This window comes from Pan troglodytes, chromosome 1 (genome assembly GCF_028858775.2).
Source record: "Pan troglodytes isolate AG18354 chromosome 1, NHGRI_mPanTro3-v2.0_pri, whole genome shotgun sequence".
Lineage (NCBI taxonomy): Eukaryota > Metazoa > Chordata > Mammalia > Primates > Hominidae > Pan > Pan troglodytes.
Window position 1 is genome coordinate 106,415,999 of NC_072398.2, and position 60,948 is coordinate 106,476,946.

Sequence of the window (60,948 nt, forward strand, 5' to 3'; positions counted from 1 at the left end):
TCTAGATCCTTAGATTTACTAGATGGTTTTTAGTCATTCAGAAGCCACTTATAATTTAGTAGAGTAATAAACATAATAATGACTATCAGGTTCAGCTTCCAAATATTTGAGAGAGAGCATATATATACTTTACTGTGACAACTTTTAGAAACTGTTTTGAGATAGATGAAGAAAAGGCAGAAGATATGTTGAGAAGCAGATGTTGTATGATGGAAGTACCCAGCTGTGCACTAACAAAATGAATCTCATGCCGATTAGTTAACAATTCTTTGGCAGTCAGAGACATATGTAAAGCAGTGAACACAGCATGGAGAAATAAAAAAAAATTAAAAGCATTTTCTAAGCCTAAAACATTGGCAGTATCTAGTCTACCATATGTGTTACTGAAGAATTGGTTTTATTGTGGATAAGTCATACCAAGGTCACTTGCAAAAAAAATTGGTTAACCCATTAGAGTCTTCATTCTCAAAAATATATATGTGTATATATATATATGATCATTATGTATTTCATATATATAACGTACAGGCATATTATATGTCATGTATACAATGATCGTATATATAATGATCATAGCAGTGAGTTTATATATCATACATATATATATATATAAAACTCCTGGGCTCAAGGGATCCTCCCACCTCAGCCTCTCGAGTTGCTGGGATTACAAGCTACTGTAACTGGCTCCATAGCCTTAGTTTAGATTCTTCATCATCCTTATCTTGACTATTGTGTTAGCCTCACAGCTGCTAGTTTTGTCTGATAGAGTAGATAGTTTAGATTGTTTAATGATTTCTTCATAACATATATGTTAAAGTATAAGATCCTCAAAATTTATAATTTGCCCTCAGTTTATATTAGCTGAGCATTTCCATCTTGTATTATATTGTAAATTCTTTGAGTGGAGCCTAACATCTTTTTATTCATCACTATGTTGTGGACAAAGTAACTACTCAGCTAATAGTTGTTGACTTAATGGGATAGACCTAGGCAGATTCTTGGCTTAGCAATTCAGTATGCCTTGCTCAAATTAAAACGAATTATTCTGTGTAGTAGGAATAATAACATTATTTTAATATATTAATAATTCACACATAATTTTACAGTAGTAATATATACAGCCCGCTGGTTCTGTTAATTTGAATTAGTAAGATGTTAAGCTATTATGTGCAATGGTTCTGAGTTCCAGTAGTTCTGATTAGAGTTGAAAATTTTTAATGCACAGAATATAGTAATGTCTGCCTTCTTGAAGACTAGCAGGAAGCTTTGTTTTGGTTAGAATTACTTTCTTTTTCCTAGAAGGGAATTAATGGAATTGAGTAATAACAAGAGCATACACTAGGTTTTGGATATTTATTGTGGTACAGAGTAAAAATTAGCAGACGACTCCTCATTAGAAGTTTTACTCTTGATCAGAAGTTTATAAAGCTTATTTTAAAAGCTTATAATCTTTACCTTGTATAAATAAGTCTTTAACCAAGATCATTTATGATGCTTAGAATGTACCAATGATTCGTTACTTACCCTAATGGAATATTGTGAGTAACTGGTACAATCCCATCCGTAGTTTTTGTTTTAGTTTGCAACTTTTCTTTTTAAAGTCCCTTTTAACCTAAAGTTTGATTAATACATTGAAATGTGATAAAAATTGTTGGTTACCTGTTGTGACATTGTTTTTAAGAAAAGTGTTTATATCATGAAAACAAGTTTCTTACAGACAGACTATATGTTTTATATATTTATTCATTTTGTAAAAATTGAGGTATAATTTACATATGGTAAAATTTACCCTTTTATAGTATGCATTTCAGTGGTTTTTAGTGTATTCACAAAGTTATGCAACTATCAGAAGAGGATTTTGGTAAGACGGAGTGGGAAGCATCAGAAGGTCTTACCTCACCTAGACAATAACTGCACTGGCAGAATCTGTCTGATATAACTATTTTGGATCTCTGGAGTCTACTGAAGGCTTTCACTTTCCAGGGAGAAGGTTTGGATCTAATTGTGGTTATTTTTGGTCAGTTACAGCTCTTCGCATGGTAGCAGCTACCCATCCACTACCCCAGCCCCATGGCAGGCAGTTGTGCCAACAGGTGTTCCAGAAACAGTTTTCACACAGCTCATGGGAGCTAGAGTGGGCAAAAAGCACCTTGTCCTCCAAATATTGGGGATCTGTGCTCTGATTGCTATTTCTGCTCACAGAGGTGCAGAGAGAGGATGGCAGCCTTTGTTGTATACCTACCCCCATTGTTGCAGTCCCCTCCCCCTTCAGCTGAAGTGATTTCCAGGGGATTTAAAGGGTTAGCACCTTTACCTCCTCATTTTTCTCTTTTTGGGAGCAGACATGAAAGGCTAGAATATTCAAAAACAATGGCATATGTGAGGAAAAATTAGAAAGTGACTGTGCATGCCCAGGGAAAGGCACAGGTTTGGAAAAGACCTGGGAAAACCTTAAGTTTACATTTCAGGCTGATCATTGGCACAAAGACAATACCAATCAAGACAAAAACAATAAATAGAAATAACAACAAAACCCAGCAAACCCTGAGGAAAGAGGAGAGTCTGATTTCCAGAGTAACCATATTATTAGATTCTAGTTTTCAACATAAAAATGACAAGGCATACAAAGAAACAGAAAAGTATGGCTCATTCCAAGGAAAAAACTGAATCAACAGAAACTGTTCCTGAAAAAGACCTCATGTCAAATCTACTTGACAAAGACTTTGAACAACTGTCTTAAAGATGCTTAGGGAACTAAAGGAAGACGTGGGGAAAGTCAAGAACATAATGTATGAACAAAGTGGAAATCTCAATAAACGGAAAACCTAAAAAGAAACCAAAAAGAAATTCTGGAGCTAGAAAATAAAATAATTAAAATGAAAAATCCATTAGCAGAATTTAAAGGCATATTTGAGCAGGCAGAAGAATGAATCAGCAAACTTGAAGAGAGAATAATGGCAATTATTGAGTCTGAGGAACAGAAAGAAAAAATACTGAAGAAAAATAAACAGAGCTTAAGGAATCTGTGTGACACTATCAAGTGGACCAACATAAACATTGTTGGAGTCCCAGAAGGAGAAGAGGGAGAGAAAGGGGAAGAGGGAATATTTGAAGGCTTAATGCTGAAAACTTTTCAAAGCTGGTGAAATACATGAATATAAACATCCAAGAAGTTCAATGAACTCCAAGTAGTGTGAACCCAAAGAGACCCACACCAAGGCACATAATCATACTTTGACAGCCAGGTGTGGTGGTTTGTGCCTACAGTCCCAGCTACTCAGGAGGCTGAGGTGAGAGGATCATTTGAGGCCAGGAATTCAAGGTCAGCCTGGGCAACATAGTGAGAACCCACCTCTCTAAAAAATAATAATAAAAAAATGAGTCAGGTGTGTTGGCATGCACCTGTAGTCCCAGTTACTCAGGATACTTGGGAGGCTGAGATGAGAGATTGCTTGAGCCTAGGAGTTTGCTGTGATTATGCCACCACACTCCAGCCTAGGCAACAGAGCAAGACCCTATCTCTTAAAAAATCATATTTTTGAATGACAGAGAATCTTGAAAGCAGTGAGAGAAGCAACTTATCACATACCAGGGATCCTTAATATTATTATTGGCAGATTTCTCATCAGAAACTTTGGAGGCCAAAAGGCTGTGGGCTGGCATATTCAAAGTACTAAAAGAAATAAACTATCAGCCAATAATTCTATGTCTGGCAAAACTGTCCTACCAAAGTGAGGGAGAAATTAAGACATTCTCAGATAAACAAAAGATGAGGGATTTCATTACCACTGGATCTGTCCTGCAAGAAGTGCTTAAGGGAGTACTGCAGAGTGTAATGAAAGAAGACTAGACAGTAACTCACAGCTGTATGAAAAAATAAAGATCTCAATAAAGGTATATACATGGGTAATTATGAAAGCAAGTATTATTGTAACAACAGTTTGTAACCCCACTTTTTTTGTTTTCTTCATGATTTAAGAGTAATACATTAAGAAAAACAATTAGTCCAAAAGCTAGTATTATTGTCACTTTGGTTTGTAACTCCACATTTTTTTCTATATAATTTAAGAAACTATCACATTTAAAATAATTATTAGTTTTTGTTTTTGGCCACACAGTGTCTAAAGATATAATTTTTTGACATCAACAGCCAAAAGGGGAGGAAATGGAGCTGTTATGGGAGCAGAGTTTTAGTATGTTGTTGAAGTTAAGCTGGTAATAATTTAAATTAGAATGTTTTAACTTTAGCATGTTAAATGTAATCCCCATAGTAACCACAAAGAAAATAGCTATAGAATATACACAAAAGGAAATAAGGAAGGAATTTAAACATTTTACTACAACAAAGTCAGTGAAATACAAAGAAGGCAGTAATGCAGGAAATGATGGACAAAAATGTATAAAGCATATAGAAAACAAATAGCAAAATGACAGAAGTATATATCAATAAATGCTTTAAACTTAAATGTGTTAAACTCTTCAACCAAAAGACAGAGATTGGCAGAATGGATTAGAAAAACATGATTCACTTATATCCTGTCTACAGGAGGCTCACTTTAGATCCAGAGACACAAATAGATTGAAAGTGAAAGGATTGAAAAAGATACTCCATGCAATAGTAACCAAAAGAGAGCAAGAGTGTCTATACTGTTATCAGACAAAATAGGCTTTAAATCAAAATGTTGTAAGAGACAAAGAAGGACATTATATATTAATAAATGGTTCAATACAGCAAGAGGATACAACAATTAAAATCTGACATATGCCACAACATGGATGAATCTTCAGAACATTATGCTGAGATAAGTCTGTCACAGAAAGACAAATACTATATGGTTCTACTTATGCGGTATAGAGTGTAGTCAAAAATCATAGAGACAGGAAGTAGTATGGTGGTTGCCAGGGGTGCAGTGGAGGATAGAATGCAGAATTAGTATTTAATGGGTACACAGTTTCATTTTGGTGTGATAAAAATGTTTTGAATAGTGATGATGGTTGCATGATGGTGTGAATGTATTTAGTACTACTGAACTGTACACTTAAAAATGATTAATATGTTAACTTTATGTTATGTGTATTTTACAACTATGACAGTCTATTTTGTGCTGCTATAACAGAAAACCTGAGATTAGGTCATTTATAATGAATGGAAATATATTTCTCACAGTTTTAGAACTGGGAAGTCCAAGTCAGGGACTGGCATCTGGCAAGGACCTTCTTGCTGCATTGTCCCATGGCAAAAGGGCAAAGAGAGGGCAAGGGAAAGGAAAGGGGATCAAATTCATTTTTTATGAGAAACCTACTTCTGAGACAGTAGCATTAAATCATTCATAAGGGCACAGCCCTCATGGGCTAATCACCTCTTAAAGGTATCACCTCTTAATACAATTACAATGGGAATTAAACTTCAACGTAACTTTGGGAGGGGATAAATATTAAAAACATAGCAATCACAATAAAACTGGGAAATTAAAAAAAAATTATGCGGCTGGGAGCGGTGGCTCACGCCTGTAATCCCAGCACTTTGGGAGGCTGAGGCAGGTGGATCACCTGAGGTCAGGAGTTGGAGACCAACCTGGCCAAAATTGTGAAATCCTGTCTCTACTAAAAATACAAAAATTAGCCGTGTGTGGTGGCATGTGCCTGTAATTCCAGCTACTTGGGAGGCAGAGACAGGAAAATTGCTTGAATCTGGGAGGCGGACGTTGCAGTAGATCCGAGATCACGCCACTGCACTCCAGCCTCGGTGACAGAACAAGACTGTGTCTCAAAAAAAAAAAAAATTGTGCAACTATCATCAATATATAATTCCAGAACATTTTTATCACCCCAAAGGAAACCCATATTCATTAGCAGTTACTTTTCTGCTTAGCCCCTGGCAACCACTAAATGACTAAAAATAAAAGCTGAAGCTATGATAGGAATGTCTTATTCTAATTTTGGTAATATTCATTATATTTTAAGTATACAGATGTAAATAATGGGCAAATAATGCTTTTAATTATTTTCTTTAACCCGTCTTAGAGCCAAGAAGCTTCTTTCAAGGCAGTAGTACATGGTGGAGGCTATCAGAGTTTCTAGAATAATTATCTAGGCTGAAAGTCATATCTGGGCTTTTTGGTGATCTTTCTATGTGAGCACGTACAGCTAATTTGACTAATTCTCTTCAAATATTTCTTGAAGATATATGTTACAACAAGGCTTAGGTTATAATATTAGAATAGGCCTTCTCTTTTGAGTGGAGTAATATGATTATTCTAATAAAGATCCTTTCTTCACTGAGGCTACTGTTTGGGAGTTGAAGTAACTGGGAAATTTGAACCTACCCTTCTCCTTTCACATTATATCACCAGTATAAGAGCAGAATTGTCAGATATTCCGTTAAATATTGGATACGAAATGTTTTTTAATTGATAAATAATTTGTGTGTGGCAGTATTTCTACATTCTTGTCCTGTAAACTAATATCAGAGTTCTTTGGTTGCTGTGACATGCCTCCTCAGATTAATAGTGAGATTTCTTCCTGTAGGTAACCCTAATTTCTTTTAAAGCAATGATTTATGGTATTATGATCTAAATGCCTTTTTTTTTAAGAGATGGGATCTCACCATGTTGCCCAGGCTGAGCTCAAGCTATCCTCCCACCTCACCTTGGCTTCCCAAAGTGCTGGGATTACAGGCATGAGCCACCATACCCGGCCCTCGATGCATTTTTAATGTTACATTAGTTGCTAAAAAATAAAACATAAAAAAGAGGCCGGGCACAGTCGATCACGCCTGTAATTCCAGCACTTTGAGAGGCGAGGTGGGCAGATCACCTGAGGTCGGGAGTTCAAGAGCAGCCTGACCAACATAGAGAAACCCCATCTCTACTAAAAATACAAAATTAGCCAGGCGTGGTGGCGCATGCCTGTAATCCCAGCTACCTGAGAGGCTGAGGCAGGGAAATTGCTTGAACCTGGGAGGCAGAGGTTGTGGTGAGCCGAGATCACGCTATTGCACTCCAGCCTGGGCAACAAGAGCAAAACTTCATTTCAAAAAATATATATATATATTTTGCAATATCAGGAGGCAATAATGTGATATACTGGATAGTAAAAAGTTAATGAGGACATAGATGCCTAGTCTAAGCAAAATAGATAAGTTGCTGATCGTAATTGATGATGAGAATGACGTCATAGTGGAATAGCAGATAATGCATGAGTGGTGAATTTCCTCATTTAGTCTTACTTTGAGGCAGCAAATAAATCCTTTATAAGTGTTGCATTACTTTTATGGTGTGTGTGTGTGTGTGTGACAGAGAGAGAGAGGCTTCAATCCTTAAATCATGTAATATTAAGAAAAAACAAATGAATTCACTTAGAAGATTTGGGGCTGGATCTATATTTTTTCATCATTTTAACATTTGGGGGTTAAAATTTCCAGACCGTTGGAGACGACATCCATCCAGAACAGAGTAGATCCTGGAGATTCTGGATAAATTATCTGCAAGTGCATTTTTTTCCCAATAGATTGAGTTTATTATCAACATTCAGTTTGCTGATTAAAAAATTTTTCAGTATATCAATATTGAACTCGAGTTGGAAGAGGCGAGTCTGGTCTCAAAATGGAGGGCCATGATCCAAAGGAACCAGAGAAGTTGAGAAAACTGTTTATTGGTGGTCTGAGCTTTGAAACTACAGATGATAGTTTAAGAGAACATTTTGAGAAATGGGGCACACTCACAGATTGTGTGGTAATGAGAGACCCCCAAACAAAACGTTCCAGGGGCTTTGGTTTTGTGACTTATTCTTGTGTTGAAGAGGTGGATGCAGCAATGTGTGCTTGACCACACAAGGTTGATGGGCGTGTAGTGGAACCAAAGAGAGCTGTTTCTAGAGAGGATTCTGTAAAGCCTGGTGCCCATCTGACAGTGAAGAAAATTTTTGTTGGTGGTATTAAAGAAGATACAGAAGAATATAATTTGAGAGACTTCTTTGAAAAGTATGGCAAGATTGAAACCATAGAAGTTATGGAAGACAGGCAGAGTGGGAAAAAGAGAGGATTTGCTTTTGTAACTTTTGATGAGCATGATACAGTTGATAAAATTGTTGTTCAGAAATACCACACTATTAATGGGCATAATTGTGAAGTGAAAAAGGCCCTTTCTAAACAAGAGATGCAGTCTGCTGGATCACAGAGAGGTCGTGGAGGTGGATCTGGCAATTTTATGGGTCGCGGAGGAAACTTTGGAGGTGGTGGAGGAGCTATGGTGGTGGAGGTGGTGGCAGCAGAGGTAGTTATGGAGGAGGTGCTGGTGGATATAATGGATTTGGAGGTGATGGTGGCAACTATGGCGGTGGTCCTGGTTATAGTAGTAGAGGGGGCTATGGTGGTGGTGGACCAGGATATGGAAACCAAGGTGGTGGATATGGTGGAGATGGTGGAAGATACGATGGTTACAATGAAGGAGGAAATTTTGGTGGTGGTAACTATGGTGGTGGTGGGAACTATAATGATTTTGGAAATTATAGTGGACAACAGCAATCAAATTATGGACCCATGAACGGGGACAGTTCTGGTGGAAGAAGCTCGGGCAGTCCCTATGGTGGTGGTTATGGATCTGGTGGTGGAAGTGGTGGATATGGTAGCAGAAGGTTCGAAAAACAGCAGAAAAGGGCTACAGTTCTTAGTAGGGGAGAGAGAGAGGAGTTGTCAGGAAAACTGCAGCTTACTTTGAGACAGTCCTCCCAAATGCATTAGAGGAACTGTAAAAATCTGCCGCAGAAGGAACGATGATCCATAGTCAGAAAAGTTATTGCAGCTTAAACAGGAAACCCTTCTTGTTCAGGACTGTCGTAGCCACAGTTTGCAAAAAGTGCAGTTATTGATTAATGCAATGTAGTGTCAATTAGATGTACATTCCTGAGGTCTTTTGTCTGTTGTAGCCTTGTCTTTTTCTTTTTCTTTTCATTACATCAAGTATATTGCCCTGTAAATTGTGGTAGTGGTACCAGGAATGAAAAATTGAGGAATTTTTAACTTTTCAAAAAAAAAATTTTTCAGTATATCTGCATAAATGAAATTGGTCCATCATGTGTATTAGAGGAAGCTCCGTTTGTTATCAGGATTATGTTAGCCTGAAGAATGGACTGATAAACTTTCTATAAGGCTTATTACAGGCTTTAACCTGTAAAATTGATCTCATCGTAAACAGCTTTGAGAGTATATAGATAGTTGACTATTTTTCTTCTCTGGTTTCTTCAGATACTCTTCATCATCTTGGATTTGTTTTAATAATTTATATATGTTAAAGAAAATAATCAAAACTGTGCAGATTTATAAATCTTTAAAATTGTACACAATATTATATATTTTAAAACTCCCTACATATGCAGTTTTATCACCCTTCTCATTTATGGTACACCGTAAGACTGACTTTTTGATGCCAAGTGTTCTCGAAAATGTCCTAAGGAAGATCATTGCTGGAACAATGTTATTTTTGAGACTTTTGTTCCTTATAAGGAAATAGACATCAATTAAGGAGGGAATTTTTTTTTTGGAGGTGGAAATGGGTAGTATGGTCAAGCAACTATATGTATATTTCCCTGGGGAACACGGCATTAAGAAGAGAAAATAATCCCAACTATTAACAATTTCATCTGTGCAGTGGTTTTTATTCTGCAACATTGTCTTTTCTATTTTTGTACATGTTTTCTAGAAAAGGTAAACATGTAGTAGAAATAAATGTGATGTTAATTGCTATGGCAGTGTGTCTGTACACATTACTTTTTTTCTCCTGTCTACCCACCTTCCATTGGCAATCACCCAACTGGTTAGGTAAATGAGGGTGGATGGATAATAAATGTTTCTTCACAATTACTTCCTTAGCTCTCAAAAGGGATTCTGAAGCATTCCATTATAAGTGCTGCTTACAGACATGCTGAAATGACCACTTTTTGCTCTGGAGTGATATTCTTTGCTTAGTAAAGAACAAGAGATCACAATAGCTTTCTTTCCTGAGCAGAAGCAGGGCAAACTGTTGATTCCTTTTTGTTTTTTTCCTGCAAAGAAAGGACCTTGCTTATGTCACCCAATTTCCCCTTTCAGGAAGGGGAAGTAATTTTTAGTAAGTCAAGGTATGTAGTAGCCATAAGGTCTTCTGTTTAGGATTAAGGTTCAGTGAAGTCATTTGGCATTCATTTATTTTTGGAGTTTTGATCCGAAAGCTGCTTCATTGCAGAATTTTAGTCTGAATTATGTTCTAAAGATTGATGATCTCTCTATGGGACTTCACTGTAACTATTCCATTAGGACATCAGATTTAGCCAAGTATTTGTGTGTTAATTTTGTTGGATTAACTTATGTGCGTAGACATACAAACACACACACACACACACACACACACACTGAAGCCTCATTGTTCCCTTAAATTTTAATTTTTATTTGATATCTTTTCATAATCTATTGAGGAAAGTTACGATGGGAATGCAGTACTGTGAGTTTGCACTGACAATAAAGGTTGATTTATGACAGCCTCTTAGAAGCAACTACTTTAAAATATTTTATAGTGGGAAAAAAACCCACAAATGCAGTTGTTGTTTTGTATACTTTTTTCTCTGTTGACCTGAATAGGATTAAATAACCTCTAGGGTGATTTGCCCATTCAGCAAAGTGGCACAGGCCAAAAAGTAAGGAGATTAAAGTAGGATGAGGGAGAAACAAGGCATACATGACAAAGGAAAACCCAAGATTAGAAAGACTCAGTGAAGAAATTTTACTCAAAGAAATAAAGAGGTTTTTTCTTCCTTCACCATCCCCAAAGCAATATAGCAGGAAATCTTACTTTGATTATCCATCAACAAGCAAGAGTGGAATTAATAAGTTGACCAGCAAATTGATACATTCCACTGTGCACGCAAAAGTCAGACCCTTATAAGTAAGCAGTTGCATGATATACTTTTTAAGTATATAAGCGTATATGTTACAGGTTCTTCATGGGAAAGCAGACCAGCTCAGCCTAGCCTGAATGCCACCTAGTGTTCTCTTGTATGTATAGGATACAAGTGGAGCCAATGGTTGATTAATTGAAAATGACAATTAAGGTAGGGAATTACATAAATTGATATAAATTTTCATGAGCATTTGATTTTTAACTTAAAGCATATACTGACTGGAGACTGCTATCATCTTTCTTGCATCAACAACATATAATGCTTGTCTCCTGTTTCCAATTCAAATTTCCATAAAGTAGAACAAGAGCTTAGCAAACTGAGTATGGAATCCTACTCGATTTTTATATTTTTTGTAACAATTTTTCTTTTCTAACATTTTGAGATTTACCTTTCCAAAGCTTTCAGTGTTTTCCCAAAACATTTATCTGTTTTCATAGAAACACCCTTTTTGTACTCATATTTCATAACATTTAATTAAATATTAAATTACATAATCACAAATTGGCATAAAAGCAGTGAGAATGAACATAACTTGGTAAAACAGAATGTGAAGACATACTGCTATTGGAGTAGTCTGTTTGATTTAGCTTGCCTGTGGGCAGCTGCATGTTTTAAACAGGAAATGTAGAGCTAGCCCTTACATAGTGGAGATAGCCCATTTGGGGAGTTTCTGCTCTGTTTGATTTGGCTGATGCCTGTATTCTTCTTTAGGGATAATTAGCTATGATAGGCCTTTATGGCTAAGACTTTAAACAATAATACTTGGTGAAGTGAGTTGTTAAGGAGCTAAATATACACATTAGTATGAGAAGAGAGCAACAAGCAATCTGATTTCAGAACTGGTGCACTTAACCATCATGCTATCTACTGCTTCCCCTTGTGGGAAGTATTAGCACGCCACTCTATGTCCATAATATAGCAAGTAGATAAGAAATGGTGCATAGGAAATAATATAATTATGCCGACCCTTTTCTATATTAAACATTATTCTCAAAAAACAGAGCATATACCTCAGATATCTCTAGAAGAGTTACCAAAACTGATCTTCTATTAGGTTAACAGTATGCCACTAAATGAGTAAGAACAGGAATTATGCAAGCCATTTATGTAGATGAAATTCAAATAGAATTATAAATAACAAAACTGAAAAAGACATTTGGTTGATAATTATTATTTGGGATGCATATTTTGCTTGTTTTAAATTAGTTTTCAGGGTCTTCCTCCTTTAGGGGTAGCTTAGCTCAGTCTTTAGCCTGATTCAGTTCAAGAGAAGAAAGGGTAACTACTTTTTACCCATAAGAGGCAGTGCAGCTTACTCTCTGGAGTCAAGCTAACAAGTATGACCTGTCCGTACATTTTAATTTCACTTAGTAGCTGTGTGACCTCGGGCAAGTTACCTTACCTCTCTTGTCTCAGTTACCTCATTATAAAATAGGGATTAGTATCTATTACACAGAATTTCTTTTATTTATTTATTTATTTTATTATACTTTAAGTTCTGGGATACATGTGCAGAATGTGCAGGTTTGTTACATAGGTATATACATGTCATGGTGGTTTGCTGCACCCATCAACCCATCTCTACATTAGGTATTTCTCCTAATGCTATCCCTCCCCTAGCCCCCCATCCCTCGACAGGCCCCGGTGTATGATGTTCCCCTCCCTGTGTCTATGTGTTCTCATTGTTCAACTCCCACTTATGAGTGAGAACATGCGGTATTTGGTTTTCTGTTCTTGTATTACACAGAATTTCAATGAGAATTAAATGGATTCATGTGAAGTTCTTACAACAGTGCCTGGTGTATAGTAAATGCTCAGTAAATGATAGTCATCATCATCCTTATCAACCTTGAAAAAGGGAAATAGTGATATTATTGTTGAAAATATAGCCAGAAACATGAATCTGAAGTACGTAGTATTGGAGATTAGGTAGAGAATAAACAAGAAGTAGAACCAGAGAAGGCATACGTGAAAAATTAATGTGTGGTCCAGAATAGATGTCATAGTTCTGGGCGTTACCTCTTGTTCATTAAAAGATAAATAGTGGGTCAGGGTGGAAATAAAAAAATAAGCTGGAGGAAGGAAATAATAAAAATGACATAGAAATACAGTAGGATAAATTCGAGAGTGGACTTTCTGAAAAATCCCAATAATATATGAGTACCTACAGCAAATCTAATTGGAAAAGAAAAAGAATGGGAGAAATCGTTTAAAAAGTTAAAAAGAGGATCAGGAAGAGATCCTAAATAGTGTGAGAGACTGCTATACAGAGTTGTGCGGTAAGATATTTGGAAATCTTGATGAAATCTAAAATTTCCTAGCAGATATAAAAATCAGCTAGAGAAATAGAAGACTGTGATTATGTCATTCTTCTGCTTGAAATTCCCCTAAATAGCTTCCCATTGTTCTCAAGATAAAGATAGATACTTTCAACTTGTCTTCCAGTCCTCCCTGATCTGACCTGTTTCTTGCCATCCAGGCCTTGCATTCTTTTCCCCTGGGCTCCTGCACTCTGGCCATATTGATCTTCTTTCTGTTCATCTAATACTGTTCTCTTTTGCACCAGGACCTTTGCACGTCCTGTTTGTTTTGTGTGTTTTGAACACTTAATTTCTATTAATCCTTAGATTTCTACTCAAGTTTCATGTCATGGGGAAACTGAACCTTACTCTTCACAGACTAGGTTTGGGTCCCTGTGCCATCTGCTCTCATAGCTCCTTATACTTTGTTTTCATACTTAACACTGTTAACAATTATTTCTGTGTATTTATGTCTCTTTCTCCCCAAGTATATCATAATTTCTTTGATGGTAGAATTGATGGCTGTTTTGCTTATTCTTGCCTAGCACAGAGAGAGGTACTCAGTATTTTCTGATTAAATAAGGACTTGCATAGTCAAATAACCTTTTCCGTTTTTTCTTTTCTCTCTCTCTTTTTTTTTTTTTTTTTTTTTGGAGATGGAGTCTTGCACTGTCGCCCAGGCTGGAGTGCAGTGGCACGATCTCGGCTCATTGCAAGCTCTGCCTCCCGGGTTCACGCCATTCTCCTGCCTCAGCCTCCCGAGTAGCTGCGACTACAGGCGCCTGCCACCACGCCCGGCTAATTTTTTTTTTTTTTTTTTTTTGTATTTTTAGTAGAGACAGGATTTCACCATGTTAACCAGGATGTTCTTGATCTCCTGACCTCGTGATCCGCCCAACTCAGCCTCCCAAAGTGCTGGGATTACAGGCGTGAGCCACCACGCCCAGCCCCATTTTTTCTTTAATAGTGAGATTTAGAAACCCATCCTCTCTCTCTCTCTCCCTCTCAAACATAAAAAACAACCTAAGTGGTTTCACAGACACATTCTTGTAAGCTTTCTAGGAAATAATTTTCTATATCCACTGTTTTGTAACATACCCATATACATATGGAAAGCTATCCAGTTCATTTTATTTCAATCTCAAATTTGATAAAGTACCAAAAAGTAGTAATACAGACCTAGTTCAGTCATGAATATGGATGGGAAAAGTCAATATAAAATTCTAGCAAAGCAGATTCAGCAGGATATTAAAAGAACATTTCATAACATAAGTTATACATTGAATTTAAAAAGTAGGTGAATATTAGATTAAAAATGAAAAACCACATGGTGATCTTAATGCCACAAAAGAGTTTGATAAAACTCAATATTCATTCTTTATAAAGTATTTAATGGTTTGGATGAAGACTTCTTCAGTTAAAGAAAAACAAAGAAGAATTTCTATCCAAACCAATATCCCAGTATCTTGCTATATAATGAAATGATAGAGTCATTTCTGTGAAAATAGGATAAAATAAAGAGGCTTGCGGATACAGCCTTTTTTTTTTTTCCAAGTTCTAGACAATGCAATAAAACATAACAGAAATTAGAAGCAGGGCTTTTGGAAAAAAGGAGATACAGCTCCCATTTATTTGCAGGCAGATTGGTTATACCTAGAAACCAAAGAGAAAATTAAAAACTTTTGGAATTAGTAAGAATAGGTATGAATTAATATGAGAGTTGGGTTGGATACACATGTTTTTGAGCTGATTCATGCAAAGGCTTTCCAAGCTCCTTTGTGTTTTACTAGGTTGTGTTTGCTTAAAGTTGGCTCGCTAGTATGCAGTCATGAGTCAGGGGAAGAGAAGGAGCCTGACTGGCTCCTATATTGTTCTGAGTCATATTTCTTTTTTTCAATGGAATTAAACCAACATGGTTGTTGAAAGAGATCAAAATTTGGCAGGTTTTCATTTGCTTGATATTTGTAAACAGACTTTTCTTTCAGGAAAGGAATTTGGAGGAGGGCAGAGCCATCATTATCTCTTTTTTACAAATCTACAATTTCCCATTTGACCCTTACAATTAATCTGAAAGTCAATTTGCGTTTGAGATTATACGACAGTAACAGGTTGATAAGCAGACATTTCTATGTCTTATTCGGTAAGAAATACTGAATTAAGTTGGAGAATGGAGGTCATGTGCTGCCCCGTACATTTCTCATCTTGTCCTCAGCAAGGACTATATGGTAATTTTCATAGATTTTGTCAATTAAATGACCGATATTTGAGTACCTTTTAAGTGCTAGTTCCTGTTCTTGGTGGTAGGATTGCAGTGGTGAAGAAGATATTTTCTGTTCTTAAGAGGATTACATTGCAGAGGGGATAGATAGATAATAAGCTGTGTATAAATAAGATAAATTTAATTATAAATAAGATAATACTGATAAATATAGAGAAGATAAAATAGGTATTGACCAATTATGAATGGCATACTGTATGGCAAGAGCTTTTTAGATGGAGTCAAAGAAGTCTTTGCTGAAAAGGTGACATTTGAATTGAGTCATGAAGGATGAGGAAGAGGAAGCCATGAGGGCACCTGTTCTAAGAGCATTTCCCAGCATAAAGAACTATGTGGTGACAATAAATTCAGGGACAGAAAGGAGGCCAATGTGGCTGAAGAACAGTGAACTAAGTGGGAGAGTAAGAAGAGGTAATGCTGGAGAAGTTGCCAAAAACCAGGTCACTTAGGAACTTGTGGGCCATAAGAAGGAGTTTGGATTTTTGGAAATGTGATGGAAAACCTTTAGATTGTTTGTTTGTTTGTTTTTCAAAGTGAGATGTTTATGATCTGTGTGGAAAACAGACAAGAAGAAAACAAAAGTGGAAGTAGAAAGACCAGGTAGGACATCGTTGCTTGTGCTGGTGGCTTGGGTCCAGGTGGGTGCAATGGAGATTCAGGGCAGCAAGTAGAATTTGACTGATGGATTGGAGTGGTATGAAAGAAAGAGTCAAGGATGGCCCTAATTTTTTGATCTGAATAATAAAGTGTATAATGAATGCTGTTTGCTGAAATGGGCAACTCTTGAGATTGGAAGTGAAGCTATGAGTTGAGAGCATTTTCTCTGTTTTGGCTGTGTTAACTCTCAGTATCCCCCGGAAGTCATTATTATCATTTGCCATCTGAATCCATTATACCCTGTTTACTTTCAATTTTTATGGTTTTTACTTTTATATTTTTTTGGAGATAGTATCTCACTCTGTTGCCCAGACTGGAATGCAGTGGCATGATCATAGCTCACTGCAGCCTTGAACTCTTGGGCTCAAGTAATCCTTCCACCCCAGGCTCCCAGGTAGCAGCTAGGACTACAGGAGTGTGCCACTGCACCCAGCTAGTTTTAAATTTTTTTATTGTTTTGTGGATACGAGGTCTTACTATGTTGCCTAGGCTGGAATGCAGTGGCACAATTATAGCTCACTGCAGCCTTGAACTCCTGGGCTCAAGTGAACTTCCTGCCTTGGCCTCCCAAAGTGCAGATATTACAGGTGTGAGCCACTTTGCCTGTTCATTTTCTAAGTTATTTTATAAATAATTAACATAAATAAACATACAGGAATAATGAAAAACAACCTTATTAGAAACTTTAATAAGAATTTAACCATAGCAAACCCAATTTTTTTATCCTGTAAGTTCCTGGTTTTGAAGACACATACATATTCAAAATGAGAAAAAGTCCTTTGAATATAATCATCAATTGCTATATACAAACCTGTAACATATACATTATATAAATACTGATTTCCAGATTTAAAATGAATCTCTTAATATGTTCTGGGTTTATCATTACTTCTGGTTTTTGCATTTTATTGTCAAAAGGCAGCATTTTTGAAAACTTTGATGGCTAAGATTTTGTTGAAGAAAGGATAAACACTTTCAATTGAAAAGTATTTTTGTTTTTTAGATTTATCAACTAATGAGAATGATCGATTTAATGAAATTTGTTATTTCTACATCAGTTATTTTTTCTCCACACTTTTTATATAGATACTTATCATCAGCATTTGTCTACCTATGAACTTCATCAAGTAAATTTAGCTTCATAAACATCATAAAAAGATCAATGAATACTACCACATATTCTTTTAACTAAATGGGATGGTCTAGGATCTTGTAACATATTGCACAATGAAGTTTCCTGTTGAATGACTGTCTGGCTAAAAGTACCATAGTTCCTTCTTGTCCTTAAAAATCATATTGTACATTCATTCCTTCTTAAGTTTCAGAAAATTTATCTAGGATATCATCATCTGAAGATTCATAACCTGAGATTTCACTACTACCTGCCTCTTTACATTCACCATCTAATAACTGTGAAATATCTTTCTTTGTCAGTTTTCTTCTCTTTGCCATTATGGGTAGAAAATGAAATATTCTGAATTTTCAACCGTGTTTACTGAAACCCTCAAAAATACAAAGATGGGATTTCCAGCCTTCTTTTCAAAAGATGAGACAATACCACCAACCAAAAAAAGCCTGGGACCTGATGGATTCACAGCCAGATTCTACCAGATGTACAAACAAGAGCTGGCACCATTCCTACAGAAACTATTCCAAAAAACTGAAGAGAAAGGACTCCTCCACAACTTATTCTATGAGGCCAGCATCATCTTGATACCAAAACCTGGCAGAGACACAACAGAGAAAGAAAACTTCAGGCCAGTATCCTTGATGAACATTGATGTACAAATCCTCAACAGAATACTTGCAAACTGAATCCAACAGCACATAAAAAAGGTAATCCACCATGATCAAGTAGGCTTCATCCCTGGGATGCAAGATTGGTTCAACATACACAAATCAGTAATTGTGATTCATCACATAAACAGAACTAAAGACCAAAAACTACATGATTATCTCAATAGATGCAGAAAAGACTTTTAATAAAATTCAACATCCCTTAATGTAAAAAACTCTCAATAAACTAGGTATTGAAGGAACATACCTCAAAATAATAAGAGCCATCTATGACAAACCCACAGCCAACATTGAACTGAATGGGCAAAAGCTGGAAACATTACCCTTGAAAACCGGCATGAGACAAGGATGTCCTGTCTTACCACTTCAATTCAACATAGTACTGGAAGTCCTTACCAGAGCAGTCATGCAAGAGAAAGAAAGAAAGGGCACCCAGACAGGAAGAGAGGAAGTCTTCTCTGTTTGCAGATGACATGATTGTATATCTAGAAAACCCAATAGTCTCAGCTGGGCACGGTGGCTCATGCCTGTAATTCCAGCACTTTGGGAGGCCGAGGTGGGTGGATCATGAAGTCAGGAGATCAAGACCATCCTGGCTAACACGGTGAAACCCCATCTCTACTAAAAATACAAAAAATTAGCCGGGCGTGGTGGTGGGCGCCTATAGTCCCAGCTACTTGGGAGGCTGAGGCAGGAGAATGGCATGAATCCAGGAGGCAGAGCTTGCAGCGAACTGAGATTGTGCCACTGCACTCCAGCCTGGGTGACAGAGCGAGACTCCATCTCAAAGAAAAAAAAAAAAAGAAAACCCCATAGGCTCAGCTTGAAAACTCCTCCAGCTGATACACAGCTTCAGCAAAGTTGCAGGATACAAAGTCAATGTACAAAAATTTACTAGCATTCCTATACACCAACAACAGCCAAACTGAGAGCTAAATCAGAAAGGCAATCGAATTCCCAGTTGCCACAAAAAGAATACAATACCTGGGAATACAGCTAGCCAGGGAGGTGAAAGATCTCTACAATGAAAATTACAAAACACTCCTCAAATAAATCAGAGAAGACATAAACAAATGGAAAAGCATTCCATGCTCATGGATAGGAAGAACCCATATCATTAAAATGGCTATATTGCCTAAAGCAATGTACAGATTCAATGCTATTTCTATCAAACTACCAACAGCATTATTCACAGAACTAGAAAAAACTAGTTTAAAACCCTTACAGAACCAAAAAAGAGCCTGAATAGCCAAGGGAATCCTAAGCAAAAAGAACAAGTGCCAGAGGCATCATGTTACCCAACTTCCAACTATACTACAAGGTTACAGTCACCAAAACAGCATGGTACAGGTACAAAAACAGGCACATAGACCAATGGAACAGAAGAGAGAGCCTAGAAATCAGGCCACACATCTGATCATCAACAATGCTGACAAAAACAAGCAATGGGGAAAAGACTCCCTATTCAATAAATGGTGCTGGGATAACTGGCTAGCCATATGCAGAAGATTGAAGCTGGATCCCTTCCTTGCACCATATATAAAAATCAACTCAAGATGGATCAAAGGCTTAAATGTAAAATTCAAAACTATAAAAACCCTGGAAGACAACCAAGGCAATACCATCCTGGACATAGAACCGGCAAAGATTTTTATGACAAAGACACCAAAAGCAATCACAACAAAAGCAAAAATTGACAAGTGAGATCTAATTAAACTTAAGAGCTTCTGCATAGCAAAAGAAACTATCAACAGAATAAACAGCCAATCTACAGAATGGGAGAAAATATTTACAAACTATGCATCTGACAAAGGTCTAATATTCAGCATCTATAAAGAACTTAAGTAAATTTAGGGGAGAAAAACAACCCCATTTAAAAAGTGGGCAAAGGGCATGAACAGACACTTCCCAAAAGAAGACATACATGAGGCCAACAAGCATGTGAAAAAAATCTTAATATCACTGATCATTAGAGAAATGCAAATTAAAATCACAGTGAGATACCATCTCATACCAGTCAGAATGGTTATCATTAGTCAAAAAATAACATGCTGGTGAGATTGCAGAGAAAAGGAAACACTTATACACTGTTGGTGGGAGTGTAAGTTAGTTCAAGCATTGTGGAAAGCTGTATGATGATTCCTCAGAGACCTAAAAGCAGAACTACCATTTGACCCAGCAATCCCATTACTGGGTATATACCCAGACCAATATAAATCATTCTACTGTAAAGACACATCCATGCGAATGTTTATTGCAGCACTATTCACAATAGCAAAGATGTGGAATCAACCTAAATGCCCTCAGTGACAGATTGGATAAAGAAAATGTGGCACCTAAATACCATGGAATACTATGCAGCCATAAAAGAACGAAATCATGTCTTTTGTGAGAACATGGATGGAGCTGGAGGCTATTATCCTTAACAAACTAATGCAGGAACAGAAAACCAAATACTGCATGTTCACACTTACAAGTGGGAGCTAAATGATAAGAACCTACAAACGAAGAAAACAACAGACACTGGGGGCTACTTGACGGGGAGGGTGAAAGGAGCAAGAGGCGCAGAAAATATAACTATTGGGAACTGGGCTTAATACCTGGGTGATGAGATAATATGTACAACAGACCCCCTTGACACATGTTTACCTATGTAACAAACCTTCACTTCTACCCCCAAACCTAAAATAAAAGGTGAAAAACAAAAGATGAGGCAATACTTTGAGTAATGCAATAAGAAAACTGAAGGAGGGTATAGTAGTACAGCATCGTTTTAGGCAATTCTATTATTCTTACAATTTTAGATTTTTAAAAATATAGTTGGGAATAACTGATAAATAATGATGAAATAATTTTCAGGATGATGGATTACCGAAAGATTTAAGATATAGGAAAAATAAGATCACTGAGGCCCTGTAATATATCTTAGATTTATGAAAGAGTCCAATGGACCCATATGGTAATTGCAAGACAAAATGAGTGTGTTTTAAAAACAAGTAAGAGTTCTGTTTGCTCTTGAATACCTCTAAGAAAGAATAAATTCATGAAATATCAATCCTTACAAATAGAACTGCCCAGAAACAAATTTAAAAAACACATCTCCAGTCTAGTGGTCCCAGATAATACCAAGGGATAAGTTTGAAGTGTGTATTAAATATCCCATTGGAGATGTAGAGTAGTGGTTGTCTCCAGAAATCTAAACCTCAGAAGAGAGGTCTAGACTAGAGGTTTCAGTCTGAGAGTCATCAACCATTTGAAGCTTTGGATCTAGATGAGATCACCCAGGAAAGAGAGGATAAATTGGAAAGAGAAGAGGGCCAAGAATAGAGCCCTGTGGCACACTAGATTTTAGAAATCTCATTTAGGAGAAAGATACTGAGAGGGTGCAACCAGTGAGGTAGAAACCTGTGATATAACTTGGAGAATAGTGTTTTAGGTGGGGAGAAGTCAATTGGATCAAAAGATAAGAGTAATTTTTAAAAAAGTAAGGTCAGAGAAGTTTGATCATTGACTTTTTTAAGAATAGGGATTTTTGATGACCTTTAGGAGAGCTGTTTCATTGAAGTGATGAGGCTGAAAGCCTGTTTGTGATGGATTAAAATGAGGAAGTAGAGATAAGCAATAGAGGCAAATTTTACAATAAATTTTGCTGTGAAGGCGGGGGAGAGATGGTAGTTGGTGAGAGTTTCTTTTAACCCACTTTAGAGGATTGAGAGGAATTGGTAGAGTACCTGGAATTGGGGATGTCAATCAGGGAGATATTGGTACCTTAAATTAACATATTAAGGCTTGACATTAATACTCTCACATTAATACTGTATAGAATAGAGCAGAATTCTTCTCTCTCCTTTTCTCTTTTATGGATATATAACAGAGGTACATAGTTTGGGGGGTACATGTGAAAATATATTCCTTTAACTTACAGAGATCAAATCAGTGTTCTTGGGATATTCATCACCTTAAATATTTGTCTTTTCTTTATGCTATAAACATTCAAATTATGCTAGCTATTTCAAAATGTACAATAGATTAAGTTATAGTCACCCTACTGATCTATCAAAGAGTAGGTCTTATTTCTTCTATCAAACCATATATTTGTGCCTATTAATCAACTCCTCTTCATCTCTTCCTTGCCCATATACTTCCTGGCCTCTGTTAACCACCAATCTACTGTATCTTTATGAGATCCACTTTTTTGGCTCCCACATATGAGTGAGAACAAGCAATATTTTTCTTTTACTGCTTGGATTATTTCTTGACATAATTACCTCCCGTTTCATCCACATTGCTACAAATGACAGGATTTCCTTCTTTTTTGTAGCTTAACATTATTCCATTGTGTATACATACTACATTGTCTTTATCCATTCATCTGTTAATGAGCACTTAGGTTGATTTATATCTTGGCAGTTGTAAATAGTGCTGCAATAAACATGAGAGTGCGGATATATCTTTGATATATTGGTTTACGTTCATTTGGATATATACCCAGTAGTGGAATTGCTTGATCATATGGTAGTTCTATTTTTTATTTCTTCAGGAACTTCTATACTATTCTGTGTAGTGATTGTACTTATTTACATTCCCACCAACAATGTATAAAGGTTCCCCTTTGTTTCCATCCTCACCAGCATTGTTATTGTCTGTCTTTTTGATAAAAGCCATTTTAACTAGGGTGAGATGGTATCTCATTGTGGTTTTTATTTGCATTTTTCTGATGATTACTAACAAGGAGCATTTGCTCACTTACCTGTTGGCCATTTGTATGTTTTATTTTCAGGAATGTCTGTTTAGATCTTTTGCCCATTTTTAAATCAGATTCTTTGGCTTTTTGCTGTTGTGTTGTTTGCGCTCCATAAATATTCTGATTATTAATCCCTTGTCATATGGATAATTTGCAAAGATTTTCTCTCATTCTGTGGGTTGTCTCTTTGCTTTGTGGTTGTTTCCTTTGCTGTCCAGAGCTTTTAGCTTGATATAATCCCATTTGTCTATTTTTGCTGTGTGGCCTGTGCTTTCGACATCCTACACAGAAAATCTTGGCCCAGATCAGTGTCCTGGAGCATCTCCCCAGTGTTTTCTTCTAGTAGTTTTTCTTCAGTTGTTTGAGGTCTTAGATTTAAGTATTTTATCCATTTTGCTTTGATTTTTGTGTTTGGTGAGAGATAGTGGTATAGTTTCATTCTTCTGCATATGGTTAATCCAGTTTCCCCAGCAGCATCTACTGAAAATACTGTCTTTTCCCCATTGTATGTTCTTGGTACCTTTGTCGAAGATGAGTTGGCTGTAAATGCATGTATTTATATCTGTGTTCTTTATTCTGTTCCATTGGTCTATGTGTCTGTTTTTATACCAGTACCATGCTGATTTGGTTACTATAGCTTTGTAGTAAAGTTTGAAGTCAGGTAGTGTGACCCTTCCAGCTTCATTCTTTTTGCCCAGCATTCCTTTGGCTATTTGGGGTCTTTTGTGATTCCATGTAAATGTTAAGTTTTTTTTTCTATTTTTGTGAAGAGTGTTACTGGTATTTTGTTAGAAATAGCATTGAATCTATAGATTGCTTAGGGTAGTATGGACATAGTAACAATATTAATTCTTCTAATCAATAAACATGGAATATCTTTCAATTTTTTTGGCATCCTCTTCAGTATCTTTCATCAGTGTTACATAGTTTTCAACATAGAGATCTTTCAGTTCTTTGGTTGATTCCCAGGATTTTATATTCATTGTAGCTATTGTAGATGGGATTGCTTTCTTGATTTCTTTTTCACTTTGTTTGCTGTTGGCGTGTATAAAGGCTACTGATTTTTGTATGTTGAGTTTGTATTTTGCAATTTTACTGAATTTGTTTATCTGTTCTAATAGTTTTTTTGGTGGAATCTTTAGGTTTTTCTGAGTATAAGATCATGTTGTCTGCAAACAAGACTAATTTGACTTCTTTTCCAACTTGAATGTATGTCCTTTATTTCTCTTGCCTAATTGCTTTGGCCAAGACTTCCAAGATTAAGTGGTATACAAGTGGTGAAAATGGATATCCTTGTCTTGTTTCAGATCTTAGAGGAAAGATCTTCAATATTTCCCCTTTGAGTGCAGTGTTAACTGGGAGTTTGTCATATATGGCCTTTATTATTTTGAGATATGTTCCTTTTATACCCTTTGTGATGAGGATTTTATCATAAAGGGATGTTGAATTTTATCAAATGCTTATTTTATCTGTTGAAATAATCATAGGGTTTTTGTATTGGTTCTGTTAATTATCGCATTTATTGATTTGCATACATTGAACCATCTTTGCATCCCTGGGATGAATCCCACTTAATCATGGTGAATGATCTTTTTAATATGTTGGTGAATTTGGTTTGCTAGTATTTTGTTGAGGATTTTTGCATCTATGTTCATCAGTGATATTGGCCTGTAGTCTTCTTTTTTTGTTGTGTCCTTATCTGTTTTTGGTATCAGGGTAATGCTGGCCTCATAAAAGGAGTTTGGATATATTCCCTCTGGTTCAATTTTTTGAGTAGAATTGATATTTGTTTGTCCTTAAATGTTTGGTAGAATCATCAATAGAGCCATAAGGTTCCACACTTTTCTTTGATGGAAGACTTTTGATTACAGCTTCAATTGTGTTACTTGTTATTGGTTTGTTGAGGTTTTCTGTTTCTTCATGGGTCAATATTGGTAGGTTTTATATGTGCAAGAATTTACTCATTTCTTGTAGGTTTTTCAATTTGTTGGCATATAGTTGTTTGTAATAGTCTCTAATGATTCTATTTCTGTGGTCTGAGTTGTTACATCTTTTCATTTCTGATTTTATTTGGGTCTTTTTTTTCTTAGTCTAGTTAAAGATTTGTCAATTTTGTTTATCTTTTACAAAACCAACTTTTTGTTTCATTGATCTTCTGTATTGTTTTTTAAGTTTCAATTTCATTTATTTCTGCTCTAATCATTATTATTTGTTTCCTTATAGTAATTTTGGGTTTGATTTCTTTTTGCTTTTCTAGTCCCTTAAGATGTATCATTAGGTTGTTTATTTGAAGTCTTTCTACTTTTTGGATATAGATGTTTATTGCTATAAACTTCCCTTTTAATACTGCTTTTGTTGTATCCCATACATTTTGTTATGTTGTATTTCCATTTTATTTATTTCAAGAAATTTTAAAATTTTTTCTTCTTAATTTCTTCATTGATCCTTTGGTCATTCCAGAGCATATTGTTTAATTTCCATGTGTTTGTGCAGTTTCTGAGGTTCCTCTTGTTATTGATTTTTAGTTTTATTACATTGTGGTCAGAAAAGATACTTGATATGATTTCTACTTTTCTAAATTTGTTCAGAGTTGTTTTGTGGCCTAAGATATGGTCTCTTCTGGAGAATGTTCCATGTGCTGATGAGAAGAATGTATTCTGCTTGTGTTAGGTGAAATGTTCTGTTAGACCTAGTGTGTAGTTTAACTCTGATGTTTCTTTGTTGGTTTTCTCTCTGAATGATCTATTACTGAGAGTAGGGTGTTAAAGTTCCCTACTATTTTTTCTTTTTAGAGACAGTGTTTCACTCTGTCACTCAGGCTGGAGCACAGTGGTATGGTCATAGCTCTCTGCAGCTTCAACCTCCTGGGTTCGAGTGATCCTCCTGCCTCAGCCTCCCAAGTAGCTGGGATTACAGGTGCATGCCACCACATATGGCTAATTTTTAAATTTTTAAAGTAGAGACAGGGCCTTGTTATGTTGCCCAGGCTGGTCTTGAACTCCTGGCTTCAAGCAATCCTCCTGTCCTGGCCTCCCAACATGCTGAGATTGCAGGCATAAGCCATCACACCTGGCTCCCTCCTATTATTGTATTGCAGTCCATCTTTCCCTCTAGATCTATTAATGTTTGCATATATACGTCAGAGCTCCACTGTTGTATATAAATATTTATAATTGCTATATCCTCTTGCTAAAATGACCTTTCTCATTATATAGTGACCTTGTCTCTTTTTATAGTCTTTGATTTGTAGTTTATTGTATCTGATGTAAGTATAGCTATTCTTGTTCTATTTTGGTTTCCAGTTGTATGAAATATCTTTTCCACCCTTCCACTTTCTGTCTTTGTGTTTCTTTATAGGTGCTAAGTTTCTTATAGGCGGCATAAAGTTGAATCTTGTTTCTTTATCTGTTCAGCCAGTCTTTGCCTTTTAATTGGAGAATTGAGTTCATTTACATTCAGTGTTATTATTAATATATAGTGACTTAGTACTACCATTTTGTTGCTTGTTTTGTAATTCCTCTCTTCCTTTTTTACTGTCTTCCTTTGTGGTTATTTTCTTTGGTAGAATGTTTTAATTCATTGCTTTTTATTTTTGGTGAATCTATGACAGGTTTTTTGCATTGTGGTCACCATGAGGCTTACACAAAACATCTTATAACAAGGTATTTTAAAGAGATGACAACTTATCTTAGATCACAAAGAACTGAAGTTTTAATTTTATTTAATATAAGTTAAATGTAAGTAGCCACACGTGATGAGTGGATGCTGTATTGGACAGGACAGCTCACCGCTTTTGTCATGTGCCAGTAGGTGAAGAAGGGAAGAATTGGGTAGATCAGAGTTTTTCCGGTAGCATCTGCATTGAGATATGCCGTAAGTGTAAAACACATGCTGAATTTCAAAGATATAAAAAAGAATGAATTTGTCGTCAATAATTTTAATTATTGATTACCCATTGCAATGATGTAATATGAATATATTTGGTTAAATAAATTATTAAAATAATTTCACCTATTTTATTTTACATTTATGTAACCACTAGAAAATTTAAAATTCTACATGTGGCTCACATTTGTAGATCTCATATTTCTATAGGACAGTGCTATTCTGACAGTGAGCTCCTCATGGGGAAGGACCCTTTTCATTTTAATCTTGACTATTACTGTGTCTTTAATGTAGTAGATACTTAATAGTTGTTGAATGAATAACATAGTCTCTAGAAATTGTGACCATAAGCCTTTTGAAGAATTGAGGCTTTGAATTAAAGCATATATATGATAGATACATACATAAACACACTTGCACATACAGGAAGAAACCTACATCTAGGAATACAAGAGTAATAGCACTTGTTTTGAGCCAAATTCTAATAATAATTGAAGAATTAAGTTCTCATAACAGCATCTGTAAGCAAAATTCTATTAATATTCCTCATTTACAGGAAACAGAGACAGGGACATTAAGTAACAAAATGACACAGAAATATTAAGTGATAGAAATAATTTGAATTCAGGCAGTCTGGCTGTGTAGTTTGTACCTTTAAGCAGTATGCTAAAGAAATGTCATGTAATTTTGGTCATCCATAATTATCACTTTCAAAATTGTGAAAGGAGGTGTATGAATGAATCCTGGGCAGTTTCGGACTTGGGGGACTTTTTGATGCCTCTTTTGATTTCCTGGAATGAAGAAAGTTTACTTAGGCCTTACAATCTGCTTTTAATTGCTTTAAGATTTATTAAAGTTCAGCAAGCAAAGCCTTTTTTTTTTTTCTGTTCGGCATCAGCTTTTATGTTTATACTTCCAGTAATTATTTTTTTCAGCTCTGGGAAAAGGATAAAGAAAGTGTTGCCACTGGTAGTGTATGAGTGAAAAATTATCATTTGACTTTTGGGAAAATGAAATGGTTATTTATATAGTGGTCCCAAGAATCAACTTATCTCATGTTATTAATAGGAGAGATTTCTGCTTGGTAATAGATTTATAATACTTTACTTTTGGGGATGAAGCAAAAAGGCAAGAATATAAGTTTATTTCCCTTCAGCTTTCTGTTAACATTTCCCACAGAAAGTTTTATTTCATATCTAATTGTAAATCCAGTATGTTATTATTCTGAATATATCTTTTATAAATAAATAGTTATAAAACAGGAGGGTATAAGGTTCAAAGGAAAAGATGTATTCTTTTTCATTTTTAACATGCTGCCACAATTTCCCATATATGCTAAGTTTATCTGTTTTTTCTGTTTACGTGATTCTTTTCAGTAGTGGCATACCTTTTGCTAATTCACACACATTTGTAAGGGTATTCAGGAAAACTTAGCTTAAAAAATATGCCATCAAAAGATTGGAGATGGATTCTAGGTAGAAAAATGAATTTATTTGTAGGCATTATCATGTTGCATGCAGAAAATAGTCTTTTTTTTTTCTCTCTCTTGCTTGCTCAGTCTGAGCTGACAGGCAGTTCTGAATATTGGGCAGCTCTGTTTCACACTGCCATCCAGGGACCTTGTTTTGTTTCTTCTCTCTTGTTCTACCATTCCCTAAGGTGTTGCATGTCTGCAGAGATGAGTCTGAATTGCCACCACCACCACATTCGCATTCTAGTTTGTGGGAAAAGGGGAAAAAAACAAGTGGAAAGCAAGCAGCTTTAGAAAAAGTATGAAGTTTAGAAAACTTCACAGTTACACACAACACTTCATGCTATAACCTATTGACCAGAACTTAATCACATGGACACATCTATCTGCAAATGTGGCCATCACCTCACATGGTAACTATATTTAAAAAAAAATTGAGAACATTTAAGATCTACTCACTTAGCAAATTTTAAGTTTACAATGCAGAATTATTAACTATGGTCACCATGCTGTCCATTAGATTTCTATAATTTATTCATTGTATAACTGAAACTTAGAATCCTGTAAACAACATCTCCCCATTTCCCCATCCCCTGATCTCACTCAGTCCCTTACAGCCACCATTCTACTCTCTGCTTCTGAGTTTGAAAATATTCCATATATAAGTGAGATGGAGTATTTGTATTTCTATGCTAGGCTTATTTCACTGAGTATAATACCCTCTAGGTTCATTCATGTTGTTTCAAATGACAGGAATTTCTTCTTTTTAAAAGCCAAATAATAATCCATAGTATATAGCCTTTTAGTTTGATGCAAAGCTATTTGTTCATTTTTGCTTTTGTTGTGTGTGCTTTGAGCATCATATCCAAAAAACTCATTGCCCAGACCAATGTAAAAAAGCTTTTCCCTGTGTTTTCTTCTGGTAATCTTACAGGTCTTACATTTACGTCTTTAGTCCATTTGAGTTGGTTTTTGTTTATGGTCTGAAATGAGGGTCTAATACTACAGACCAAATGGACCTACCAGATATATAAATAACATTCCAGCTGACAGCAGAAAATACATTCTTTTGAAGAGCACATGGAACATTTTCCAGGAGGGATCATGTGTTAGGGCACAAAACAAGTTTTAACAAATTCAAGAAGATTGAAATCATATCAAATATTTTCAGCCACAATGGTATGAACCTAGAATCACTAACAGGAAGAAAATTGAAAAACTCACAAATATGTGGAAATTAAACAACATACTCCTGAACAACCAGTGGGTCAATGGAGAAATCAAAATGAAAATTTTTAAAAATTGTAAAGAAAAATGGAAACACAACATACCAAAACTTAAGGGATGCAGCAGAAGCCTTTCTAAAAGGGAAGTTCATAGCAGTAAACACCTACATCAAAAAAGACTACAGGAAGACCTGCTTGAGGCTGTTTTACAGTTACCATTTTTTTTTACAAGGAGAAGGAGTACACTCTAAAAACAATGATAAAAGTATAATATAGTAGATACATAAACCAGTAACATAGTTTTTATTATCATTATCAAGTATTATTTACTGAATATAATTGTATGTGCTATACTTTTATATGACTGGCAATACATTAGGTTTTTTTTATACCAGCATCACCACAAACACCTTAGTAATGTATTACAATGTCTACAACATCATTAGGCTATAGGAATTCTTCAGCTCCATTATAATCTTATGGGACCACTGTTGTATATGTAGTCTGTTGTTGACTAAAACATTATTATGCAGTTCATGACTGTATTGCATTGCTGTTTCTCCTTTCACTTCTTTTAATACGTGCTTTGTTTATTAATATTTAGATGTTCTGGTCCATATGTTGGGTGCATATATTTTTACAGTTGTTATATCCTTTTGATGAATTGACTCCTTTATTATTACATAATGACCTTTGTCTCTTGTGATAGTTTTTGACTGAAAGTCTATTTTGTCTGACGTAAGAATAGCTACCTCTGTTCTCTTTTAGTTACCATTTGCTTGGAATATCTTTTCCCATTTCTTCACTTTCAGCCTGTATGTGTGCTTAAAGCTAAAGTTCCTTGTAGGCAGCATATAGATAGATCTTGTTGTTGTTGTTTTTTTTTTTTTTTTTTTTTTGAGACAGAGTCTCGCTCTGTCACCCAGGCTGGAGTGCAGTGGCGCGATCTCGGCTCACTGCAAGCTCCACCTCCCAGGTTCACGCCATTCTCCCGCCTCAGCCTCCCAAGTAGCTGGGACTACAGGCACCTGCCACCACACCCGGCTAATTTTTTGTATTTTTAGTAGAGACGGGGTTTCACCGTGTTAGCCAGGATGGAGATCTTGTTTTTTTAAGCCTTCAACCATTCTGTCTTTTAGTTGGAGAATTTAATCCCTTTACATTTAAAATAATTATTGATGGGTAAGTACTTACCATTGCTGTTTTGTTAATTTTTTTCTGAATGTTTTGTAGTTTGTTTCCTCCTCTCTTTCTACCTTCCTTTGGAATTTGATAGTTTTTTTTTAATAATGATATGCTCTGATTCCTTCTTCTTTATGTTATTGTGTATCTACTACAGGTGTGTGTGTGTGTATGTGTGTGTGTGTATTTACCATGAGGCTTACTGATATTGTGTATCTACTACAGTTGTGTGTGTGTGTGTATGTGTGTGTGTGTATTTACCATGAGGCTTACTGAATACATCTTATAACAGTCTATTTTAAACTGATAACAACTTGACTTCAAATACCTACAAAAACTTTACACTTTAACTTTTCCTCCCACCACATTTTATGTAATTGATGTCACAGTTTACATCTTTTGTATTGTATATCCATTAACAAATTATTATAGCTAAGTTGTTTTAATACATTTTAAACTTTTATAGTAGAGTTGAAAGCGATTTACACACCACTATTACGGTATTAGCATATTCTGAATTTGAATTTATAGTAACTTTTTAAAATTCATGTATTTTCATGTTGTCAATTAGCATTCTTTCATTTTAAGTTGAAGAACTCACTTTAGCATTTCTTGTAAGGCAGGTTCAGTGATTACAAACTCCCTCAGCTTTTGTTTTTCTAGGAAAGTCTTTATCTCTCCTTTATTTCTGAAGGACACCTTTGCTAGGTATAGTATTCTTGGTTGACACATTTTTTTTTTCTTCCAGTACTTTATTTATTTTTTTATTATACTTTAAGTTCTAGGGTACATGTGCACAACGTGCAGGTTTGATACATAGGTATACATGTGCCATGTTGGTTTGCTGCACCGATCAACTAACTCATCATTTACATTAGGTATTTCTCCTAATGCTATCCCTCCCCCAGCCCCCCCACCCCCTGACAGGCCCCAGTTTGTGATGTTCTCTGCCCCGTGTCCAAGTGATCTCATTGTTCAATTCCCACCTATGAGTGAGAACATGCAGTGTTTGGTTTTCTGTCCTTGTGATAGTTTGCTGAGAATGATGGTTTCCAGCTTCATCCATGTCCCTGCAAAGGACATTAACTCATCCTTTTTTATGACTGCATGGTATTCCATGGTGTATATGTGCCACATTTTCTTGATCCAGTCTATCATCAATGGACATTTGGGTTGGTTCCAAGTCTTTGCTATTGTGAATAGTACTGCAATAAACATACGTGTGCATGTGTCTTTATAGCAGCATGATTTATAATCCTTTGGGTATATACCCAGTAATGGGATGGCTGAGTCAAATGGTAATTCTAGTTCTAGATCCTTGAGGAATCGCCACACTGTCTTCCACAATGGTTGAACTAATTTACATTCCCACTTACAGTATAAAAGCATTCGTATTTCTTCACATCCTCTCCACCATCTGTTGTTTCCTGAATTTTTAATGATTGCCATTCTAACTGGTGTGAGATGGTATCTCACTGTGATTTTGATTTGCATTTCTCTGATGACCAGTGATGATGAGCATTTTTTCATGTGTCTGTTGGGTGCATAGATGTGTTCTTTTGAGACGTGTCTGTTCATATCCTTTGCCCACTTTTTGATGGGGTTGTTTGTTTTTTTCTTGTAAATTTGTTTGAGTTCATTGTAGATTCTGGATATTAGCCATTTGTCAGATGGGTAGATCGCAAAAATTTTCTCCCATTCTGTAGGTTGCCTGTTCACTCTGATGGTAGTTTCTTTTGCCCTGCAGAAGCTCTTTAGTTTAATTAGATCCCATTTGTCTATTTTGGCTTTTGTTGCCATTGCTTTTGATGTTTTAGTCATGAAGTCCTTACCCATGCTTATGTTATGAATGGTATTGCCTAGGTTTTCTTCTAGGGTTTTTATGGTTTTAGGTCTAACATTTAAGTCTTTAATCCATCTTGAATTAATTTTTGTATAAGGTGTAAGGAAGGGATCCAGTTTCAGCTTTCTGTATATGGCTAGCCAGTTTTCCCAGCACCATTTATTACATAGGGAATCCTATCCCCATTTCTTGTTTTTGTCAGGTTTGTCAAAGATCTGATGGTTGCGGATGTGTGGTGTTATTTCTGAGGGCTCTGTTCTGTTCCATTGGTCTATATATCTGTTTTGGTACCAGTACCATGCTGTTTTGGTTAAGTCAGGTAGCGTGATGCCTCCAGCTTTGTTCTTTTTGCTTAGGATTGTCTTGGTACTGTGGGCTCTTTTTTGGTTCCATATGAAGTTTAAAGTAGTTTTTTCCAATTCTGTGAAGAAATTCATTGGTAGCTTGATGGGGATGGCATTGAATCTATAAATTATTTGGGCAATATGGCCATTCTCACAATATTGATTCTTCCTATCTATGAGCATGGAATATTCTTCCATTTTTTTGTGTCCTCTTTTATTTCCTTGAGCAGTGGTTTGTAGTTCTCCTTGAAGAGGTCCTTCACATCCCTTGTAAGTTGGATTCCTAGGTATTTTATTCTCTTTGTAGCAATTGTGAATGGGAGTTCACTCGTGATTTGGCTCTGTTTGTCTGTTAATGATGTATAGGAATGCTTGTGATTTTTGCACATTGATTTTGTATCCTGAGACTTTGCTGAAGTTGCTTATCAGCTTAAGAAGATTTTGGGTTGAGACAATGGGGTTTTCTAAATATATAATCATGTCATCTGCAAAGAGGGACAATTTAACTTCCTCATTTCCTAACTGAATACCCTTTATTTCTTTCTCTTGCCTGATTGCCCCAGCCAGAACTTCCAACACTGTGTCGAGTAGGAGTGGTGAGAGAGGGCATCCCTGTCTTGTGCCAGTTTTCAAAGGGAACACTTCCAGTTTTTCCCCATTCAGTATGATATTGGTTGTGGGTTTGTTATAAATAGATCTTATTATTTTGAGATACATTCCATGAATACCTAATTTATTGAGAGTTTTTAGCATGAAGGGCTGTTGAATTTTGTCGAAGGCCTTTTCTTCATCTATTGAGATAATCATGTGGTTTTGTCGTTGGTTCTGTTTATGTGATGGATTACGTTTATTGATTTGCGTATATTGAACCAGCCTTGAATCCCAGGGATGAAGCTTACTTGATCGTTGTGGATAAGCTTTTTGATGTGCTGCTGGATTCAGTTTGTCAGTATTTTATTGAGGATTTTCGCATCAATGTTCATCAGGGATATTGGTCTAAAATTCTCTTTTTTTGTTGTGTCTCTGCCAGGCTTTGGTATTAGGATCATGCTGGCCTCATAAAATGAGTTAGGGAGGATTTGCTCTTTTTCTATTGATTGGAATAGTTTCAGAAGGAATGGTAGCAGCTCCTCTTTGTACCTCTGGTAGAATTCGGCTGTGAATCCCTCTGATCCTGGACTTTTTTTGGTTGGTAGGCTATTAATTTTTGCCTCAATTTCAGAGTCTGTTATTGGTCTATTCAGAGATTCACCTTCTTCCTGGTTTAGTCTTGGAAGGGTTTATGTGTCCAGGAATTTATCCATTTCTTCTAGATTTTCTAGTTTATTTGCATAGAGGTGTTTGTAGTATTCTCTGATGGTAGTTTGTATTTCTGTGGGATCGGTGGTGATATCCCCTTTATCACTTTTTATTGCATCTATTTGATTCTTTTTTTCTTTATTAGTCTTGCTAGCAGTCTATCAATTTTGTTGATCTTTTCAAAAAGCCAGCTTCTAGATTCATTGATTTTTTTGAAGGGTTTTTTGTGTCTCCATCTCTTTCACTTCTGCTCTGATCTTAGTTATTTCTTGCCTTCTGCTAGCTTTTCAATATGTTTGCTCTTGCTTCTCTAGTTCTTTTAATTGTGATGTTAGGGTGTCAATTTTAGATCTTTCCTGCTTTCTCTTGTGGGCATTTAGTGCTATAAATTTCCCTCTACACACTGCTTTAAATGTGTCCCAGAGATTCTGGTAAGTTGTATCTTTTTTCTCATTGGTTTCAAAGAACATCTTTCTTTCTGCCTTCATTTTGTTATTTACCCAGTAGTCATTCAGGAGCAAGTTGTTCGGTTTCCATGAAGTTGTGCAGTTTTGAGTGAGTTTCTTAATCCTGAGTTCTAATTTGATTTCGCTGTGGTTTGAGAGACAGTTTGTTGTGATTTCTGTTCTTTTACATTTGCTGAGGAGAGCTTTACTTCCAATTATGTGGTCAGTTTTAGAATAAGTGTGATGTGGTGCTAACAAGAATGTATACTCTGTTGATTTGAGATGGAGAGTTCTGTAGATGTCTATTAGGTCTGTTTGTTGCAGAGCTGAGTTCAGGTCCTCGATATCCTTGTTAACCTTCTGTCTCATTGATCTCTCTAATATTGACAGTGGGGTGTTAAAGTCTCCCGTTATTATTGTGTGGGAGTCTAAGTCTCTTTGTAGGTCTCTTAAGGACTTGCTTTATGAATCTGGGTTCTCCTGGATTGGGTCCATATGTATTTAGGATAGTTAGCTCTTCTTGTTGAATTGATCCCTTTACCATTATGTAATGGCCTTCTTTGTGTCTTTTGATCTTTGCTGGTTTAAAGTCTGTTATATCAGAGACTAGGATTGCACCCCTGCTTTTTTTTTTTTTTTTTGCTTTCCATTTGCTTGATAGATCTTCCTCCATCCCTTTATTTTGAGCCCGTGTGCGTCTTTGCACATGAGGTGAGTCTCCTGAATACAGAACACTGATGGGTCTTGACTCTTTATCAAATTTGCCATTCTGTGTCTTTTAATTGGGGCATGTAGCCCATTTACATTTAAGGTTAATATTGTTATGTGTGAATTTGATCCTGTCATTATGATGTTCGCTGGTTTTTTTGCCTGTTAATTGATGCAGTTTCTTTATAGCATCGATGGTCTTTACAATTTGGCCTGTTTTTGCAGTGGCTGGTAGTGGTTGTTTCTTTCCATGTTTAGTGCTTCCTTCAGGAGCTCTTGTAAGGCAGGCTTGGTGGTGACAAAATCTCTCAGCATTTGTTTGTCTGTATAGGATTTTATTTCTTCTTCACTTATGAAGCTTATTTTGGCTGGATATGAAATTCTGGGTTGAAAATTCTTTTCTTTAAGAATGTTGAATATAGGCCCCCACTGTCTTTTGGCTTGTAGGGTTTCTGCTGAGAGATCTGCTGTTAGTCTGATGGGCTTCCCTTTGCGGGTAACTCGACCTTTCTCTCTGGCTGCCCTTAACACTTTTTCCTTCATTTCAACCTTGATGCATCTGAAAATTATGTGTCTTGGGGTTGCACTTCTTGAGGAGTATCTTTGTGGCGTTCTCTGTATTTCCTGAATTTGAATGTTGGCCTGCCTTGCTATGTTGGGGAAGTTCTCCTGGATAATATCCTGAAGAGTGTTTGCCAACTTAGTTCCATTCTCCCCATCACTTTCAGGTACACCAATCAAATGTAGATTTGGTCTTTTCACATAGTCCCATATTTCTTGGAGGCTTTGTTCATTTCTTTTTACTCTTTTTTCTCTAACTTTGTTTTCTTGCTTTATTTCATTAATTTGACCTTCAATCACTGATACCCTTTATTCCACTTGATTGAATTAGCTGTTGCAGCTTGTGCAGGCGTCACGAAGTTCTCGTGCCATGGTTTTCAGCTCCATCAGGTCATTTAAGGTCTTCTCTACACTGTTTATTCTAGTTAGCCATTCATCTAATCTTTTTTCAAGGTTTTTAGCTTCCTTGCGATGGGTTCGAACATCCTCCTTTAGCTTGGAGAAGTTTGTTATTACCGACCTTCTGAAGCCTACTTTTGTCAACTTGTCAAAATCATTCCCTGTCCAGCTTTGTTCGATTGCTGGTGAGGAGCTGCAAACCTTTGGAGGAGATGAGGTGCTCTGATTTTTAGAATTTTCAGCTTTTCCACTCTGGTTTCTCCTCATTTTTGTGGTTTTATCTACCTTTGGTCTTTGATGTTGGTGACCTACAGATGGGGTTTTGGTGTAGATGACCTTTTTGTTGACGTTGATGCTATTCCTTTCTGTTAGTTTTCCTTCTAACAGTCAGTTCCCTCAGCTGCAGGTCTGTTGGAGTTTGCTGGAGTTCCACTCTAGACCCTGTTTGCCTGGGTATCACCAGCGGAGGCTGTAGAACAGCAAATATTGCACAACAGCTAATATTGCTGCCTGATCCTTCCTCTGGAAGCTTCGTCCCAGAGGGTCAGCTGTCTATATGAGGTGGCTGTCGGCCCCTACTGGGAGGTGTCTCCCAGTTAGGCTACGCAGGAATCAGGGACCCACTTGAGGAGGCAGTCTGTCGGTTCTCAGAGCTCAAATGCTGTGCTGGGAGAACCACTGCTCTCTTCAGAGCTGTCAGACAGGGACATTTAAGTCTGCAGAAGTTTTCTGCTGCCTTTTATTCAGCTATGCCCTGCTCACAGAGGTGGAGTCTAGAGGCAGTAGGCCTTGTTGAGCTGTGGTGGGCTTCACCTAGTTCAAGCTTCCCCAAGCCGCTTTGTTTACCTACTCAAGCCTCAGCAATGGCAGACGCCCCTCCCCCAGCCAGGCTGCAGTCTCTCAGATCAATCTCAGACTGCTGTGCTAGCAGTGAGCAAGGCTCTGTGGGCATGGGAGCTGCCGAGCCAGGCATGGGAGAGAATCACCTTGTCTGCCGGTTGCTAAGACCTTGGGAAAAGCACAGTATTTGGGTGGGAGTGTCCTGTTTTTCCAGGTAGTCTGTCATGGCTTCCCTTGGCTAGGAAAGGGAAATCCCCTGATCCCTTGCGCTTCCCAGGTGAGGTGATGTCTTGCCCTCCTTTGGCTCACTCTCCATGGGCTGCACCCACTGTTCCACCAGTCCCAATGGGATGAACCACGTACCTCAGTTGGAAATGCAGAAATCACCCGTCTTCTGCGTTGATCACGTTGGGAGCTGCAGACCAGAGCTGTTCCTATTCGGCCATCTTGGAATGCCCCTCCCTTCCTCTTCTTCCTGTACTTTAAATATGTCATCTCATTCTCTCCTGGCATGCAAAGTTTCTGCTGAGAAATATACTCATGGTCTTAAAATCGTTCCCTTGTATGTGACTAGTCATTTGCTGCTTTCAAAATTCTCTCCTTGTCTTTGACATTTGAGAATTTGATTAAAATGTGTCTTGGTAAAGATCTCTTTATTATTAATCTATTTCAGGTTCTTTGGGCTTCATGGATTTGGATGTTCATTTTTTTCTTCCAGATTTGGGATGGTTTTCATCATTATTTCTTTAAATAAACTTTATGCCCCTTTCTCTTTCTCTTTTATTTCTGTAATACATATATTGGTTCTTTTGATACTCCATAAGTGCCATAGACTATCTTCGCTCTTTGTAACTCCCTTTGCTTTTTGTTCCTCTGACTGGGTAATTTTAAATGAACCATCTTACAGCTTGCTGGTTCTTCTTTCTGCTTGATCAAGTGTGCTGTTGAAAGCTCTCTATGGAATTTTTCAGTTCATTCATTGTATTCTTCAGTTCCAGAATTTCTGTTTGTTTCTTTTTTGTGGTTTCTATTTCTTTTTTGATTTTTTTTATTTTGTTCATGCATTGTTTTCCTGACTTCATTTAATTTTCTATCTGGATTCTCTTGTAGCTCACTGAGCTTCATTAAGATGTTTGTTTTGAATTCCTTGTCAGGTAATTTGTAGATCTGTATTTCTTTAGGGTCATTTAGTGGTGCTTCATTTTGTGCCTTTGTGGTGTCATATTTCCCTGATGATTCATGATCTTTGTTGCCTTGCATTAGTATCTGCCCATTTGAAGAAGTAGGCACCTCTTCCAGTCTGCATTCCAGTTGCAGGGAATGCCCTGCAACAGTCAACTATTTACAGATTCTGGTTAGGCCATTTTGCAGGGCCCATAGGGAGGGCTTGCCTAGTGCCTGGGTCTGTGGGGGCTGACCTGGTACTGGGGGGAGTTCTACAGTTAAGGGCTCTCTGGCCGAGTGCCTGGGTCCACAGGGGCAGGCTAGGAGCCTGGGGCCATGAGAGCTGGTGTGGCAGTGGAATGGCCCTGGAATCTGGGTCCACAGGGGTTGACCTGGATGTTAGCTCTGTAGGAGTGGACCTGGAGCCTGGGGCTATAGGCATTGACCTGGTGCTAAGGTCTGTGGTGAAGTCATGTGCTCACGTTACTCTCCTTGCCCCATACAAAGGGTATTTCTCTTTACACTGTGCTATGCAGGGTAGGAATGAATGATACAGGTAATGTGAAACTGTCCTTCTTACCGTCTTCAGTGTGCCTTCTTATTTCCATGCTTCACTGAGGTGCTATACTTTCTCACCTGGATTCCTCAGGTCTTGTGAAAGTTTTTTTTTTGTGCATGGATTGTTGTTCAAATTGATGTTTCTATGAGGGGACAAGGGCTGGAAACTCCTATTCTGCCATCTTACTGATGGCACTCTAGTGTGACTTTTGAATCCGCCAGCAGGAAACCTTTTATCATCCTAAGAAGCACAGATGTGTTTTAGCTATTTTATTTGAATTTGGAAGGATAGTCAGAAGGACCTGGTCCACAAAAGCCAGAAGAAGGGACTTGATTCTCAATATACTACTATTTAATAAAGTCAGAATTGGAAAGCCTACAGATTCCTGTTTCATATTATCACTACCTCCATATTACTTATACTATGCATCTCTCTTCTTTCCTTTTCTAGAAGCATTCTTTTTAAAGGCTTGCTTGCTTTTTGTTTTGTTCCTAATTTTCCTAGTTTTCTTCAAAAATTTTCTGCCATTTAGTAATGCATATTGCTTTTCTAGAATTACGCATCTCAGGAAAGATTACATGAGGATTCAGAAATACTTTCTAGCATGACTTGTATTTCTTTTATACCCCAAATCTTAGAAACCTAGTTAGGTCCGCCTTTGTAGTTCACTGTCTAAATCTATTTTCTTATATTTTGATTGTTCAGGTAAAGGTTTTATTCTAAAATAATGAACACTATACATTGACAGAAACAAATGGATGAATTTCACCAGAGTTACTACATTCAATTATGTTAGCTATCTAATTCACTATATATATAAAGCTTGTAGCTTTGTACTAATTAGGGTTGTAGATTTTTACCTTTGTTTTTTTTTTCTTTTTTGAAAAAGAGAAGCAAGCTTCTGTCTTGATTTTTAATTCTTTAATTTAGTGCAACTGTAACTGGTGGCATGAATTTGTTATTACTATTGGCAAATTTCTAAATCTTGTAACCCAAATTGCTCATTCTATTTTTTTCAGATCAAAGCCAGTGTTTACCATGCAATCCCATAAACAACTGCATAATAAACTTAATTCTATTTTTGTATTTGTTTTTAGTTGATGCTGTAACAAATCACCACACATTCAGTGACTTGAACAACACAAATTTCTTAAATTATGGTTCTGCACGTCAGAAGTCCAACATGGATCTCATGGGGCCAAAGTCAAGATGTCACAGGACTATATTCCTTTCTGGAGATATTAGGGGAAAACTCATTTCCCTGCTCAAGGTTTAGACAAGCTCTTTCTCATTTCTCTTTCATTCTCTCTTTTTTTTTTCATCTCTTTCAATATGATTGTAATCCCATGAAACATAGTTCAGCATTCAGGAAGAAACAAACTTAAACTATGTAATAGTCATTAATTTATGTAATAAACTTAATATAAAATTAAATTTAAATATTTAAGATTATAACTATAAGATAAAAACTGTGAGTTTTATCTAACTCACAGTATTCCAATTTTCTAATTATTTCTTTAATTGTGATACTCAGAAGACAGGAGAGAGAGACTTTACTGTTGATGGTGATGGTGATGGCTGTTATGATGTTGAACCTTTGAGGGTCTTAGTTTCCCTTTTATACACATGAAAGTCATCTGGTAGTCTTTTGATAGTTGTCTTAGTTATTAAGATATTTGAGAGTTTCCTATTTAATTCAGTTTGTTCAGCCTATTTTTTTTTTTTTCATTGAGACAGGGTCTCACTCTATAACTCAGGCTGCCACAGCCTCAATCTGCCAGGCTCAAGTGATCCTTGATCCACCTCAGTCTCCTAAGTAGCTGGGACTACAGGTATGCATCACCACACCTGGCTAATTTTTTTATTTTTCATAGAGGCGAGGTCTCACTATGTTGCCCAGGCTGGTGTTGAACTCCTAAGCTCAAGCAATCCTCTTGCCTCAGCCTTCCAAAGTGCTGGGCTTGAAAGTGTGAGCCACTGCACCAGACTTCAACCTACTTTTTTTTTTTTTTAAACAACTGGAGATCTTATTTTCTGACTAAATCTAATAATTTTTTATGGAAAATGTAAGTATATTTGTGAATTGACAGTAGGGTTAAAGGCATGATGCCCTTTGGAATTGCTTTGTTAACATCAGAAGCAATATCTAAGATCCCCCTTTTTTTTTTTCAGACAGGATCTCTCTCTGTTGCCCAGGTTGAAGTGCAGTGGCATGATCTTGGCTCACTGCAGCCTCAACCTCCTGGGCTAAAGCCATCCTCCCACCTCAGCCTCCTGAGTAGCTGGGACCACAGGCATGCACTACCATGCCCAACTAGTTTTTTGTGTATTTTGTAGAGATAGGGTTTTACCATATTACCACTTTCTGTTTTCGAACTTCTGAGCTCAAGAGATCCACCCACTTTGGCCTCCCAAAATACTGGGATTACACATGTGAGCCAATGTACCCATGCAGATCCTTTTCTTACCTTTTAAAAGATTACTGGAAAATTTGAACATGCCTCAACATTTTAACATATGTGAATGCCATTTTGATATGAATGCAAACTGGTGCTGATATTTACATATGGGATCTATCCGTAGTAACTGACTTTTGATGCTCTTTCTTTTTAGAGGTTGCTGTGGACTGAATGTTTGTGTCTCCCCACAATCCCTATGTTGAAACATAATCCCCAATATGATGATATCTGGGGATTGAGGCTTTGGGAGGTAATCAGGTAATGAGGGTAAAGCCCTCATGATGGGCTTAGTGCCATTATAAAGAGAGACCCAAGAGAGTTTGATTTCTCTCTCTGTCCTCTGGCTTGTGAGGGCACAGCAGGAAGACAGCAAACCAGCAAGAGTCATCACCAAATGTGACCATGCTGGTACTGATTTTAAAGTTTCCATCCCCCGTAATTGTGAAAAATAAGTTTCTGTTTAAGCAACCCAACCTGTGGTATTCCGTTATAGTAGCCCAGACTAAGACAGAGATGTTTAAATTTTATTGTGCTATTAAATAAAAGTACCGGAGCCTCAAAGCTCTGTTGTTTAGATCTAAAAGATCTAAAGGTATGAAATAAATATTGTTGAGGCAGGATGAGGTGGTTTGGTTTTGTTTATTTTTCTCCAACTTTTATTGTGAAAAATTTCACACGTCGGAAGGGTTGCAATAATAGAACAATACAGTACAATAGTACCAGTGTGTCTTAATTATTATTTTGCTGCAAAAGCACACTTGTACTTTTTCTCTCTAATGTGATTGTATGTGTGTGTGTGTGTGTGTGTGTGTATGTGTTTATCTGTTTTCTTCCCTGACCCATTTGAGAGTGAGTTGCAGATATTTTACCTCCAAATATTTTAGCATGTATCCCATTTAGGAAGTTTAACATTGATACAATATTATGTATCATATTGTTCATATGCAAGTTTCTCCAGTTTTCAGATTTAGAAATAGCAAATGATTCTAAAAGGGCATAATTACTTTGAAAAATTGAAAATCACTTTGAAAAATCTGGAGTTTTAAAGATGATTTACCATATGGGAAACTGTGGCAAATTTTAAATGAATATCCTGAAGTATGATTCTAATCCAGATTGAATTCAAGCTGTGAATTTTTGTTTTATTTTCTAAATTTTTTTATTTCAGTAGATTTTGGGGGGAATAGGTGGTGTTTGATTACATGAATAAGTTCTTTAGTGGTGATTTCTGAGATTTTAGTGCACCCATCACCCAAGCAGTGTACACTGTACCCAGTGTGTAGTCATTTATCCCTTGCCACCCCTCACCCTTTACCTCCAGTCCCCAAAGTTCAATATATCATTCTTATGCCTTTGTATCCTCATAGCTTAGCTCCCACATATGAGTGAGAACATACGATGTTTCGTTTTCCATTCCTGGGTTACTTCACTTAGAATAATAGTCTCCAGTTCCATCCAGGTTGTTGCAAATACCATTATTTCATTATTTTTTATGGCTGAGCAGTGTTCTATGAGATATATCTATCTATCTATCTATCTATCTATCTATCTACCTTTCTGCCTTCCCTTCCCTCCCCTCCCCTCCCCTCCCTTCCCATCCCCTCCCCTCCTGTCCCCTCTCCTCCCCTCCCTTCCCTTCCCTTCCACAGAGCCTCGCTCTCTCACCAGGCTGGAGTGCACCAGCGTGATCTTGTCTCCCTGCAACCTCTGTGTCCCGGGTTCAAGCAATTCTTTGGCCTCAGCCTCCCAGGTAGCTGGGACTACAGGTGTGCGCCACCATGCCCAGCTAATTTTTTTTGGTTTTGTATTTTTAGTAGAGATGGGGTTTCACCATGTTGGCCAGGATGGTCTTGATCTCTTGACCTTGTGATCTGCCGGCTTTGGGCTGCCAAAGTGCTGGGATTACAGGTGTGAACCACCATGCCTAACCCATATATACCATATTTTCTTTATCCACTCATTGTGATGGGCATTTGGGCTGGTTCCATATTTCTGCAACTGCAAATCGTGCTGCTATAAACATGCATGTGCAAGTATCTTTTTCTTATAATGACTTCTTTTCCTCTGGATAGATACCTAGTAGTGGGATTGCTGGATCAAATGGTAGATCTACTTTTAGTTCTTTAAGGAATCTTCACACTCGTTTCCATAGTGATTGTTGGCATTCCCACCAACAATGTAAAAGTGCTCCTTTTTCACTGTATCCATGCCAACATCTATTATTTTTTGATTTTTTTGATTATGGCCATTCTTTCAGGAATGAAGTGATGTCACGTTGTGGTTTTGATTTGCATTTCCCTGATGCTTAGTGATGTTGAACATTTTTCCATATGCTTGTTGGCTGTTTGTATATCTTCTTTTGAGAGTTATCTATTCATGTCCTTAGCCCACTTTTTTTGATGGAATTGTTTGCTTGGTTTTTTTTCTTGCTAATTTGTTTATTTGTAGATTCTGTATATTAGTCCTTTACCAGATGTATAGACTGTGAAGACTTTCTCTCACTCTGTGGGTTGTCAATTAACTCTGCTGATTATTTCTTTTGCTTCTCAGAAGCTTTATAGTTTGATTAAGTTTCATCTACTTATCTTTGTTTTTGTCGCATTTGCTTTTGGGTTCTTAGTCATGAAGTCCTTGCTTAAGCCAATGTCTAGAAGGGTTTTTCCAATGTTATCTTCTAGAATCTTTATGATTTCAGGTTTTAGATTTAAGTGTTTGATCCATCTTGAGTTGATTTCTGTATAAGGTGAGAGATGAGTATTCAGTTTCATTTTTCTACATCTGACTTGCCAATTACCCCAGCACTGTTTGTTGAATAGGGTGTCTTTTCCCTACTGTGTGTTTTTGTTTGCTTTGTCAAAGATCAGTTGGCTTTAAATATTTGGCTTTATTTCTGGGTTCTCTATACTGTTCCATTGGTCTTTGTGCCTGTTTTTATACCAGTACCATGCTGTTTTAATGACTATGGCCTTATAGTGTAGTTTGAAGTCAGGTAATGTGACGCCTTCAGATTTGTTCTTTTTGCTTAGTCTTGCTTTGGCTATGCGGGCTCTTTTTTGGTTCCATATGAATTTTAGGATTGTTTTTTATGGTTCTGTGAAGAATGATGGTGGTATTTTGATACTGCATTGATATTGAGAATTGCAATTCCAGTTTGATATTGGGAATTGCGTTGAATTTGTAGATTGCATTTCTTTTGGCCGTATGGTCATTTTCACAATATTGATTCTACTCATCCATGAGCATGGGTTGTGTTTCCATTTGTTTTTGTCATCTGTGATTTCCTTCAGCAGTGTTTTGTAGTTTTCCTTGTAGAGGTCTTTTACCTCCTTGGTTAGGTATATTCCTAAGTTTGTTTGTTTGTTTGTTTTGCAGCTATTGTGAAAGGGGTTGAGTTCTTGATTTGATTCTCCATCAAGCTGTGAACTTTCAATATATTTTTGGGCATAAAAACTATCTTTAAATGGTGTGAGGACTTACTATGTATATTTTGATGTTTTCTTATAGTTTATATACTTTCTTGTGAAGACAAAAATAGGGGGTCTTCAAAGTCTTTTTTTTTTTTTTTTTTTGAGACAGGGCCTTGCGATTTCACCCAATCTAGAGTGCAATGGCATGATCATAGCTCACTATAAACCTGACCTCCTGGGCTTGAGTGATCCTCCCATCCCAGCCTCCTGAGTGGCTAGGACTACAGTCATGTGCCACCACATGGCTTCATTTTTTATTTTTTTGTGGAGACAGGATCTTGCTATGTTGTGCCACCACATGGCTAATTTTTAATTTTTTGTGTGTGGCAACAGGGTCTTGCTATGTTGCCCAGGCTGGTTGCAAACTCTTGGCCTCAGGCAATCCTCCTGCCTTGACTTTCCAAAGTGCTAGGATTACAGGCATCAGCCACTGCCCCCAGCCTACAAAGTCTTGAGGTACGAATTAGGGGAAGGTTTCTTGTCAAGTTTTCTTTTAACTCTAAAATTCTATGGCTTTCAATAATTTAACAGATATTTAAACTATTAAATATGTAACATTGTATTGGGTGCTCTAGGAAATGTAGATAATCCTTGATCACCAAGAATTCAAGGGAATTAAGAAATTATATACAAATACATGCATGAAAGTAAACTGTATATGAAGAGTTGTAAGAAATATTTTAACAAAGTGCAGTGAAAATTCAGAGACAGAAGAAACTTGGCTGGGTGGTAAGAATAGAACAGATAAGCTTCATTGGATTGTAAGTACTTGTTAACAGAAATTCAGGGTCTCTACTATAATTTTCCTGTGTATACAATAATTTTAACTGGAATTAATTGTATTAACCCATTTATGCCAGAGGTTGCAAATTTTTTTTTGTGAAAAATCAGATCTTGGTGATAACCTTGAGCAGTAGGATAAAAATAACTCCCACAAGCTTAGTGTTCCAGTAATGGAACACTAGGCATAAATGTATTAATAAGCATGAGGTATGCATAATTCAATTAGATTAACCAAAAATAGGGGAATACTTGTGTTTGTGATATATTGCAAGTAAAAATTATTGAAATTTTTATTGAAAATAATACATTATAACAAATTTAAGTGTAGTAAAGTAGAAATTAAAAAGAAAAATGTCATCTATAGCCACCTCATTCATAGATAATACCTATTGACATCTCTGTTTTTTTTTCATTTTTTCTATATTGTGTGCATGTTTATATTTGATGTTGCATTCTGCTTCAAATTAGTTGATAAAATAATTTTTTTTCACTTTAGTACCACACTTTTGCAAGCATTTTTATTGGCAGCATAATATTATATTGAGTAGTTGTGGCATGATTTACTAAAACATTTTTCTATTGTTTAACAAAATAATTCTTTGTAGGAACAAGCAACTGTAGAAATGGTAAAGTTATGATAGAGAACAAACTTGTTCCAAGATCTCTTGGAAGGATCTTCCTTAATTTTTTATCCTGACAATTTAATACACCAAATATTTTACATGATTTTTTTCTTGCTTATTTTTTTACTACTATTTTAACTTACCGTTATTAAATTATTTATGCTTTTCATTACATCTAGTTTAGAAAATTTAGTGTTTCATTGACTATTTGGAAAGATTATTCTGTATATGCTCAGAGAAGTGGTAGAAGCATCAAGCCAGCTGATGTGGAGCCCAAAGGGTTTGGTGCAGGAACATCTGTAGTGGTGCATGGCCAGGGACAGCCATCCCCATAGGCTCAACTTGCTCCTATAGGAGTCTTTAGTGCTAGGGGAACTGTCAGTCCTCAATTCTGCAGGATGGTCTTGCCCATCAGATGAGGCAGGTCCAACCTGAGCACCCCTTAGTCTGCTGACCCCTCCCAGGCCCCATTCCTGCTTGCAGGGCAGCCTCAGGTGCCCTGGGGGGCCTGCATTATAGCTTCTGTACTGGTAGACCATGGGTGATCAGCGGAGAGTTTCAGCAGGGTGGTTTCTATGGGCATGAACCAGCCTGCATACTCCCTCCCTATGTTGCAGTTTCCCCTAACCCATGGCAACTCACTCAGCTGGCGTGTATCTGTGTGGGCGAGTTTTGCTTTCCTTTGCCACACCAGTGTGAGGGAGTACAGTCCGACCCCCTCCACCCACCAACTGCCATTGCAGGCAGAGCCTTGGCAGACACAGCCAGCCTTCTCCAACCAGCAGCCTGCCCTTGCACTAACACTGCTGTGGGAGTCAAACTAGGCACAGAGAACAGCAGATCCTCCCCAGCCCTGAGTGACAACTCCTGCTTGCAGGGCACAGAGAAGGCACCCAGACCTACACCTGCCAGTACCCCGCCCCTGAGCCAACACCATTTCTAGCATGACTGTGCACACAGTCACCAGCAGGGGCCCCCTGCGCCCTGCTCCAGCTGCATTCCCTTCACTACTCTGGTGAACACCCACACGGAGACAGGCACCCTGGCACCTACTAGCACTCTGCCACAGCTGCTGCTACCACTGCTGCTGGCACGTGCAAATGAGGATGGATCCTGCTGTCATTGCACTATGAAATGCTTTCATTCACACCACCTATCAGAGTGTAGTGACCAGCAGTCTGGGAACACCTTAGGCCCCGACCCCGACCCCAGCACAGTGGATTTCTAACCTCAAGGAGCCAGAGAACAAAGAGCCAATGCAAGTCCGCCAGAGTTAGAGCACACAGTCCTGGAGTTGAGAGCTGAGCAGTGGCCCTCTAACACCTTCCAGAAATGAAGCCAGTCTGCTGAATTCACCTATACCACAGTCAAACTCTTATGGTCATCAAATAGGATAAAAGGAAAAAACAAACACCCAAAGGTCAGCAACCTCAAAGATTGAAGGAGGATAAGCCCACAAAGATGAGAAAGAATCAGCACAAGAACCCTGACAACTCAAAAAGCCAGAGTACCTTCTTTCCTCCAAATGGTCACATCTCCGTTCCAGCAAGGATTCTGAACCAGGCTAAGATGGTTGAAATCACAGAAATAAGATTCAGAATGTGGATAGGAACAAAGCTCATTGAGATACATGAGTATGTTGAAACCCAATCCAAGGAAGCTAAAAATCAGGATAAAACAATGCAGAGCTGATAGACAAAATAGCTAGTATAGAAAAGAAGGTTACAACCCAACAGAGCTGAAAAACACACTACAAGAATTTCATAATGCAATTGCAGCCATTAGTAGCAGAATAGACCAAGCAGAGTAAGGAATCTCAGAGCTAGAAGACTGGCTTTCTGAAATAAGACAGATAAGAATAGAGGCAAAAGAATGAAAAGGAAGGAACAAAACCTCCAAGAAATATGGAATTATGTAAAGAGACCAAATTTATGACTCATTGGTGTTCCTGAAAGAGATGGGGAGAATGGAACCACCTTGGAAAACATATTTCAGGGTATCATCCATGAGAACTTCCCCAACCTACCTAGAGAGGACAACATTCAAATTCAAGGATTGCAGAGAACCCAAGTAAAATACTTCACAAAGAAGATCATCCCCAAGATACATACTCATCAGATTCTCCAAGGTCAAAATGAATGAAAAAAATGTTAAAAGAAGCTAGAGAGAAAGGTCAGGTCACCTACAAAGGGAAGCCCACCAGACTAACAGACCCCTCAGCAGAAACCTTATAAGCCAGAAGAGATTGGATGCCAATGTTCAACATTCTTAAAAGAAATCCCAACCCAGAATTTCATATACAGCCAAACTAAGCTTCATAAGTGAAAGAGAAATAAGATCCTTTTCAGACAAGCAAATGCTGAGAGAATTCATTACTACCAGACCTGCCTTACAAGAGCCCCTGAAAGAATCACTAAATATGGAAAGGAAAGACTGTTACCAGCCACTACAAAACACACTGAAGTACACAGACCAGTGACATTGTAAGGCAACTACATAAGAAGTCTGAAAAATAACCAGGGTCTGTGACAGTGTCAGGTCCAAACATACTAATACTAACCTTGAATGTAATGAGCTAAATGCCCCAATTAAAAGGCAGAGAGTGGCAAGCTGGATAAAGAATCAGACCCATTGGTATGCTGTCTTCAAGAGACCAGTCTCACACGGAGTGACATACATAGGCTCAAAATAAAGGGATGAAGAAAAATCTATCAAGCAAATGGAAAACAGAAAAAAGCAGGGGTTGCAATCCTAGTTTCAGACACAACAGACTTTAAACCAACAAAGATCAGAAAGATCAGAAAAGACAAAGAAGGGCATTACATAATGATAAAGGGTTCAATTCAATAAGAAGTGCTATATCCTAAATATACGTATATACACCCAACACAGGAGCACTCAGATTCATAAAGCAAGTTCTTAGAGACCTTCAAAGACAGATTCCCACACAATAATAGTGGGAAAGTTTAATACCCCACTGACAATGTTAGATAATTGAGCCAGAAAATTAACAAAGATATTCAGGACCTGAACTCAGCACAGGATCAAATGGACCTGATCAACATCCACAGAACTCTCCACCCCCAAAAAACAGAATATACATTCTTATCATTGTCACATGGAACATACTCTAAAATTGATCACATAAGTGGAAGTAAAACCCTCCTCAGTAAATGCAAAAGAACTGAAATCATAACGAACAATATCTTGGACCACAGCACAATCAAATTAGAAATCAAGACTAAGAAATTCACTCAGAACCATACAATTACATGGCAATTGGATAACCTGCTCCTGAATAAACTCTTGGATAAATAATGAAATTAAGGCAGAAATAAAAGAAGTTCTTTGAAACTAATGAGAACAAAGAGACAACATACCAGAATCTGTGGGATACAGCCAAGGCAGTGTTAAGAGGGAGATTTATAGCACTAAATGCCCACATGAAAAAGTTAGAAAGGTCCCAGCTTGACAACCTAAATCACAACTAAGAGAACTAGTGAAATAAGAGCAAAGAAATCCCAAAGCTAGCAGGAAACAAGAAATTACCAAAATTAGAGCGAACTGAAGGATATGGAGACATGAAAAACCATTCAAAAGATCAGTGAATCCAGGAGCTGGTTTTTTGAAGAAATTAATAAAATAGACCATTAGCTAGGCTAATAAAGAAGGAAAGAGGAAATTGAAATACATGATCAGAAATGACAAGGGTGATATTACCAGTGACCCCATGGAAATATAAATAACCATCAGAGAATATTATGAACACCTCTGTGAACATAAACTAGAAAATCTGGAAGAAAATGGATAATTTCCTGGACCCATATACCCTCTCAAAACTGAACCAGCAAGAAATTGAATCCCTGAACAGACAAATAACAAGCTCTGAAATTGATTCAGTAATAAATAGCCTACCAACCAAAAAGAGCCCAGGACTAGACAGATTCACAGCTGAATTCTACCAGATGTACAAAGAAGAGTTGATACCATTCCTACTGAAACTATTCCAATGAAGTTAAGGAGGAGGAACTCCTCTCTAACTCATTCTATGAGGCCAGCATCATCCTGACCAAAACCTAGCAGAGACACAACAAAAAAAGAAAACTTTAGACCAATATCCTTGATGAACACTGAAGCAGAAATCCTCAAGGAAATACTGGCAAATCAAATCCAGCATAACATCAAAAAGCTTATCCACCATGATCAAGTAGGTTTTATCCCTGAGATGCAAGGTTGGTGTAACATATGCAAATCAATAAATGTGATTTATCACATAAACACAACTAAAGACAAAATCCACATGATTATCTGAACAGATGCACAAAAGGCTCTCAATAAAATTCAATACTACTTCATGTTAAAAACTCTCAATAAACCAGGTATCAAAGGAACATACCTCAAAATAGTGAGAGCCATCTATGACAAACCCATAGTGAACATCATACTGAATGGGCAAAAGCTGGAAGCATTCCCCTTGAAAACTTGCACAAGAAAAGGATGCCCTCTCTTGGCATCCTTTTTCCATTCTCTTGGAAAAGAATACCACTCGTTTTCAACATAGTTTTGAAAGTTCTGGTCAGGGCAATGAGGCAAGAGAAAGACAGAGCATCCATATAGGAGGAGAGGAAGTTAAATTATCTCTTTTTGCAGATGACATAATCATATACCTAGAAAACACCCCAGTCCCAGCCCAAAAGCTCCTCCAGCTGATACACAAATTCAGCAAGGTCTCAGGATACAAAATCAATGTGTAAATATCAAACTTTCTTATATACCAACAACAGTCCAGCTGAGAACCAGATCAGGAATGTAATCCCATTCACAATTGCCACAAAAAGAATAAATACCTAGAAATACAGCTAACCAGGGAGATGAAAGATCTCTATAAGGAGAACTACAAAATATTGGTTAAAGAAATCAGAGATGACACAAACAAATGGAAAAACATTTTATGCTCATGGATAGGAAGAATATTGCTAAAATGGCCATACTGCCCAAAGCATTGTATAGATTCAATGCTATTCCTGTTATACTACCATTTACATTTTTCACAGAACTAGAAAAAACTATTTTAAAATTCATATGGAACCAAAAAAGAGCCCAAATAGCCAAGGTGATCCTAATCAAAAAGAACAAAGCTGGAGGCATTATGCTACCTGACTTAAAACCGTACTACAGGACTACAGTAACCAAAACAGCATGATACTGCTACAAAAGCAGACAGATAGACCAATGGAATGGATTAGAGAACCCAGAAATAAGGCCATACACCTACAACTATCTGATCTTCAACAAACCTGACACAAACAAGCAATGGGGAAAAGATTCCCTAGTTAATAAATGGTGCTAGATAACTGACTAGAGATATGTGGAAAATTGAAACTGGACGCCTTCCTTACACCATGTAAAAAATTAAGCTGGATTAAAGACTTTAATGTAAAATCCCAAACTATAAAAACCTTGGAAGACAACGTAGGCAATACCATTCTGGGCATAGGAGTGGGCAAATTTTCATGACAAAGATGCCAAAAGCAGCTGCAATAAAGGTAAAAATTGACAAATGGGATCTAATTAAATGAAAGAGCTTCTGCATAGTGGAGGAAACTATCAACAGAGTGAACAGACAGCCTATAGAGTGGTAGAAAATATTTGCAAATGATACATCTGTCAAAGGTCAAATATCTAGCATCTGTAACGAACTTCGATTTACAAGAAAAAGCAACCCCATTAAAAAGTGGGCAAAGAGCATGAACAGACAGTTTTCAAAAGCAGACATACATGCAATCAACAATCATGAAAAAAGACTCAACATCACTAATTATTAGAGAAGTGCAAATCAAAACCACAGTGAGATACTGTCCCACACCAGTCAGAATGCTATTATTAAAAAGTCAAAAAACAACAGATGCTGGTGAGGTTGGAGAGAAAAAGGAACACTTATACGCTGTTGATGGGAATGAGTGTAAATTAGTTCAACCATTGTGGGAGACGATGTGGCAATTCCTCAGAGACCTAAAAACAGAAATGCCATTTGACTCATCAATTTCATGACTGGGTATATATCCAAAGATTTATAAATCATTCTAGCACTTATATGTTCATTGCAGCACTATTCACAATAGTTCGCAAAGACATGTAATCAACCCAGATTCCCAATGATAGAATGGATAAAGGAAATATACACCATGGCATTCTAAGCGGCCATCAAGAAGAATGATCATGTCCTTTGCAGGAACATGGATGGAGCTGGAGGCCATTATCCTTAGCAAACAAACACAGGAACAGAAAACCAAATACCACATGTTCTCACGTACAAGTGGGAGCTAAATGATGAGAACACGTGGACACAGGGGAACAACACACGCTGGGGACTATCGGAGGATGAAGGGTGGGAAGAGGGAGAGAATCAGGAGAAATAACTATGTGTACTAGGCTTAATACTTGGGTTACTAAATAATCTGTACAACAAACCCCTATGCTACAAGTGTACTATATAACAAACCTGCATGTGTACCCTTGAACTTAAATTTTTTAAAAGTTTATTAAGGTGAAAATGGTTATTGAAAAATCTTAATCTGAATTAGTAACAGTTCCCACATGCTAAATGATGTATCACAATATCTCTTTATTTAAAATATAAAACTAGGCAGAAACTGAAATTATTTTCTAGTAGGAGAGTCTTTTAAAAGGTAGGATTCATAAGTGTTGTTTACATATTATGCATGGGTCACTGACAATCAATGTGTCTGTAAACAACTCTGTTGTAGTTAGGGCCCTTTTCCCTTTTGAATTTTGATTGCTCAGCCAAGGGTTCTTTGTTGATAGCTGGTTTGAGTACTTTTATATACTATACTTAATTCAGACTAATGAGCTTTGTTAATACTGATTTGAACTAGCTAGATTTTATTTGTTTACTTGTTTTTGTTATTTTTAAGAACGACCAATTCCAGATCTATGCTAATTTAAATATGTCCTCAAAAAGGGGGCACATATTTAAAAAAACAAACCAAAACATACATTTATGTTGGAAAAATCTTCTTAGTTCATTGTTAGTACCCTAATTTTTGTAGGTTTTCATAGGAATTAATTCTTTCAGAGCACCTTTTAGACTATGTTGTCGGCAGCTAGATGCTCCATTTACTTCAAGAAATGCAACAAAATTGAAACCAGTTTAACTGCTAAGTGATTCGAAGTAATGCAAAGTACATGGACTGCTAAATCATAGAGGATCTAATTTTTTTAAAAAACCCATTTGTTAGGCTCTCATATAAATATAACACTTAAAACAATAAGCACATATACTGTTATATAATTCAAGATTTTTAGCTTGTAGACTTCCAAAGAATGTGGCATTTTGTTTTAGTTTTTGAAGTACCTTTCTCTTTTTTTTTTTTTAATTTCAGTAGGTTTTCGGGGAATGGGTGTTGTTTGGTTACGTGAATAACTTTAGTGGTGATTTCTGAGAATTTGGTGCACCCATCACCTGAGCAGTGTACACTGTACTCAGTGTGTAGTCTTTTATCCCTAACTCCTCTTCCACCCTTTCCCCCAAGTCCCCAAAGTCCATTGTACGAAGATACTGTACCTTTCTTTTAATGCCAGTTTATAATGCATGTTCGAACTTTTAACTTCACTAAGTCTATGAAGGTAAGATATACATAGTAAGAACTAAACCGGCTAAAGATCATCCTGTTTATGCAACATCATTAATTTAACAAATAAGCAGAGTAATGCATTTAGGACAAAAGTTTATGTTCGTTATTAGGGATATAAGTCTGTTATCCCCAGGATCTTAGAGACTAAGAGAGTAGTATAAACAAATATTTATAGTAAACTCTGTAATTACTATAGAAAATATCACAGAAGCACAACAGCTCAGCTAACTCTGCCATATTAAAGTAGAGCAGTATTATGACTGAATAAATCAAAACAGCTGACATCATTATACCTGCTATGATTGATAAGAGGTTTTTCTCTTTGACAAGTGGTTGTGATATATGTAAGAATTCCTAGTTTTTCTTTAATATGATAGATAAACCTGACTAATGATTTTGAAGCATTTAGTGGTTGAAATCTTTTTGTGAGCTTTTTATTTATCTTTTATTTTTAGCCCGATAGTCTGGTAAAGGAACTGTGCTGTAATTTGCTTCTTTTTTGCTTGTTGCTAATGCTTTTTATGATTTCCAAATATTTCAACTTCATTGTTGAAAAATGAACATATTTTCAGGTAGATATTATATTTTAATGGATTACAACTTAGATTTTAAATTTGCTGAAATTTTTCTTTGCCAGGGGTAAGGTTTCTGGTCAATATAAATAGAATCATCATGTGTTTTTGTCTCCAAAATTTAGCTGCATATTTTCTGAATTTGAGGTTTGAATTAAGAATTGGGAATGCCAATTGATAGATGGATGGATAAATGCTTATGATAGCTCACTGTCTATGAAATCCTATATGTGTTTGTTAAATGTGACTGTCAGCACTAAGTAAATCAGTAAATAGATTACTGTCCCACCCTAAGGATCTACAGAGTGTCTTAGAATTTCGCAAAAGGAGCAAACCTCTGACTTGATGAAATAAATTTTGATAATCAGTTTCTTGTTTGTTTCTAGCATTTTGTTTATCTGTTTATTGATCTGTTTCTTAGTATAATTATGATTGCATTTTATATTGGACTCTTTTTTTACCTTTTTAAAAAAACCACATTCAGCCAATTTTCAATTGTTTAAACTTTCAGCATGTTTAAATATTTGTGTTTATAGTTTTCAGAATTTTTGCTCAGTTTTGGAATAGTACCGATTACCAAAGGTAAACCTGACCCTTAATGAGCAAGTAAATTTGTAGGCTGCATACATTTTTTTAAAGTAATTGTTATCTAGGCCAAATTAGCCTTCAAGATACATTGTCTATTGACTGAGGCTCCTTAGATCTCTTATAAAATGCATTATATTGCCTGACTTGCATATTATATTATCTAGGTAAAGCAATGTAATTAAAGCTTAACTGAGGTCATGGGTGGTGGCTCACACCTGTAGTCCCAGCACTTTGGGAGGCGAAGGCAGGCAGATCACTTGAGGTCAGGTGTTCAAGACCAACCTGGGCAACGTGGGGAGAGCCCGTTTCTACAAAAATACAAAAATTAGCTGGGCGTGATGGCGCATGCCTGTAAGTCCCAGCTACTTGGAGGCTGAGGTGCGTGGATCACTTGAGCCCAGGAGGTGGAGGTTGCAGTGAGCTAAGATCACACCACTGCACTCCAGCCTGGGTGTCAAAGCGAGACCCTGTCTCAGGGGAAAAAAAAAAAAAAAAAAAAAAAAGCTTAATTGATTGAACCAGATTCGAGAAAACAGTGCTAAATTATAATTTTCTCAATACTGTAAATATCTTTTTCAATCTTCAGCTTCATTAACTTCTATAATTTGAAATTATCCCAATTATTACCTGACATGTACTAAAATTCCCTAAAATGGATCTTGAGTAACATTTTCACAGTACGATAATTTTTCTCTCTGTATATATTTATATAGTCACATATATGCACATACATTATGCAAGCATTGCTTGTCTATAACTGTAAGGTCAGAATTTGAAGTTGTGTTTTCTTTATCTTTTTATTTCCAATACTTGGCATCAAGTTGATATTCATTGGAAGTAAAGGAGGAAGGAAATGAATAATCTTCAGATACTAAGAACATTACACTTAAATTATTATTAAATCTAATTTGCATTCTCATATATTGGCTTAGCTTGGTTATTTGTAACAAGAATATAAAAATATATGTGACTGGGAATGACATGAATAGAAACTTCTGGAAAATGGAATGGTAAGGTCTAGAGAAGTGGTAAATATTTCATCACTGGAAATGAGCAAGCAGAGGTTAGGTTATTCTTTGACATTGATATTGAAGCAGAGAGTCTCTATAATGGATAGAAAGTTCAAAGTGACCTTTAGGATCTTTTATCTTCAAATTTCTATGAAAAGTATATTTACTTTAATAATAAGGTTAAGATGTTGGAGTGCATACAGTAAAAAACTAGAAAAGAACCAGATGTTAGAAAGGAGATTTCTTAACAAAATACGGTTAAAGAGGATTTCTCATATTTTATATGGAAAGAAGGAACTTTGATATTTAAGTAGGAACCATCTTCTAGGGGACCCTGTTGATTAAACAGGAAATCTAGAAACTAGACAAAGAAAAAAAGAATTTGGCTATATGAAAGTTAAAACTTATATTGCAAAAGAGAACATAAAATTAATAGTCCAAATAAAATTCAGAAAATAAAATATTTGTAACAGAGATGCCAGATAACAAATTTGTATCTATAATATGAAACAACTCTTATAATTTGTTTAGAAGATAACCCAATGGATAATGGGCAAAGGATATGAATAGGCAATTTTGGAAGATCAAATTTAGATGGTCAGTAATGTTTCAAAAGATGCTCAGACTTATGAACTGTTAGTGATATGCAAATTAAAATAACACCAAACTATCATTTTACATGCATAAGGTTGTCAAAGATTAAAATAGTCAAAACACTTACTACTTTGGCATGGGGATGTGGGAAGTGATTTGAATACATTGCTGTTGGAAATGTAAGAGTTATTTTATCTCTTTTTTGGAAGGCAATCTGCCAATATTTATTAAAATGGAAAATACACATACTCTATGCTCCAGTAATTCCACTTCAGGAAATATATCCCTAAGAAATAAAAGTACTGGTATGTACAAGGATGTTTATTTCAGCACTGTTTATAATATCAAAAATTACAAATAAAATAATGCTTATTAATGGGATGGGTAAATAAATTATAGTATATTGCAGCACAGATCATTATATTACTATCACAAAAAGCACTATATGAATTAGAGGGACTTTCTGTGAGGTACTATTGAATGAGGAAAGAAAGATATACAGAAGTATGTATTAATATATCCAATTCTTTTGTAGAACAGTGACCAAAATCCTATGTGTGAGTTTATGTATGAGTGTGTGAACCTACACATTTATATGTTCATATGGCAGGGCAGTATGTAGCAAAAGAGAAGAATTCATACTCAGTGGTTAACATGTTTTTAGAGAGTTATAATAATACAACAGGAGTAGGAAGGAAAAGGGAGGTAGGCCCATACCAGGTAATTAGATGTGAGAATGGAACTCAAAGAGCAAGTCAAGACTCAAGATTTAAATTTGGGAGTGAACAATAGAGGCAATATTAGATGCTAACAAAACCAAATGTAATGGCTAACCCTTTAACATCTATCTGTATTTTTTGTCCTATATTTTAATCAGTTTCTGCTTCACCTTGGTCAGCAAAAGCTCAGCAATAGGTTTTGTAATATTTTCTGTTTTAACTAGCTTAAATAAACACATATTAATTGAAAACTTCTAACAGCTTTTATTTATTCAACAAATATTTCTTGATCACCTGCTTTCTGGCAGGCATTGTTATGGCCCCTACAATGACAAATAAGACATACAGGGTCCCTACATAATAAATAAATAAATAAATATATAATGTCAGATCACATAAAAGCTATGAAGAAAAAGCATTTTTTCAATGGATAAAAAGGGACAGAGCAGGGAAGGGAAAAGGAGAGGAGGTTTAACTATTTTGGATAAGGTAGTGAGGAAAAGTTTTTCTTTCAGAAGGTGAATTTGACAAAAGATCCGAATGAAATGAAGAACCAGGCCAACTGTATATCTGGGAGAAGAACCTTTCAGTCAGATAGAACAAGTAAGAAGACCTTGAGGCCTTGACTTATTCTAGAAACTTGAAGACCAGAGTGACTAAAGCATAGGGACATAGAGTGTGAAAAGATGAGTTCCAAAAGCTAGGTAGGGCCTGATCTTGTAGGGCGTCGTCACCCTTGTAAGGAGATAGGATTTTATTCTGGTTGTGATGGGAAGCTGTGGAGGATTACAAGCACTGGAAGATTATGACATTGGAGGCTGTGCTAATTTGGATTTAAGAAAGCTCACTCTGATTACTCTGTAGGAAATTGATTATAGGGTATAAGAGGAGAAGCAAGAAAGATTATTGCTCTAGAGTAGGCAAGAGATGATGGTGACCCTATTAATTAGTAGAAGTAGTGAGAAAGGTGTCAGATTTCAGACACATTTTGAAGGTTAAGGGAGGGGTGCTTGAAGATCATGAGAGAAAGGACTGATATATTTTAGTCGAGTCCACTTTGGAATCACACAAAACTATTTTTAATTTCGAATATACTTTAGTGCCCCCAGCATTAATTATGCAGAACGTTTTAGGCTGTTTAAAAGCAAAGCAGATAAATTAAAAGGAGGTTAGTGGTTAAAACTTCTCTTTCCTATAAATCTCAAAGCAATCACAAGACCCCCTCCAAACCTCATATCCCTTTTTTTTTTGCTAATGGTTGTAGATCACACCAGTGTTCTACATTTCATATTCTCTCAGAACTTGCTTTGACCCTCAATGTCATTCTGTTGTAACGATAATGAAAGTTAAGGTAACAAAAACCACTTATTGTTTATCATGTGCAAAGTATTGGTTTAAGTGCTTTTGCTATATTAAATCCTTTTATCCTCAAACAACCCTGTTGTAACAAAAACCAAGTTCAGTAGCTTGCCACTCACAGAGTCCAATTAACAAGAGCAAGGTCTGGTATAAAGACAGCTACTTTTTATTCCAAAGGTAGCTTATAGGAAGAAGTATAGGCTTCCTGCCTTAAGGGTACCACTTCCCTTTTGGAGCAGAAAGAGGGTGCTTTTAAAGGGGTTGCCTGGCACACCAGCATGAATGGCATGCAGGGGAGAAAGCAAGCAGGTGGGGAGTCAATGTACTAGCTTTGGTGCTTTATCTACTGGGTAGTCGAGCTGGTGACTGCTGGCGCCTTCTTGGGCAGGCCTAGGTTGTAAAAAGCATCCCAAAACTCTCCAGATGGGAGAGAGATTCATAGTAGGCATGCTTTGGGTTGTAGATGGACTGTTGTCTCTTGAGGCAACCTCCTGATGGGTGAGAGTTCTGCTCTGGAGCTTCTAAGTACATAGTTAGATGAACTTGCCCTGTAGGAAATGTCTGGTAAAGAGGAAGTAAAATAGAGCTAAGTAAAAAGTTGGGGAAAGGAGGAAAGAGAAAAGAAGAGAGAGAGAGAAAAAATAATTAAACTGTCTCTTGGAAAATTGGGATACACTATGAGGTAGCTGCTGTAGCTGTTTTACATGTGAGGAAACTACTAGTATATATGTACTGTAAGTGGCATTAGATAAACTCAGCACCTAAGCCTACTCAGCATGGCATATTATATTTTATAGTATCCTCTCCACTACTTGTAAGGGGATAGCGTTTATGTTATTTCACTAATCTTTTATATTTTTCTGTTTTACATGGTATTGAAAAACTGTAAGCAGAAGGTTTGAGGGAATAGATAATGCTTTAAAATTTTGGCATCTGTAAATCTAACCTTTTCTCTTATACTTCCAAGTTTGAATATCCTGTTGATTTTTTTCTTAGACCACCCAAATATCTTGAAAATTACCTTGCTTTTGAACCTAAACAGTGTCTCTCAGATAACATTTCACCTCTAGAAGTTACACAAAAATCTTTCAATAGATAATGTCTTGATTTTTGATTGACAGAATATGGTCATTGTATTACCTTATCTTTGTATCCTCAGTGCCCACATAGCACTTGGCACACAGAAAATGCTTAGTGAATGTTTACTGAATGACTGACGGAAGAGAACAGTTTCTCTGTATAATGTGATCTCATTTTTACCTACTAAAGAAAGACAGGTTTGCTTTCTAAGATGGGGAAATATGATCACTGACTGCCCCAGATTAGACACTCCAGTGGAAAGAGAGAGGTTCTATCTTCCAGTATTCATGTCAACCTTATTGAAGAACTCTGGCCCTTTTGGGGGTCCTGTGCCTGCTCTTTGGACCAATCATTACTGCCAAAAAAAATGAGCTATTACAACTGGCTAAGCCTAGGTCAAGTTTTCCTTTTAATGGCCATGGAGTTATATTGCATTACTGAAAGGAAAGCTATGTGGAGCTTGAGCAAACAAAGAATGGCAGCTGTAATTATCCACAACAAAAATTATATAGAATTAAAATTTCCAAACAAGTCTCAACTGTTGTTTGCAATTTTATGAAAATTATAAATTTATGAAAAAGCGCAAGTTAAAAAGAAAAGAAACATGGCATGTAAACATGGGAAATGTACATTTTAGTATTTTTGTTAAGGGGGAAGAGAAGCAGAGGTGAACTCTGTGAAGTGATTGAAAATAGAAATCTTAAGGGTAGACACCTCTCTTTTCAAGTTTCCATACAGAGATTTTAATTCCTTTGGTCAAAAGGCTGCAATTCAAGTTGTTTTTGCAGGCCTGGCTCATTTTTCCACTGTTTTCCTCATGGGCTCAAAGGTCCGTTGAAGTGGTAAATAAACGTGCTTTGAAGCTATCACAACTCACCTTGTGTAGTTGAACTTGCTTAGGGGCCGTTATCACAGTTCCTAGTAAGCCAAGCTTGTTTCTGACAGCTATGGAGGATGTGAGAAAGAACAGAATTGGATAGAGAACCATTTGGGAAATGGGAGAGATGTGAGTGCTGATATGCTTTCCCCTCCATCACTAATAATAAACTTCTAGTGCTATTCCTTGTTCTTTTACATGTACCTATAGCACATTTTGCTCTATGCAGGAAGTATTCCCTAATGAAAGAATGGGGTCAGAGCAAAAGGAAACATCTAAGCTTTATTGATCTGTGCTTATCTTACATTGCTGCTCTCTGCTGAGAAATTGATTGATTTTTTTAAAAAAAAAAACTTCAGGAGCCTTTGTTGGATGTTGCCATTGCTGTTGCAAAATAGGAAAACAGTTATGCATAAATTATCTGGAGAAAATATTTTCCTTGATTTTTTTTTCTTTCTAAAAATGTGTGGGAAGAAATTATACAAAGTGAATAAATGGTGATATTATTTAGAAACCATTCTATTTTC

General features: G+C 36.7%; 1 pseudogene; it reads left to right on the forward strand.

Moving 5' to 3' along the window:
• Positions 1–7,115: 7,115 nt before the first annotated feature.
• LOC134810532 (heterogeneous nuclear ribonucleoprotein A3-like) lies at positions 7,116–58,781 on the forward strand (annotated as a pseudogene).
• Positions 58,782–60,948: the final 2,167 nt, after the last annotated feature.